Source organism: Hyaena hyaena, unplaced genomic scaffold (genome assembly GCF_003009895.1).
Source record: "Hyaena hyaena isolate Hyena2069 unplaced genomic scaffold, ASM300989v1 scaffold_134, whole genome shotgun sequence".
NCBI lineage: Eukaryota > Metazoa > Chordata > Mammalia > Carnivora > Hyaenidae > Hyaena > Hyaena hyaena.
This window is the reverse complement of record NW_024080766.1, coordinates 3,140,649-3,212,737: the sequence shown is the minus strand read 5'-3', so window position 1 is coordinate 3,212,737 and position 72,089 is coordinate 3,140,649.

Here is a 72,089-nt window from a genome sequence, read left to right as displayed (position 1 = left end):
CAGCTATATGGTAGTGTGATTTGTTCCCATTTTTAATGTATCGTTCAATGCCTTTTGAAAATTGGGTCCATTCATGTAAGGTCTATCACAAACTAGTAGTAGAATTCTACTCCTTGCCCACACCCCCGCCCAAGTTCTCTTTTGCCTCTTTGGAATCAATCCCAGCAGCCATTCCTGGGCCTCGTCCATCAGTGACGAGCTTTCTGTCATCGAAGATTCATTCTCCCTGTTTTACAATTTTATGCAAATGGACACAAACAGTGTGTATTGCTTCTTGAATCTTTTTCTCGAGAAAAACTTTTGAAAATTGTCCATGTTGTTTCATTCACCAGTAGTACTTTTTGTTTTTACTGCTGAGGGAGTTCCTTCCATATAAGTACACCAAATTTTATTTATTGATTTACCTCTGGTTGTTTACATCTGAAGGCTATTACACACATCTTATTGATTGTGCATATTTCACTGATGGTTAATAAGGCAGAGCATCTTTTCAAGGGAATGTTTACCATGTGGGTGTCTTCAATGGACAGGTGTCTATCTAAATATCTGGAAAACACCCAGGAAAATGGGGTCTAAGGGTCCCTGATGTTGGGTACGTGAAGCACAGGTTCTAGGGCTTGGCTTCTTTCTGCTCTTCTTTTTATACTGTCTTTCCTCATTCTTTTTTATTTAGCATAAAAAATAAAATAGAGCTTTGGTTCTAAGAAGATTGGTTACCTCAAGACCTATGTGAGCTGGGTTCGTGGCCTGGATATAGGCCTTCTTCTCTTCTTCCAGGTGATGTGCCATAGTGTGGCTGGGTTCAGAAAAGTCGTGGTCAGATACTCTCAGACCATTTGTGGTTTTCTATGGCTGTTCTGCAGAAGCAAGAAACAGCAGATGTTGTTACTGACCTCACTATCTAGGGCTTGAGAGAAACAAATTGAAATATTGGCATCGATAAACCAACACTACTTTAAATGAATATCCTCAATAAATTCTTCCGGCTTCTTTGATTTATAAAAATCAATAAGCCCAGCATTAAGTAAACCAATGTCTGTGACCATGTGCCTGGACAACCTTGCATTGTAATAGTTGGATACCGCACACCTCATTCACTGGATATTTGGGCGAATCAATATTGTTTGAATGGAACAGAAATAGCGCAAGGAAATAACATCACGGCAAACAAAATCATGGCCGATTTTATTTTTGGTTTCATTTTTTAGGTTACAGTGTGAAGTTGTTAGGAGAATTGTAAGGGACCGAATGAGAATTCAACTGAACAGTAGTCACCTGTTCCACCAATATAAATCTCCTTTATTGGAGCAGGGGATTCCTCAGTGAATGGTTGTTTGGAAAAAGAGTAGTATACCTGTCATTTCATGTATGGGAATATCTATCTATTTTTAGATATATGTGTATATTTAAAGGTTTCAATAGAAAACAATTACATTCATCGCATGTTATGTACCACTTGGAGTGTCTGACTTAAGGGGGTCATAACCTGGACCTGAGCCCTACGGGCAAACCCACCAGCCTGACGTACCCAGACCCTGTCATTGTGATGACGCTTTAGTCAACACATCCTTAGTCTCAGATACCCAATTTCTGCTGAACCTAGAGTGTGTTGTTGTCTTGTTATCTTACCTCTTCTTCAAATTTTAGTAGCTACACATTGTCCACTTGGCTCAAATTTGACCCCGGAGAAGCACTTAGTGATAGCCCTGCAGGCCCATAAACTAAGCTCAGCTCAACTAAGGGGGAGCCCAGAAGAACTTGCCTTCTTCCTGCAGCTCAGCCTTCACCTGGCCTTTCTTCTAGCAGCTGGTGGTGACAGTCCAGTGGCACCATCCTCTATCTGCTCCCACTAACCTGGACCCACACCCTCACCTTCCTTGTCAACCTCATGCCTTTGAAACAGGAGCTGCCTCTCTTACTTCACCAAGTCAAACAATTCCATGTTTCCTCTCCAGCCTTCTTTCCCCATCATGTCATGCATGCTCCTCACTATTCCCTCGGCCAGTGGAAATGGCCTCTTAACTGATGTCCTGTTTCCTAAGCCCCCCTACCTACCCCAACGGGAGCAAATGCATCTCATTCCTCACTCAACCACCAAAGCACTATAATTAAAATAAATCCGTGGTGAGGCCACACGTAGGTCTGCATTCTCCTGGCTTTTCCCACTGTCAGTGGGACTGAGACCAAATCCATCACATGTCCTATGTGCCACATGTCACCTGGACTCACGTGCATGGCTTGTCTCTTCCACCCTGGTCCTCACCTATAGCTTTGCTCAGTGACACAGGCTTAAGACACCTGCAGTGGCTCCTTTTACAAAGGACCCACTCCTCTCTCCCTCCGAATTCCCTGGATCTAGCCCAGAGCCTGGTGCAGGAAGGGCCTGACCAATGTTTTCAGAGAGCTGTGCCATTTTGCTAAAATTGAGTCAAGGAAAATGGAAGGCGCAGCACTAAACTTAGCGAGTGGTAAATAACTCAGTGGCGGCCAGCGGGACTTGGCCCTGACCACTAACTGGATCTCTTGTTATCTAAGGCTCTGAGAAGGACAGAAAGGCTGTTGGCATGAAAACAAGCAGCGGGTGGTGAGGCCCGACGGGAGGGTATTTAAGCACACTTTTATATCACTCAAGCTTCTTCTCTTTGTCTTTCATCGGAAAGGAACCAGAGCTAGAGTTAAAAGGTCAAAACATAAAGACAAACCCCTTTGACTTGACAACATATGAATTATTCACAGGATCTATGAGCCAAGCCGAGATGTCCAGAGATACAGTTTTCAAAGCAACGATAAGGAAAAGGGACTACAGTCTGTACAGTAAGTACAGAGCCCACAGCAGCCAACAGACGGGCGCCATTGCTCACGTAACATGCCCACTGAACTCAATCAATTTCACACAGAGTTGGTTTTATTTTCCTGAGCCCAGCCACCCACCCAGTGCCGTCTGCGCCGCTGGGACAAACACACAGGTCCCATAACCCTTTACCACTGATGTAAAGGGCGACTGTCCTCTGTGCCAGGATTCCACCCAGGATGCCATCCGACTGCTGGTTCCGTTCCCTTAGGACCTGCTTGGCTCTGACAGTTTCTTGGGCTTTCATTGTTTTTGATCACAATTCTGAGGACTACTGGTCATTTGTAAGGTATCCCTCAGTTGGGATTCGTCTGATGTTTTGCTCGTGACTAGGCTGGGGCCATGTGTTTGAGGGGAAAGGTCACAAAAGCCAAGAAACATTCCTACCACAGAGAACAGAAGTCATGTGCTGTCAATACGCTCGTCAATATTGATGTTGACCTTGATTTTCTTGCTTAAATAGATGATGTGTTCAGGTTTCTTCACTGCAAAGCTACTCTACTCCCTCTTCTGGGCATTGTGCTTCCGGAAAGGGAGCAAATGCAAAACCCAGACGTTAGTGTGTGGGGGTAGGCCCCACCTCCTGGAGGGCGAAGTGCCCACATGAAGTCTTCCGCACGGGACATTCAGGTTTCTCCCATGTGTGTTTACTTATTTCATCATTGATTTACATCAGCATCAACCTGTCATTGACTGACCATTTGTGTCTCCCAAATTCATGTATTGAAACCTTACCCTCCAGTGTGATGGTGGCAAGAGGGGTCTTTGGGAGGGGCTTAGGGTCAGATTAGTTCACAAGGATGGGCCCCTGGGAATGAGATCTGTACCCTCTGAGTCCGGAGAAGTCTGCCTCACCGTCCCACTGTCTCCTACTTAAGGATGAAGCAGAGGTGGGCCTTCTGCCAGCTGGCTGAGGGCTCTCAGCAGAACCCCACCTCCATCCCCCAGCCGGCACCTTGACCTTGGACTGCTAACCCCCAGAAGAAAGGAAATAATGGCTATTGTTTGGGCCACCCAGTCTATAGGTTCTTCTATAGTGGCTCAAACTGCGACACAACCCATGAGGATTTATTTTCCATGTGGGGTTAAAGTCCAACTGTATTACAGATTTTTAGCTGAAACTGTTACAGCTTTGGCCACTGGGCACCCTTCACGTGGCTCCTGCATCCTTTTGACTCATCCCTTATCATCATGGGGGTTGTTTCTGTTTGTTAGTTCTCAGCACTTCTTTATTTTCTGGCACTAGTACACGTACTGTGTGTGTGTGTGTGTGTGTGTGTGTGTGTGTGTGTGTGAATGTGTCTCCTTTCAGCCCTGGTCCCCAAATAAGCCATTTCCCTATGGAGCAAAGGCTCTTCTCACTGGGGAACCTGTTAGACTCTGAGACCTGCGTGTCAGGACCCAGTCCCTCCCAGCTGACCCATGAGGACGTGTATGTGTGTGTGTGTGCTCACGCGGGTAAGGTTTCTGCACAGAACCATCCAGACCTATGTTGGTCCAAGTGAAAGCTCATGCCAATGCCCAGCTCCAACCAGTACTTGCATAGGTTCCTCACAGGGCCTTCTTCTCTTCCCTCCACTGTCAATACCTGCTACCACCCGCCACCACCCGCCATCTACTGCTTGTCTCTTCAGTCTCACTGTGTGGCACTGTCAGAACTGCTAACCCACTCCGGTGACCACACGGCTGGAGGAAAGTGCTGGCGTGGCTCACTGCTCATACTTGCACACACTGTCCTCATTGCCAGTCTCTAGGGCCTCAGTCTCTGTGCGGCCCTTCTGGTGAGTGTGTTCCATACCTTGTATGGCATGTGGCCTGCTTGTCACATCTGTGGTGGGCTCGTGACACCTTAAATGATTGGTTTTTTTGCTTTTTTAAAAAAATTATCATGCACAGCGATTCACGTTTTGCTCTCAAGTTCTATGGGGTTTGACAGAAAGCACTGGATCTTCTCCATGTGACTCTGGCAACATTCCTTCTATAAACCCACAAAAAGGTGGGAGTCCTCCTTAGACCCAGGCCACCAGGAATTTCTCACCCACCGACTTCCTAGGTCCTAGCAATTGATCAGAATTCTCATTTAAGTGCCTTACAGTTGACCAGGCAGCTGTCACCCCAGGTGAAGCGGATCACAGCTGGGAGGATCATAGCTTGCCCACCTCCTGATCCCACTGTGTGGACTCGACCAGCACCCTCCGTGCCTTTCCATATTCATTCTGCTCAATTCTATATTCTTTTTTTTAATGTTTATTTATTTTAGAGAGAGAAAGAAAGAAAGAGTGCAAGTGGGTGAGGGGCAGAGAGATGGGAGACAGAAGATCTGAAGCGGGCTCCAGGATGAGGAATAGTTCTCAATGTGATGCTCAAGCTCATGAACTTGTGAGAACATGACCTTAAGATGCTTAACCGACTGACCCACCCAGGGGCCCCTCAATCCTTCATTTTTATAAACTCTTTGCATGTCTGAGTTCAACCTGAAAGTCTCACCTTTATTTCTGGAGGAAAATTTTGTGGACATAGAATTTAATATATGATAAGATTTTTCTCCCCTGTTAGCACTTGGCTATGCCATCCTGCTGCCCTCTGGTCTCTTGTTTCTGAGAAGTTAGCTGTTACTTGTCTCATTGTTCTGCTCTGGATGTGTTTTTCCCAAGCCAAGTTCAAGACTTTCTCTTTGTCTTCAGTTTTTAGCAGTTTGCCTGGATGTGTCTGGGTGTGAACCCTGCTTGCAGCGTGTTGAGATCTTTATTCTGCCTTTTCCCCTACAGAGGCACTCTCGCAACAACCTCTCTCTCTCTCTCTCTCTCTCTCTCTCTCTCTCTCTCTCATTCCCTTCTGAGGGTCCCGCCTTCTATCCCATGCCCCCATTTTCCTGTGTCCCATAGATTCCTGAGACCCTTCATTCTCTTCCGTGCTTTTTCTTTCTGTTCTTCCAGTTAGATAATTTCTATTGATAGATTTTGAACTTCATTGAGTTTTTCTTCAGACAGCTTAAATTCATTGCACTCTTTAATGCCACAATATGCATATCATTATTTTATTTTATAATATGTGCTTTTTTATTGACATTTTCTATTTGATGAGTCAGTGTCATAAATTTTCTTTCATTCCTTAAAAATGTTTTTTTTTCCAATTTTTAAAAACATGTTTACAATGTGGTTTAAAGTTTTTTTCTAAGTCCAACATCTGGATCTCCTCAGAGAAGCTTTCTATTGACTGTAATGCTTTTCTTGTTACTTTGCTCATCACATAATATTTTTAATTGCATAATTTCGGGAATAGGGTCATAATTCTGGATCCCTGCCTCACCCTGGGATCCACTTTTATCCTCCCTGGAAATCATTTCTGTTGCTGTTTTTTTTTTCCTTCTTTATTTAATAAGTGGCTTGGATACATACTGTGAAGCCTGTCTCTCCAGCAGTGTAAAACCACTGATATCTCTGCTGAGATTTTACTCTTTCTTTCTTGTCTTTCTTTTTAATTTTGGTTTTAATTTAATCTGGGGTCACATTGTGTCAGCAGAGTGAAATGTTTCACCTGTTGTTGTCAGGGTATCTGTTCAAACACCTTGAATCAGTAAGACTTACAGGATTTGCTGACAAGTCTGTGTGTGCCTTGGAGAGCACATACAAACCCAGCTGTTTGCAAGTCTTCCTTGGCTTTTACTTGACCCTGGACTTGTGCAGGCCACAGAGTTATGTGGGAACTTCTAAAGCTTATAGGCTCATAAAGCCCCGCCCCCCAACATGGCTGCCTCATTCTCTGTTTCGGGCTGGTCGGCTTCTCCCACTCAGGATCAAGAGCTAAGACCACCTGTAACTTTGGTTCCCTGTTCCCCCACCACTCACGAGGCTACTCCTTCCAGGAACTACTGTGCACTTGGGGTTCTCTGTGTTCCATCCCAGATCACGTCGGCTCCCTCCAGAAGCAAAGCTGTTGCATTCCCAGCTTGCATTGCTCTTGAAAAGCAATTGATGCCTTGAGGGTGCCTTGGGAGAGTCCTTAGACAAAAACACTGGACGCCCACTGTTCTTTCTCCCAGTTGGGTATTCTCCCTTGAATCAATGCTTATTGATTTTTGAATATCTTTGGTCAATGTCTAGAGTTCTAAAATGATGGATTTTGACAATTTTGTCCAATATAATTATAGACTGGGGCAGACGATTCACTGAGCCTCTCACTGTACCGTTCTGGATGACCTGATGCCATTAACAATGGAAGTTTATTAAAATTAGTCCCCCTTCCCAACTCACTGCATTAAGTACACTCTGGCAAATACGCTTTCTGGTGTGCCTCGATCATTTTCAAAGGTTAAGGGAAACTTCCTTGCTGGCTTTTTCTAATTGTTTCTGTGTGGCTAAAACAAAAACTTATATCTTGACTATAAACTTTGGAAATTTATACATTTGAAAGCTTTCCTAAGTGTCACTTTAAGTTTCCCTGTCACCTCCCTCACTGCCATTTTTTAAAAAGACCAATTGAAATATAATAGAGGTGCTGAGAAGATTTGTTATAATCTTCTCTTGCCCAGTTTTGCTGTCCAAGTAAAGCTACTTTAAAGTCCTTTTACATTCCTGAATGGAGATGAACTGATTAAGACAACCCGTAGAGAGAGCCACACTGCTGGCTTATGTGAATGTTGGAAGCAGCACATGTAGAATCTTACAGAGAAGCTCACACTTCCAGTTTCATCTGGGACCCCCATCTGTGCCTGGAAGAATGATCGTTATTGAAAGGTCCGCCATAAGCTACAGACAGACCATGGATCAGGGCATATTTTAAAAATTTTGAAAGCTAATCCTCTCTGTTTCTATTCAAGATAATAAATACAGATTTTAAGTTATTTAGATATACTCTTGAAATCAAATTCTGAAAGAGTTACTTATTATGTTAAAAGGCATACTTTTGTTAACTCAATTGAAACATTTGAAAAAGCATATATTCACTATATAGAAGGAAGTCATATTATACAATATGTTAGTGAGAAAAATAATGATTTCCTTATGAATGTTATTTGGAATGTCAAAGCTTCAGACATCATCGCTTTATATATAACTTCATGGCTGAGTTCATCTGAGGAATAGGGAAGCATCAAAATTCCTAGAATAAAACAGAGAATATTTTTCTAAAATATACTCCCAAATATTCAGTTGAATCAGTTGAAACAAATGTTTGTAACACTGTATTTTTTGTGTCTCTATCATCACTTCAAGCTTTTTTTTTTTTTTTAAGAAAAGGTACTTCAGAATCCCAACTAAAAATAATTCCATGTCTGTCCACAATTACATCCTCCAAAAGAACAAAATGTTCAAATTCATTGTTCAATAATCACTAGATAGATCATAAATTATGATTTCTGTCTCTCAAAATTTCTGTAAGAGCTGTCCTTTAAAAGATGTTTCATCTGAAAATCTTGCCAGCAATGATTTTATCAATCTCAGTTCATGAATGGTGGAAACCCCAAGGACATTTTACTGGAATGACTTGTGGGATGTAGTCTAAAACTCTTGGGGTGTCTGTGTGGCTCAGTTGGTTAAGTGTCTGGCTTAGGCTCAGGTCATGGTCTCGCAGTTCGTGGGTTCAGGCCCCGTGTCAAGCTCTGTGGTGACAGTTCAGAGCCTGGAGCCTGCTTCAGATTCTGTATCTCCCTCTCTCTCTGACCCTCACCTGTTCACACTGTCTCTCTCCTTCTCTCTCAGAAAGAAATAAAACATTTAAAAAAAGTTTTAAAAATTAAAAAAATAAAAAATAAATAAAAATCTCAACACTGGTGGTTAACTGATATTTTGGTTGTTTCCTATTTTTGGTTATTTTCTGCCTCTTGAAAAAGAGAGGGACACATTTTATTTTGCTTTTTGAAATAAACGAATGTAAACCACATGATTGTCTAAGAGGAAAAGCATACAAATAATTAGCAGGGCGTTTGCATTCATACTTGATTCTTCTAAGTTTTGTCCATATTTCTGACTATTATTTTACTCAGACTCATGTCAATTTCAGTAAACAGAATTCATCTGACAAACTTGTCAGAAGAATTCTCCCTATCAGGTAAGGGGAAGCCACAGCATTTTAGAGAGTGAGGGGTGACTAAGGCATGTGTGAGTGCATTAATTCACTTATCCCACTTAATGCTTCTGGCTTAGTACTGTTAAATGTAAAGGGCACAGTGCTCAATGTTTAGGGTGGAGAAATAAGTGAAATGTGAAACTACATCAAGGTGTGGCTAGCAAACAAAACAAAACATAACAAAACAAAACAAAACAAACAAACCAAAAACCAAAAACCAAACCAAAACAAAAAACCCAGAGAGAAAAAAAAAAAAAAACAAAGCAATGTAGTTTTGTGACATGTGGTGCTGATCTGTAAGTGCCCAGAGAAAAATGAGCCCAGGATACCCAGGGAAGGAGTCCTCATCAGTATCCTGGGGGACCAGTGACCTTGGAGGTGCATAAAGGGAACTGGAAGGGACACGTGATGCAGGCAGTAAAATAAATGCGTGTGCAAATATACAAAATTGCTTTGACCTTCTGGGAAAGTGCAAGTGGTTTCTCTTAGCTGGAGATGGGGGCTGAGTGGAGATGAATCCTGAAAGGCAAATAGACCATGGACAGGGACACGTTATTAACACATTGAAAGTGTTTGGTCATCACCCTCGAGATCACGTGGGGTGCTGCTGAGGGGCTCCTCGGCGGGAGAGTAGCATGACAGGAACATTGGGGGTGGAAGAGTAACCCAGGCAAGGGAACTGGACACGTGGTGGGGCAGTATTTGCAGAGGCGTCTCAAACACCATGTTTGACCAGCCAAAGGAGCACCATGGGGTGTCCAGATGGGAGGTGAAACATGGAGGTGCTTTTGAATGAGACCCCCACGTGGCTAATCACGTTAGGAGCCTGAGAAAGACAGAGTGGGCAAGGATGATGCTCAGGCTTCTTTCCCTGAGACTGGCTAGAAAGTCACCGAGGTGGCGGACACAGTGGCAGGAGCGAGGTCTGGAGTGCGGTAGCAGAGTGACGTTAGCTGATGGCATATCCAGCCATCGAAATACTGAGTTTGGGGAAGTTCTGACAAGGGCCTGGACTCATGATGGTACTTAAGTCAAGGATAAAATTATGACTCAACAGAAAATATAGGTCATACCTAAATACATCTGAAAACAGTAAAGTATTTAACCAAGAACAGCAGAAAGAAGTAATATTTTTCATAGCTGTTCTCTAATAATGGTCGCCAATACCTCTACCTCTTGATATTCACAGCCTTGTATAATGCCTTCCTCTTGCGACTTGCTTCTAGCCAATGCAAGATGGCGACGTTGAGGAGATGCCCTATCCTGATTAAGTAACAAAATACTGTTCCTATCTTCTTGCTAGGAGACTAACCTTATTGTCTGCTCGGCTTGCATACTTTGATGAAGCAGGCCACCATGTTGAGAGTCCAAGGTGACAAAAACTAAGAGCATCCCTCAGTCTGACAGGCATCAAGGAACTGAATCCTACCGACAGTCGACAGTCTTTCCAGCTTGGAAACAGATCCTTCCCCAGTTAAGTGTTTGGATGAGACCTCAGTTTTAGCCAACACCTGACTGCAGCCTTGTGTGAAATTCTGAGAGACAACACCTGGCAAGGTCATGCCCATATTCCTGACCCACAATCTGTAAGATAATACGTGGTGCTATTTTAGGTTGCCAAATTCTGGAGCAATTTGTTCTGCATCATTAGATAACTAAGCAGTGTTTAAGACCACATTAGACAAACAATAAAGGATATGTGCAGTGCAGTTTTACAGAATGAGCCCAGAAGTAGGAAGACAATGAAGAGAACACACTCTTTGTGGCATGATGCAAGAAGATAGTTCAAGGAGAAAAGAACAGACTTGATAGTAGACAAAAGCCAAGTGAGTGAGAACTGAAAACTCACCAAGAAGGATCTTTAATTTAGTAAGGAGGCTATTTTTACCTGCTTTTAAGTTTCAAGAGAATGATGATCTTAGTTAAAGGAAGAACACGATTATGGTGAAAGAAGAAGGAATAGAAAACCAGGGCGGGAAAGCAGAAAGGTAGGAAAATGACTGAGAGTTGCTATAGGGGATAATTAGGATTGAGAGAGGGAATCACCTGGCAGAGGTCAAGTTGGAAATGACTTGAGCCATTTAGTCAAGAGCGTTGCTACAGAGTGCTAGTAGTGTAAGAGCATTGCTATTGTATTTGAAAACATTGATTCAAAAAGAAAAATCACAATTGTTGGAGCAGACCTGGGGAGTTGGAATGGAAGGAAAGTCACGCAGGGTTCTCTGGCCAACGAATCATGGGAAGTCCTAAAGAAACAGCTCCCGATATCGTGGGAGGCACCCTGCGCCTCAGTAGCGTCTCTGGTCCTTCAGCCTGAATCCTGCAGCCCAACCCTGTGGGGCTGGGATGGACCTGAACCACACCCTCCATTATGTTGTGTTTTTTAACCCCTTGGTTCTCTCTGGTTGCTGTTAGAAATGATTTTTTAGCATGTTAATATTTATTTACTTATTTTGTGGGGGGGAGGGTGGCTGCCCTCATGTCTTTAGTGTGGACTGTCCAACTATGATTGCTAGGGAAAAGAATTGTGTTCCACGACATGTACGCAATTTAAAAATCGCTACCATTGCCTATTAGATTTTTTAAAATGCATGCATTTTTAATCTGTGTTTGTGATAAAGCCAGCTTTTAGTTTCCAGTATTTTTCCAATAGTGCTTTTAAGATAACTACAACAATAAAAACTCTGAGAAAATTCTAATACACTGGATTGGTTCTCCTTTGTCTGCAACACTTCTTGGATAGAGGTATAGATTTATTTGCATCGCGAACCACCTACCTGTCTTAAAATTTGAGATAAATATCAGGAGAGGGTCATGGATCCACATGACCCACAGGGCCTGCAGTCCTCTGGCATCAAGTTGATTTTTTAAACCCACAGCATGATATTCCAGCACTTAATTTCAGAATGCAGCTTAAATCACAGAAGCCATAATATGTCAAATGATCCCACACTCGCACGGGGAAAACAGTAAGTAATGAAAAAGCTATGATTGCTTTTCTGTCCCTCCAAATGACAGTTATCACCTCAGTGGCCTGCTCCGGGCGGACCGGTCTAAACCTGACACACTAAAGGGATAACGTCATCTAACAGGGTAGTTACAAAAATCAATACAAAACCCATTTCAGAGATACTCTGTGTAAGAATCCTGGTGTAATGTTCATTTATTGAATAGGCCTGGGGAAAAAAACACAACAACTTTTTCTGATATATATGCCTTACCTCTCAAGCAAAGGAATTCTGTAGGTAAGCAATAATTGTATTTTTCAATCTATTACTTAGACTTGCCATGGCTCAGGCTGAAATCTAATATATGGGTGATGGCTATGACTCAATTATGGGGCCTCCACAGAGTCCTAGGGTATTCGGAGAGGAAAGGAACGGAACACGACAGCTCTCTGTGCCTCTCTGGATGAATGAGTGAGCGGGAGCAGATGCGTTTGAGCCCCTTTCTTTGGAAGCTCGTCTCGTTTCCTTTTTGACTACTAAGGGATTCAAATATTTAAATAGTTATAGTTAACCAGATCTTGTAATTTCCTTCGATCCCTTGCCCTGGCTTGCTCATCCCATGCTAAGTCCACAATGAGAAAAGAATGTGTCTCTTTTTAACGAGCAGATGTTCAATTACTCCAAGAGGCACTGACTTGTTGAGAGTGTCCTCTTAAATGGTGGCGGCTGACGGCCAGCTGGCACCACGGTGTTCTCCCCCATGTTTGCTGATGCCAACAACCGTGACAGAGCACTGGGACTGGCAAATCTTGGGCTCAGCCAGAGGGGTGGTTATTATTAAAAATAATAATAATAATAATAAAGCTAAAGAAGGCACATAGTGAGGTCGCCCCACACAACACTTTGCAAGGAAATATTCCGACAGCTGGTAAAAAGATTTTAGCGCAAATTAGTGCTACTCCTGGGAAATGCTTAATGAAACCCGTTAAATCAACCTACACACCAGAAGTCCAATCATCTTAACCTTCACACTTGATGACCATCACACTGTTTCATTACCTGGACATTCTGATTCTAAATGAAGGGCCATCATGACATTCTTCAAATCACAGAATATTAATGCCAGCATTGTATGGTCGGAGCAATTCATTTTCAGATTCTTAATGCTAATTTCATAGAGCTAATATTCATTTGACAATACTGCTTATTAAACCTAGTAATCTCTTGGATTTTAATTATTCTCTACCCCTCCATAATTTTCCAAACAAGTATTTATGAAATGACCTAGAAAGTCTTATTAGTAACAGCTCATACTTGCCTGTTGAACAAGTTCTAAAATTTGGAGGATATTTTGGCTGCCGTCCAAACAGTCACAAGCTTACTTAGACCAGAGGTCACATTCAAACGTCTCGTGTTACCCTAATCAATCATAATCAGGTATGTGTGTGAAGTCTGCACAGTAACAATACATAGCTTCAAATATTTATGTTTGCATCGGATGTCATAATGTGAAAGCCTATTCTTATCCCTGTGTAAAAGCCAATTTTGTATTATTACCTAATTTGAAATATTAAGAAAATTAACTTTTAGGCGTCAAAGGGCTTTCCTCATTTTCTGAGGGTTGAGTTTTGATGCCATTTTTCTTTTAGTGTCTATATTTGAGGGTGCAAGGGCACGGATTTTGTCCCCTGATTACTCATGACTTCGACGGGCACTGGGGATCTTGACAAATCACCTCTCCCTCCGAGCTTCAGTTTTCCTTTTTGTAAAATGGGAGTCGAAACAGCATTGAATTCACAGAATAGGCCTGAGCCTCCAATGAGTCAGCATATGTAAAGCATTAAGATCAGTATCTCTTGTAGTTTCCTGTTTCAGGTATTTCACTTAGGTCTTTAACATATTTTCAGTTGATTTTTGTATATGGTGTCAGGGAATGTTCCGACTGCATTCTTATGCATGTGCACTTCCAGTTCCCAACACCAGTTATTAAGCAGACTATCCTTCCCCCGTCATTTGTTCTTGGCACCCTTGTTGAAGATCAGTTGACTTTAAATTTATGGATTTGTTTCTGGGCTGTATTCTGTTCCATTGTCCTGTATGCCTGCTTTTATGTTACCACCATGCAAAACTACCTTATGAAATCAGGAAATGGGATGCCTTCTGCTTTGTTCTTTTTTAAAATTTTTAAAAATTTTAAAAATGTTTTTTATTATTGAGACAGAGAGAAACAGAGCATGAGTTGGGGTGGGGGGCAGAAAGAGACGGAGACACAGAATCTGAAGCAGGCTCCAGGCCCTAAGCTGTCAGCACAGAGCTGGATGCGGATGCAGGGCTTGAACCCACAAACCGTGAGATCACGACCCTAGCTGAAGTTGGATGCTTAACCGACAGAGCCATTCAGGTGCCCCTTCAGCTTTGTTCTTTACACTCCAGATTGCTTAGCTTTTCATGGACTTTTGTGGCTCCATAGGAATTTTAGGATTTTTTTTTTTTTTCTGTAGAAAAATGCTACTGGAATTTGAGAGGGATTGCAGTTAAAGTGTAGACTATTTGGGGTAGTTTGGACATTTAAGCAATATTATATCTTCTATTTCAGGAGCACAGGATGCATTTCCATTTACCTGTGTGTCTTTTAAATTTTCTTAATGTTCTATAATTTTCCATGTACAAGATTTGACCTCTTTGGTTAAGTTTGTTCATAATTATTTTATTCTTGTTGTTGCTATTTGAACAAAATTGAGAAAAAATGTTATTGACATTGGTTTAGGCTGTGGTGTTTTGCATATGATACCACTACCACAGGCTATAAAAGCAAAAATAGTCAAGTGGGATTGCAGAAAACTATAAAGCTTCTACATAGCTCTCTGTCTCTCTGTCTCTGTCTCTGTCTCTGTCTCTCTCTCTCTCTCTCTCTCTCTGTGTATGCCAAAATACATAAGGAACTCAACAATTCAATAGCAAATACATCAAAACAAATAACCTGATTAAAAACTGTGCCAAGTTTTCTAATAGACATTCTCAAACAAAGATATACAAATGGCCAACAGATGGGACACCTGAATGGCTTAGTTGGTTAAGCATCTGACTCTTGATTTCAGCTCAGGTATGATCTCATGGTTTGTGAGTTAGAGCCCTCCATCAGGCTCTGTGCTCATGTGCAGAGCCTGCCTGATACTCTCTCTCCCCCCTTTCTTTCTGCTCTCTCTCTCTCCCAAAGTAAATAAATAAACTTTGAAAATGGCCAACAGATAGATGTGAAGATGTCCAACATCACTTATCTTTAGAGAAATACAAGTCAAAACCATGAAGTGAGATCACCTCACACCTGTTACAACGATCATTACCAAAAGGACAAAAGATAACAAGCGTTGGTACGAATGTGGAGAAAAGGATGCCCTTGTGTGCCATTGGTGGAAATGTCAACTGGTGCAGCCACAATGGAAGAGTTTGGGGATTCCTCAAAAATTAAAAAGAAAAAAATAGAACCACCACATGATACAGCAATGCCACCTCTGGGTTTGTATCCAAAGGAAATGAAATCAGTATCTTAAAGGCATTTCTACACTTCCAAGTTCATTACTTTATTGTTTACAATAGCCAAGATGTGGAAATAAGCTCAATGTCCATGCATGGATAAACAAATAATGAAAATGTGGTAAATAGTGGAATAATATTCAATCTTAGAAAAGAAGGAAATTATGCTATTTGCAACAAAACAAATAAATCTATAGGGCATTATGCTGAGTGAAGTAATCCAGACACTGAGAGTCAACTACTGCATGGCCCCACCAGTATGTGGAAACTCAAATAGTTGAGCTCATGGAACCAGTGAGTAGAAAGGTGTCTGCCTGGGTGGGGAGTTGGGGGAAAGCTGGGGAAATTGATGAGATATTAGTCACAGGGTACAAAGTTTTAGTTGTAAGATGAATAAATTCTGAGAATTCAATGTATAGTGTGGTGACTGTAGTTAGTAATAATGTATATTTGAAACTGGCTAAGAAAGTAGATCATGAATGCTCTTACCACATACACGCACACAGAAGGTATCTATGTGAGATAATGTATGTTTTCCTTACCTGGATCATGGGGGTCATTTCATAGTATATATCAAAACATCATGTTGTACACCTTCAGTGTACATTTACACATACATATTATTTTATTTGAGTTGTATCTCAATGAAGCAATAACTAAATACAATTAAAAAAATCATTATCTCCAACAGCATAAGGCATTGATTGCTATCTCAGAGAAAGCATTCTCTATTTTTACCTTAAAATTTGAGTTACCTGAACTTCTTCCTATAGATCCCTCTCTTGGTATCTGCGAGGGACTGAGGGGCTGGACCCCTAAGCTCCAGGGCTCCATCAAAGGGACAGGATGAGTGAGTCTTCGCGTGGGCAACATGAGGAGGAGGGGGTGTCTTGCTCAGGAACCACACTGCTTCTTCCCACAGTCTGCCTCAGCCACTGCTGTGGCCCGTGGCCCAATTACATATGTTCTCCATTTTGCTTCCTTTGGCCTCCAGAAGCCGGGTAATAAAATCTCTACTAACTGAATATTGAGCAAATGTACTGCATACTCAGAGTTTTGCTCTGCTCATACCATCTTAATGGCAACTGCTCCTCCCCTAAATGAGTAAAGAACTTTTTCTAAATGCAATGAAGCAAATCAGAGGAGAATGGTTGGGTCAAGATCTCTGAAAAGAAGAATGTGACATAGTCGTCTTATAATTTAGAATCTTCTAATTGCTTGCTTATGTATTTTACCTTTAAAGCTACACAAAATATGTTCTGGGGTCATTTAGTTTTACAATATGGAATTACCTTTGGGAATGAAGGTCTACGAAAACAATCCAGGGTGCATTTCAAAGTTCACCACATCATATGTGTTGAACAATCAAACCAAATGAACATTTTATGACACGTTGCAAACCCTTCTGTATTAGAAGCCTGAGGATAATGTATGACAATGCTGTCAATTTGTTTGAAAACCCAAATGGCATGGTCTCTGGAGTATAGTCATAACTGTAAAAAAAAAATAAGACATGTACTACTTCACTACAATTAATTAACATGGTTATTGTTACTGCCTTCTAATAGGAAAAAGGGGAAAATCTAAACCTCCTGGGAGACAATAAAGAAAAGGAAATCCTGGGGCACCTGGGTGGCTCAGTCGGTTAAGTGTACAACTCTTCATTTTGGTTCAGGTTATGATCTCACAGTTCATGAGTTCAAGCCCCGAGTCAGGCTTTTTGCTGATAGCTCAGAGCCTGCTTGGAATTCTCTCTCTCTCTCTCTCCCTCTCTCTGCCCCTCCCTGGCTTTCTCTTTCTCTCACTCTCTGCCTCTCAAAAAATAAATAAACAAACATAAAAAAGAAAACCAAATCCTTTCTAAGGAAGTATATTCACAAATCAACAAATTTAAGTAAGTAATCAACTCAGTTTTTATGTTAGCAGTTAAAACAGCCACAGTTCACCTGTTAGCATCTTTGATGATAAGAACAGCTTGTTAGATGCCAGGCATACCTGCCCACATGTTTGGTTCTGCAAGAACACGGTGGACAAAACCAAAGATCATCTCCTGACTAATGGTTTGTACTATTACTTACCTAACAATTCAAGCATGACACACTTTGGCTTGAGACTATTTAAAGAGATAAACACTCACACCATAAATACAGTAAAGAAGGCTTACAGGACATGTGCAGTATAGCGTAATATTTAAAATAGAGCTATCCTAGCAGTAGCATTAGGGGTTAGGTCCCCACATCTGGGTAAACTCATAATATTCAGGTACTGGGGGTGCTGGTGCTTCTGTGAGGCTGAGAGCCCCCTGCCCACTGGCTTCATACCTGGAATGAGTTCTGTTTTCCTTAGGTAAAGCATGATTGTTTTACACACCATGTAGTTTCTTGCTTTGAGGAAATAGAGATTAAGTGTATTTCAAAGGCTCTCACTCTCTCAGCTAAGTTACTCCTCACAGGCACTCAGACAATTGTTGTGTCTGCGGAGCATAAGAATCACTTGGCCAACACTTGAGCTTCGGAGAATTCTTAGCAGGACACTGCCAAGAGCCCACCTGTGTGACTCCATAACTAACTTGGGTTGCATTTTTAACAACCCTGTCCCACCTCTGACCCCTGGAGATGGCACGAAAATAAGTAAAATGCACGTTTATTGCACCTTGCTGCTAACTGAGAGAATTTGGGGGAAAATACTTGAACAGGAATGCCTTCTGACATAGGGCACACCCGCACAAGGCTGTCGCTTTAAAGACTTGGCCTGTCTTACCTTTAAAGGTAAGAATCATCAAAAAGAGAAAGGCTTTCCTTCCATATTATGAAACTGCAATGCCCTCTTTGTAATGATTAACTTTGGTCCTTGGGAAATGTGAAGATGTGCACGGGCTCCCTAGTCAAAGGTCTTTATTCTGGAGTTTAAATGATCAAGGAAGAGGTAAAACCTTTGCTGAGCATTCTGTTCCTTGCTTTAACTAAGGTGTCATACTTAGAAGTTCAAACCCCAACTGGAACCCTCTCCTTACAGCTCTCTCTGGTTTTATTCCACCCTTGAATGACGCAGACTTTGGGGAAAACAGTGCCTTGCGCTTCCTCACCTCAGTAACAGTATCACCCCCACAGTACCACTGCCCAAGATGGCGGTCTGGGGATCATCTTTCATTCCACCCTTGACATCTTCCTCTGCTCCATCATTGCGTCCCTTTAGCCCACAGACACACTATGTTATTGAATATATATTTATCCAATGAAACAGTTTCAGGAACCTTCGATAGTAAAGCTAAGAACAAAAGCTAAAGTTTAATACTGAGCCCCTCCCCTAAAGGAAGATGAAAACTAATGCCCACAGATTTGAAGAAAGAGGTCAAAGTCAAGAAAAGTCAAGACTGGAAACTGGGTGACTTGTCACACTTAGGGCATAGAAACAGTCAGGTCTGTCGACAGTTTTACCGTCCAGAAACCTACTAAACATGCTGTAGTAATTCCCGCCAGTTACACTCAGGACTCTCACAAATTCTCATCACTCATAATCCCTTGTAGGTGGTGCTGTGAGGAATTAAGGGAGACGCTTAGAGAAAGGGTGTCCTTCCAAAGCCCCTCCTCCTTGTCATGAGGAGACAGAAACAACACACTGAGGTTGCCAGGCGTTCCTGGTATGCAAGGGTCAGGGAGTGCACATTTTGTGCAGAATGACCAAGCCCATGTTTCAGGAGCAGAGCTGAGGTAGCCTCTGTGCACGCGCTCGTGCACACACACGTACACACAGAGTCAGGGAATGCACGCTCTGGGCAGCGTGGCCAGGAGGATTTGATATTATCAATGTTTTAGGAGGAATCAATCAGTACTTGTATTTGAAGCCGACCGTAAAAACTAGCACATGTTAAGTGGCTGAAGGGTATACTTTTCTACTGTTGGTGAAAATATGGTCACTTCTTCCTGGTGCCCTTGAATTTACAATTATCGTGTCCCTTCCTTCTAGTCAACAAGAGAAAGGACCTGGAAAGGGAGACACTTCTGGCACAAGAGCAAGTTCACCCCAAGCCCCTGGAGCAGTGTTGGTGATGACTGATTGTTCTTGTAACTTTCCCTAGTTTTAATCTTGATCATTTGGGTTTTTATACTTCTCATGCTCGTTCATAAATATTCAAGATGGGCGGTGGACTTAGGGTCTTATCATCTGAGTGTGGGGTCTGAGTCCCCTGAACGACAGGTGGTTGGCCCCAGAGAGGGCCATACCCCGTGGAGTCACCAGGAATGTGTGGGGTGATCAGAGCCCACGTGGGGCACCCTGGCACCCTCCACAGTGAGGGCTGTGTGCATCCCAGTCAAACCTGGCCACGTGTGCCCACCACGCTCTTCCATCGCCAAATTAGGGCGCACTCCAGTAATCATGTTGAAAGCATTCTGATTTTCTATGTTATTTATTTCCCTGAGAGTAAGTCTCAGATTGTCACTTAGTATTATTTCATTGTGACTTATAGTGAGTCAAAGTAACAAAATGAAAAGCCTCTGGAATACTATTTGTTAGGGGTTTTATTTACTTGTGAAGTTTTAATCAATGATTCTATTTGTTACTCTGAAGAGAAAAAAAAAAAAAAAGAACCTTCTGTGGTTTCTCAAACCAAAGATTACAGGAGGAAGAATATACTTCATTTCTGCAGGTGTACGGTTTTCTTTTCAGAAAAGATTGTAAAGTGTAGGGAATTGATTTCCATTCACAAGGAGCCACCTGTATTGGAAAGCACATACATGTATTTCAAAATTCATTTTTGCTTTAGAATTGATAGTGTGTGTGTGTGTGTGTGTGCGTGCGTGCGTGTGTGCAATAAAATAACTTCAGAAGTATGAAGTTAGAGATCAGGTCTATTATCCATGTCAGAATTGCACAACGATAGACTTTTCTGTACATCATACATCATTGGGTTTGGAACTGCGTGATTCGATCTGTATCCCCATCCATGAAACAAGGATCATGCAGTAACATGCTAAAGGAGAGACCTATTGTGGGAACACAGTTCATTATGTTTTCTAGATAGGAAGTGATAGATGCAAAAATATGAATAAAACAGATGATGAAAATATGAGTCCCTTTGATTCATGAAATGTACTGTGGTAATATTCCAGAAAACACACATATGCACATACATACACACGTGCACACACACACACACACACACACACACACACAGAAAAAAGGAGACCAAGACAGGGCCAAAAATGTCATTTGTTAGTGTAAGAGTTTGTTAAGACAACGAGATCTCCATATTCTACCCAGATCCCGCTGGGAGTCTTCAGTCCACAGAAGGCTCCTAATTGAATTTTCCCTGCCTAAATGGAGTTGCCCTGATGTGAACTCACTTTGAACATGATGACAGGATAGGACGTCTCAGAGCATCCGCTCGCTGAGACCTGGGGCCCTCCTTCTATTACCTCCATTATCTAAACAAATAACCTTGGACAAATCAATTTACATTAATCCAACCTTGTGGTATACAACTCCCTACTCTCCTGCAAAATGTCTCAATCAAGATTCAAATGAATTTGCCTCAATATTTAACTATGAAAGAACTTAATCTCCTTACTTAAAACTCAAGTCCATTGAACATTATCTTCTTTTCAAATTAAAAAAAAAAGAGTTAGAAACCTAAATCGAAAAGAATAGAGATGATATGGAATTATAGCTTCTTTATATTATGAACAACACAATTCAGAACGTCCTCAAGGCTTGAAAAAAATGAACCAAAGGAGTAAGATTGGAGTCTAAATGTGTCACAGACATTCTGTCTCTTCTTTGGTTGACGGGAAGATTTCCTGCACTTTCTGGCTTCAAAAATAGAACTGAGCATTTGCATGGTTCAGAGAATATTTGGACATGAGGTAGATTGGATTGTTGTTCAGAAATACTCTTTCTCCCCCTTCCATCCCTCACGTTCTGTGTATGTAGGGCTTTCCCATGTGCGTTGTGTTGGTTAGCCATTTTTATCATATATTGATTCCCATGATCCAAATGCTGGAGGAGAGAGACAAAGCCCACGTCTGGGTTCTGTACCAGGAAGGGAAGAAGAGCCCACTTTCCTACTGACATTGTCCCAGTATTTATAACCACTTCATGCCCCTATCTTTATAATGAATTTCCAAAACTATTTAAGACAGGAAGCTAGCTGCTGGCTGGAATAATACTGAGGCCAAGGAGTGTGGCCCAGGAGAGATTGGGTGCACTGCCCTCCCCATGCTGCCCGGGGCAGGGGGCTGGGCCTGGCAGCTCAGTGTCACCTGAGCAATGACAGGTGCTGTGTTGGGCTCAAGCTGGATCTCACAGAGCAGTCATGGGAACGAGGCACATTAGACGCCCTGGAGAAAGACTTTCCTGCCATGCCCCAAGGCCCGGCTGGATCTTGGCCGTGCATGCAAGGAGGGACAGGTGCAAACACTTCTCCAGCTGGTTGAATGGAAAGAGAAAGAGAACGGACTGGCAGAACTGTGGCCATCAGGCTGGGAATGATCTAGAAGCAGCCAAGGACTCAGGCAGGTTGGGAGGGGACCCAGAAGCTCACATGGGGGCTGCCTAGATCCTGGACAGACAAGCGCTTGGGAGTGGACACGTGGCCAGCGGAGGGCCCAAGGCAGATGCCCGTGCCACCCAGACGGGGCAGCGCAGGACCCGCTAGCTGGCAAAGGTTTTAACAGTGTTCCCAGAAAATGAGCATCTGTTTTCCACTCTAGTTTTAGTCGGATATGGTGAACAGATTCTGATAACAGTGCTATCAAAGCCACCGCTAAAGCCAGCACTGCCACCTCCAGTTCAAATGGAAATTTAATGATATCTGTAGCCAGAGGATTAACTCATTTGGTGCAATCACACAAGACCCACCACTTATCTGAGAGGGGAAGAACTCTTCTCAGGCCTTCAACATAAAGATAAATAAAGTCGCTTGAATCGAACTCTCCGGCGTATCAACACATCCTATGAGAGTAGTGGGCACACCTATTTCTTCCTTTGGAGATGCTCAGGACACTTCACAGGGATTTGAGCTTCCTTTATTCTCTGGATAAACCTTCTAAGTAGGCAAATTAGATTAGTTCTGAGGAGCAGCAGGTGTTTCGCGTGTGTGATCGCTTTATCCTCAGGATCTCTGTCCTAGCAGAAGAGGGATGCAGATTCCACAGGGAAGCTCTGTTTTCCCTCGTTGCCAGAGAGGGATCTGAGGAAAGGAGATGCTGGTGAATTCCTGCACTTTGCACACGAATCACGGGGGACAACAGAATTAGAAGAGAGATTTCTGACTGGAAGTCCAGCCAAAGAGACTGCCATTAACAGCATTTCCATTTAATTTGCAAAAAGCGCTGTGACTACTCAGAGGCGAGCTCTGTATTGGATAATGTTTTTGAACAGGAGGAATATGAACAAAATCTGCTTTATTCCCCAACAGTATTTGTTACATGCTTGAGTTTTTGTGTTTCAGCCACGGGTTTTGGATTAATTGCGCTTCGCTCTAATAAAGCAGTAAAAACCATCATTTCTACAGAGTTTTACCTATCCATAATAGTAACAGAACGTGGAAGGGAGAAAATATCTATGCTTTTAATCCAAGGGTAATCTTAATCTCCTCCATTTTCTTCTTTGCTTGTTAGATGATAAACATTCCCATTTTATGGGGGTCATCTGATACATGCTTTTTAGATTCTTTTTTCAACTTAAAATGAAAGCTTTGTTTTCCTTTTGTAAGTTTCTCCTCCATTTTACTTCACAGGTAACGTTCTCCCATTTGAAGATGTTTACAGGTTGCAGTGTTTCTCTTTACTTTATTCCCTTGGAGCAAGTTGCCCCTTTCCTTCCCAGAATTCCATCTTCGCACTGTGGGCTGTCCCCTGCATCCTGGGGGTGCTCTGGGGACCCCGTGCCACCAGGGGGCTCCCTGCTGCTTCCAGGTGTGGCCCTGGGGGGCAGTGAGGCTGAGGGTTACAGACAACAGCACTTTACACCCCCTGGGCTGGACACCAGAAGTCTGAAATCAAGGTCTTACAGGGTGGCTCCCTTGCTTGTGCTCTGAGGCAGAAAGGGCCCCCTTCCTCTGCCAGCTTCCGGACTTGCCCAAAACCCTTGGACTCACGTGATTTGGACCGTACTCCCTCCAATTCTGCATTCATAACGCACAGAGGTCCTCCTCTGGGTCTGCTGTCTGCACACCAGTCCTTGTTAGAAGGACGGAATCTTCAGATGTCACGCCCCCCCCCCCCCCACTTGATTACCTCTGTGAAGACCGCATTTCCAAGTAAGATCCCCTTCGCAGGAACCAGAAGCTAGAATTCGAACCCAGCCTTTTCTGAGGAGCCCCTCAAAAAAAGAATGGAAGGACATCCAGCTGATAGCTCCATGGAATCAAGAGAGTCTAAGACCAAAGAAGACAAACGCCACCTATGACTGAGCCAAGTGCTTTTCCAGCGGCCCCAGGAGGCACAGCAGGCTCTCGGGCGAGCAGGAGAGAGGCTCAGAGGGAAGTCACAGTGAAGGTTACCGCAGAGGAGCTCTCAGTACCTTTGTTTCCAAAAGCTAAATCCATCCTCACTCATAGGCCCTTGAAGCTTTGGGAAGTAACCTAATCCTAATCCATCAGGAAATATTGCCCCAGGAAATGCAAATTAAAGGTGCGGTCCTCTGGGCTGTCACTCTTCCTTGAGTTTGGTTTTAACAAAATGCCAAGCATTCTGTTCAAAGAAGTATTCCAAAACAGAGAGGGTTATTCTTTATTTTTTAAATCAATCGTTGTCTTTGGACCCCAGCAAAATGTACGTTTTGAAACTGATGTTTAGCCTTCATTCTGCAAAGTTTATCTGCAACTTTTACCCTGTAATGAGGTTATGTCGGGTCTGCCCTGGACAGCGCTTCAGAATAATGGAGAACACAGGTTACTGCGCTTTCAGCAAAGGGTTGACAAACCTGTCTATTGTCCTGCAGCAGAAGCTCAGGGTCATGGTCACAGCCAAGATGCATTACGGTCTTTTCCTCACATTTTTGGATGCTTATCATTATCACTGGGTGACAATCTGACAACGGCGATCTCAGCGGCTCATGCCAATCAATGTCTTACTTTTCCTCTCTGCCCTAGTTTTAAGTGTGTTGTATTGTTTTTCATTGGTTTAACTGCAAAATTGAAAACACAGATATGTCTCCCACCCGGTATAATAATTTCGCATGCAAACAGATATTCTGCTCAGCAATTCTTGTATGACCTGCCAGCTTCTGGTGCAGTAATCTATTTCCCTATATCTGCTATTTCAACGGCAATAACAGTTTCATATCATAGCTGATTTCACAATTTTTCTCTGTGAAGTTTTTACTAAAGGTGTTGTAGTTCTACTTTCCCCTTTCTGCCCATCCAAACAGAACAGACGGTTTTCTTTCTTTTTTTTATTTTTTAAATTTTTCTCACAGCGTTTGAGTTCTGTTTGTTGGCAAGGAGCTCAACGATCAGAGCTCAGCAATCAGAAAATTAGACAGGGTGTAATTTTTAATGACAAATAATGTTAAGTGTGTTCCCGATTTTCCTTTCAGGTTTTTGCTGAATATATAACCTTTACGTGAACTCATCTCATTAGTCTTATGGGGAAAACGGAGCTACTTCATACGTGGGATTGAGGCACGCTAGGGCTCTCACCTCTCAAAGAACAGAAGAGTGAAGGAGACACAGGTCAAAGAGCCAAGTTATTTTGGAAGCAGGTTCTGAGAAGTCTGCCCAACTTCTCTGTGCCATGAAATGGGGTCCCAACGGGTAACCCAGCTCCCGCTGAGGCTGTAAGTGGTGTTTACTGTCACTTCTGCTCTAAGTGGTGCCCAAGAAGGGACAGAAGAAGCTGACTTTGCTGGTAGACAGCCATGTGACTGCTGGCTTAATATGGACTTTCATCTTTGGGTTATAAAGTAGAAAGACACCAGTTTTAAGAAGGTAGGTTAAAAAATTAAATGTCGATATCTGCAAACATTTATTTATTCCCTGGGAGCCTGGCGAGGGGTCCCATCAGTGTTCTCTTGCGTTAGCTAGCACCACACAGTGACAGCTGAGAATGGTTCAAAGTCAAGCTCAACCCGGTTCCCTGGGGGGGACGACCCTCTCCCCCCTCCAGCATGAACCCCTTGGTGCAAACATCCTCCTTAACTGCTGCAAAACCCAATAGAGAATTCCCAAGAGGAGGTTTTGTTCTCCTACCTCCGGAGATTGGCAAGCACATTTGGTACGTTTCTCAACGCATTGTAGTCATACCAGTAATGAGAGCAGCTAAGAATTTAAAACCCAAAGCTTTGAACCTCACCAGAAATGATACAAGAGGTGAGTGGGAAAGAAGCTTGTGTCATCTTCCCATTTGAAAGGAGCAGATTCTGCTCATGATCTTATCTGACAAGATTGTGCAGCTGTTAAGTAAATTTTAAGAACCTCTACTTAGGGCTTCTTGTATTAATCAAGGAAAATATGTTCACATTGGGTAAAAATACGATTGCCGCCAAAATTGACAAGAACATCTGGGGAAAGCTTTAGTTCTCTCCTGAAGGCACATGGCTTCAATATTAGCAGGCAGATGAAGCCTGGAAGAATCAAAGGGAAGAATTAAATGCAGTCTCACTGGATGCCTTTTCTTGAACATATTTAGATTGAACACAAAATCTGGGTGAGAGAGAAACCACAGCTTGTTTATTTTGCAATCCGCAGTGCCCATCCCCCCACCCGTCCCATGATGCTTCGGTGGGACACAGACGGGGTTGCAGGTGCCTGTATTTTCGGAAGGCTATGGGCGAGGGAGCCCCAGCCTCTTCCCCTCTTTTCTTCAACACGTACTCATTGCACCTCGGCTGGGTGTCTGGCCATTCGTCCAGCTGTTAGAGATCAAGCGATGAAGACAGATGTTGAAGCAACCGAACAAAACCCAGAGGCCCCTGCCCGCATGGAGCTCACCTTCCAGACCACACACACGCAGGGCAAGCACAATAAGTGAGCAAAATATACGGCCTATCTTATTTCTGAGTCATGAGAAAATTTCAGCAGAGGTGAGGCTGGGGAGATGTGAAAAGAGAATGTGATAGTAAATCAGCTGAAACAGCGAATTCCAGATGACAAGGTGTCATTTGAGCACGACTCCAAAGACCCAGCCTGGGGTGCACCTTGGGCCAAGCAGTGCCAGGAGGCGGGTATCTGCCCTCGGGTGTGCAGACCTGAACCCTCTGCCTTCCCCACCTGAAGCCTGCTGCACCCACAGTCCTTCCCGCATCCACCCATGGTGAGATCCCCCATCCGGCTGCCCATGTCAGAAGTCTGGGAGCATCTTCCTGTTTCTCGCACCTGCCACCTAAGAGCATCAGGAATCTGGGGCTCAGACTTCAGACGACATCCATGCCAGATCACCAGTGACCCGCTGTCCCTGCTCTGGCCTCAGCCAGCAGCAGCCTCCGAAGGGTCAGTTGCCCTCCCCTTTGCAGATTTGAGTGAGCAACAAAGGACACAACCTGAATTCTGTTTCCGATGTCAACCCTCCACCCTCATTCTATACCAGCTGCACTGGGTCCCTTCATTGTCTGGATACCTGTCTACAGGCCTCTTCCTTGCACTGGCCTTTTCCTGGGTCTTCTTTTTTTGTTTTGGTTTTGGTTTTCATTTATTTTTGGAAAGGAACAGAGTGCAAAGGGGGAGGGGAAGAGAGGGAAGGAGAGAGAGAAACCCAAGCAGGCTCCACACTGTCGGCACAGAGCCCGACACGGGGCTTGAACCCATCCACCGTGAGGTCAGGACCTGAGCCGAAATCAGATGCTCAACAGACTGAGTCCCCCAGGCGCCCCTCCTGGGTGTTAACATGTTTCCTCCTCTTCAGGGCCTCGCGGTTGTCCAGCCGGCAGATTCCCCGTGAGGACACCTCAGCCACTCCTGTTCAAGGTCCAAATCACCCTCCGCCCTCTTATTCCCAAGCATCTTCAACATGTTCTACGTTTGCTGTTTTCCAAAGCTCTCATCATCCCTTGAAATACCACCCTAAGATATGCTTATGTGGATTGCTTCTCATCGGCCTCCCCACGTCAGGACTTTTCTCCAGGGTTGGGGCCCAGTGCCTGGAGCAGAACCCATTAGGGGAGCAGTGGGGTCTCCATCCAGACCCGTTGAGTGAATAAATAATGGAGACAGGGGCTCAGACCCCTCCTTGGCGCCCACAGCACGCCCTCCACCAGCTGAGTGGAACTCAAGTCCTAGATGGAATCGGAAAACAGATGGCTTAGATTGTAGTCCAACTAGAAGATCTCATCCATCCAAACATTTGGGAAACTTCATGAATAGACACTCAACTTCAGTGGAATAAATATCCCAAGAGCTACACTCAGTTTTAATCTTAAAATTAAAGGAAAATAATTTAAGGGAATTTTAGAGGAAAGAGATAATGTAAATATGTTATGTTACTCGGCAAAGGGGACTTTTCAGATGAGATTAAGTCAAAGATGCTGAGACTGGGAGATTATCCTGCAAGGTCTTTGTCATTACAATATAGCAGCTTATTACTATATTGGTCAAATATGTATTTAATACACAATATCTATTATAGAATACAGTGCAATTGCCATGTAATCACAAGGGTCCTTGTTAGGAAGAAGTGGGAGCATCAGAGGAGGAGGGGGAGGAGGAGAGGAAGCAGGGGCGATGTGGGGCCGGGGCAAGGGATGTGGGTACTTCTAGTATCTGGAGAAAGTAAGGAAACAGACCCTTCCCCAGAGCTGAGCACAGACCTGCAAGCACTTGGTCTTACCCCCGGTGAGACCCGCTGTGGACCTCTGACCTTCACAAGTGTAAGGTAAGGCCCGTGCTCTTCACAGGCACGAAGCCCGTGGTGACATATTGCGGTAAGGAGGAGGTGGGCACAAATATTTCCATCCCGGAAGCACCTGTGATTTCAGAGCATTCACACCTGGGAGTCAGGTGCTCAGCCATCCAGTTCTGCCCAGTTTGGCCAAATCTAGCCAGTGTTTGGATGCATTAAAGACTTGACAGCAATCTTATTTAATCTGTGCAACTTTTATGGAGATTACAGTGGGCAAATTGTTTAAAAATTGGAATAGCTTTGTCTATACTTCTGACTCTGAAGGGAAATTAAAATACTTTTAAAATCTGACAATTTAAGGGTAATATGATTTCATACTCTTTCTGAAGAGAAAGGAGCCCATAGACAGAAATATAGGTATTGTAACCACCACCAGTTATTTTGTGCAATTAATCTCTGCATCTGCTTGGGGTGTGTGTGTGTGTGTGTGTGTGTGTGTGTGTGTGCATGTGTGTGTACCTTATATATACAACATCATCCTGAATGACTAATCTTTAGTAAATATTGCTATGAACATGTACCTATACTAACAGTTTTTAATTTTATAAGTAAAGCTAGATAAAAAATGCCTGTGAACTTCGTAAGGACTCAGGCACCCATTTGAAATAGTGCTTGTGTTACATTAAATTCCAAATAATCACTTTATGATTATAACATATTTTTTGACATACATTTCACTTTGACGCTGGGAGAGAACTACCTGCTACAGTTAATGTCTTGAGTGAAAATGTCCGTTCAGCACTCACTTGACTTATAAAATGATTTGACTACTTGTGTTTTGATTTCCGTTGAGCAGAGGAGGTGGCTCAACCTTCCTACCTCATCAAGTGAGAGCATCCCAAAACCCGTGTCACAACCAGATTCCAGTAGACTTTCCTGTTACTTATCTTCCCATCAGAAACGTATCCAAATGACTTATATTGAAATAGGTTCATGATTCCATTTCCTCTCTATGTCACTGATGGCATGGTTCATTTTCTTCAATGTGGCTCAGAAAGATCGGCCAGTTTCCAGTCAAGCATGCATACGTGTGAACCCACCAGTTACCAGCTGGGTTCTATACATGTAGTCACATGCTGGTTTGGCTTTCTGGAGATGCGTTCATTCAGAAAATGACCAGGAAGCTACCAAATACGCCATTGAATTCAATGTTAATATAAGTCATACGTTGAAAATGGACAATTTCTGATAGTGAATAAAAAGTATCCCAGTTAACTAATTTAGATGTTTAAAAAATAAGGTCGCTGCAAAGTACATTAGAGTGTAAAGAACATTCTTCAAGAAGAGAAAACATACCGAGTCTGCAGACTCCTCTCCTGGGGTTAACAGAGGGCTGTAGTAGAAATCTGGCTCGTGGACACCTATGCCAGTGAATACCTGTAGCCGCCTGCACACCTGGTGAAGACTGTACTTCCAATTACATGTCATTCCCATCTTCCATTCCTAAATGGGAACAGGGCTCTCTTAGTGCCCTGCTGTCCCTCTCCGTATCTCTCTCTCCTTCCCATCTCTCCCCTCACTGGTCACAGCTTGATCCCCCCCAAACACTCATGGCACGAGGACCTCATCCTGGCTCACAGCTCAGACACCATCTGTATTCTGACAGCTCCCAGATTCACCCCCCTGAACTCCAAACTCTTCTATGAAAACACTTCACATTTACACTCAAATGTCTGATTAGCATCTCAAATTTAACAATTAGGCCACTTGCTGTTAAGCTAATCCTCCAGAAGAAGATTCAGGGCTGCTCGGCCCCAGAGTCAGGTCAGGGCAGCAAGGTTCTCTGGGCGGGCCAGTCAGCGAGTTTGTTGCAGGATAAAGGAAGACGAATTCACACAAGCTTGGAGGATTCCAGTCTTTACCCCATAGTGGCCATCATCCCCCAAACACCAAGACAAACATAAAAGCAGGTGTGCTTCCCCTGAAAATGCATCTTGAAGAAAAAACCAACTGCCATCTAGACCTACTCTACCAATAAGACCTCTACTCCCCAGTCCTTATCGTGAGCAAACTCTGTCCTATTTGAGCGTCCCCCACTCAAGCGTGCATGGCAGGTGCCGGTCACAGTTGGGGGGAAGAGGTGAGTGCCCTCCAGATGCTAGTTGTGATTAGGCAAGGACTTCTACTTCAGAAAATATTAGGCCATCTACTGTTTAAATATATGTTAAAGTAGCATTTGAGTATGAAGATAAAGGGTATATAGAATTAAATTAAGAGATTTTTACCTCTGCACCCTACAGGGGAAAAAATGTATAGAGAAAAAATGTTTAATTGACATTTGCACTTTAAAATGTCAATCATAAACATCAATATCATAGACCGCAGTCTCCCGTGTGTGTGTTTAATTCTAATGGAAATAATGTGAACTAATTTTGCCAAAAGAGCTCTTTAATTATCTCTATTGGAAAAACTTCAGCAAAAGGCAAAGTTCAAATACGACGCTAATTTATAGTGGTTGAGGAAAGCTTAATGCCTAAAAACAGTGAAATAAATTTAGATTTATTATGGGTAATAATGGATAATCACAACCATTCCAATATTCCATGATGGCATAACATTACATAAGCTACATTATATTTATTATGAGCATCTGGCATACTGTACGCTATTCAGATAACTTTAATTAAACCAGCCTCCAAGCTCCCATATAATGCGATGGCGGTTGTGGAGAGAGCAGCCCTGGTGTCCGCGAATGACGCGGCCTTCGGGGCTGTCAGCTTCGAGGTCTGGGACTGCTCCCCCCCCCCACAGGAGGGGCTCGGGATCATAGTTTGCCGAGCACCCAAATACGCACTTGTTAGCTCCGCTCCCCTAAAATCGGCGCCCTACAAGCATTCCGCTCGCTGAGAGTGGCACCTTTCGGATCTGGGGCACAGAAGGCGCGGGCTCGCAGCTGCCTGGCGTGGCAGATCCCTTCGCTCTGGGCGCAGGTGCACCTGCAGCGGGTGGCGGCGCCTGCGCAGTGCGGTCCGCACGCGGGGGGCACGCGGGGCGGGGGGGACGGGGGGAGAGGGAGTCAGCCCTGGGAAGGCGCTCGGAGGGGCCGGGGAGCCGCTGCACAGGGGAGGCAGGCGGCGCACGAGGTGCCTGAGGGCGTCTATGGGCAGCGGGGCTCCGGATGGCGGGCGCAGGGGCGCAGGGGCGCAGGGGCGCAGGGGCGCAGGGGCGCGGGGAAGGCCACGTGCAGAGGACGCCCCCAGAGCTGCACCACAGCAAGACGAACACACACAGACCAAGCACAGGTGAGCTCCCCGAAGCGGGGCCGGGGCCGGAGCCTGGCACCTGGAGACCCCGAATCCTCTGCATCCTGTGTACAAAAGAACCCAATTTAGAGATTAACGCTTTTCTCTTCACCCCCCGCCCACTCCAGTTTTTTTAAAGAACAGACTTGTTGGGTGGCCCAGGGATTGCAATTGAGCCGACTGAGAACACAATTATTAAGAATTTCAAAGATTCAGGGCAAAATAAAAGTCTGATTTCATGGACAGAGACCGTCGACAACCTGGGAACGCGCAGCACTGTCGTTTCTCTCTGGAGCGATGGAGAAGCGAGGCTCAGCCCCGGGCAGTGTCAGAGGGCCAACGCTCAAATTCAAGTGGACAGAGTTAGCTGAGTCTTCATCTAAATACGAAGAACAGGAACAATAAGCCGGTAGACTCATTTCTTCAGTAATAAGATTTGCTGTTAATGTAAGTCAGAAAAACAAGATCTGATCTCCTATATTATTTTTTCTAGAAAGAAAAATAGAAAGAATTTAGGGAAAGAATAAAATCTGTATCCCGATCTGTAGTGACAAGATCCCAAGAGATCTCCTGGCTGCTTAAAATTAATGCAAAGGACTGACTTGACTCATACGGTGGACTTTCTCTTCAAACAAGAGGTGCCAAAAGAAATTAAGGCGGGCAAGTATATACACTTTCAAAAGTGTGTGAATCACTGGGATAATTGACTCATATTCTCTATTCACACCAAGTTTCTAGGACAAATTGTTAGGTAGGTCATTTGGGCGGCAATCAGAATACTGGGAGAAGTCACCAGAGACTGGTGTGGATTCCCCAGAAACGGGTCCTGTCCAATGTGTGATTCCATAAGGCCTCTAGGACACAGATCAGCGATTGTTATGGACACAACTATGCTGACTTCAAAAAATCATGTGACCCAGGCTCATGACATCATTTGGCAACGTATTAGGAATAAGAGTCCTAATTAGAATTGGCTTAGAAGAATTTGTTGCCAGTCTGAAAGAATATTAATGGATTAAAATTGATACAGGTAAATATCTAGCGAATTGCTACAATTTCTGTTTCTGGAACCGTTGTATTCCCAAGTTCAACCATGACTCAACGGAGTGTCTTAAACCCACGTTTATTAAATATGTGTATAACCAAATCCAGAAAGACTAGATAATGCAGCAGCTGGTTAGAGAAGGAATTATAACTTCCGGATGGGCTGGAACCCAGAATAAAGGGCAGGTAAGATAGTCTGTGAGTGTGAGGGAACTTTTCGTTCACAAGCTTGACTGGAGAATATGACTCTGTGAGAATGAAATAGTTGTGGGGCGGAAGGAATGGGGACAGGACATTCTAAGGGGCACCGTCAATGCTCCCGTCCTAGCTTTCGACAGAGAGGCGGTTCATGTTGACTAAGGGTTGAGGATGAGGCTGGCTGCAGACGCGGACTGGGCCAACCAGCAAAGAGGTGACTTGAACGTGCCAGGCAGCCCTCCATCCAGAGGAAAGTAGGGAACCCTACCATGCAGCGTAGTATCAAGGTCCAATCTGCATCTTCCTGCTTTACCTTAGGGAAAGCTCCAGAACGCTCTTACAGGAAACAAAACCAAACAAAAACCTGTCGGATGCTGTATGCTTTTGTGTTAGCGATCAAAGGGGAATTTAAAGCAGTCAGAAGGAAAGATGGGGGATCACGGAGCCTAGTGGCATCGGCAGCAGCAGGTGGTGTTACATTAGATGAGATGATCGTTTCCTGTGGGCCTTGGGCTGTCCTTTTCAGAGAAGGTCCGGGGAGGGAAGGTCAAGAGGTAATTAGAGCACTTCTGACCCTTTTTTTCATAGCTCCCTTCCTCACATTTGCCCACCCAGGGTCCTGGCAATCCAGGACAACAGAGGGCTCAGACTCCTTGGCCGCTCTCCGCCAGCAGGTAGCATCCTTTCCAGACAGAACGTAGGATCATCTTTCTGTCTCAAGCAATGCAGCCTAAACCTCTGGCAGCGAGTGGCTCTTGGAAATCAAGATGGCTGCCCTCCATGTGTCCTGTTGATGAAAATCCACTCTTTCTATAATTCCAGGGACTCATGTTACTCCTTCTAAAAATAGCTTCTAGCCCTCTGGAGGCTTTGACTATTATCTCCTTCTCAGAGCCCCTCAAGGCACAGGCTTGCCCTCTCCACGGGTCTCTGACTCAGCCCCCGCCGAACCACACTGTGCCCTTGAAGGGCAAGAACAAGGTAATAGAGACCCGATGAAATGCCGTGCCGCAACCCACTGGACAGAGTCCAGACCTCTGCAGAGCAAATGGAAAGACTCATGTGCGTGGGATGCTGAGTGACCTCTGAGACGGTCTCCACCGGAGCAGAGGGGCACCTCCAAGGCCCAGATTTCCCTCTCGATCCATTTCCTGGAAGGTGACAGAAGCCCAGATTGCTTGTCTGGCGACAGCTGCTCCTGATGTGTCCATGGATGTTCTAGAACCCATGAAGGTGACTCTCAGAGACATTTATCTCATCACAAGGGGGTCAAAATCCTGTCTGTTACAGAAGAGAGCTTCCTTCCCTGTCAGGGGTTTATAAACAATTATAAGGCCGGTGAAATCCCCGTGTAAATAAATAACATTTTTAATGGTGCCTTAGGTCAGAGATTTCTAATTCTTCCTGCTGGCAGCGTCTTGCTTCTGCAGGGAATTGGATTGCCCTGCGTTTCCATGTGGTATAAATTTTAGTTGAAATTAATGATTGCATTTGCATTCAGGGAGCAAAAATGTACTTACTCCTGGTTCAAAGAGTCAGGAAAGCCTATAATCATATTAATGGAATTTTTTTATATAAAAGCAAAATATGATCAAATTTATAATGTTGAGTCTATTGTTTGAAGAATAATTTAGATATTTTTGGAAGGCAATCGGAAAAGTTTTTTGCTGGTTTTTCAATAGTCTCTGAAAGGCTTTAGTTTGTTTACATTCAGTAATTGGTTTCCCAAAACCCGAGGCATGAACTCATGGCGCTACCAAGTGTATTTTTCCTTTATGTGCTTCTTAGAAACGTCTCAAAGACTCGTGTTCTCTGCAGAAATAAAGGACTCTACTTTGGCCCTCGCCTTCCCCTGTGGACAAAGGAGGTATTCAGCTTTCCTACAGCACTGGATAGGAGCGTATAGAATTACACTTTCGCAGAATCTTCCGGAGCGATCTTCCACGGGCACAAAGTGACACAGCTGAGGTCACCTGCACTACACGCGGAGCAAAGCATCAGGCAGGTGGCTGAGGCCGGAGGCGGCAGGACTCGAGCCCTGGACACCGCGGGGCCCTGCGCTCTCCTCCAGGCGCAGAAGGGCCTGCGACCGGGTGTGGGGGAGGAGCTGGCCCAGCCCCTCACGGCCTGTCTCCTGCAGGGCCCTCCCTGCTTGCCCTTCCCACCGGCTGCAGTGTCCCCGCGACGCCCCCACCCACAGCCCTGTCCCCTGAGCACCTACTTTCCCTTTCACCTGCACCTGCCCTGCACCATGTGGGCAGAGAGGCCTTTAATCCCCTGGGCCTCTGCCCATGGCCTGACATTACTTGTCTCCAGGCTCAGTGGCTCGGGGACGGGGACCCACCCAGAGCCCCCGGGACAGGATGCCTTCCCTCCTGGGCTCCTCGCAGGCCTCCATGTGGCCGGGCCCTCCGAGCAGCAGTGCAGAGGGAGCTCCTCGCAGGCACCCCTGCCGCAGTGCGCAGCTCAGACTACCGCCCGCAGGTGGCATTTGGGATCCTTCATATCCGTCTGGAAAACTACCGTTTTTGTCAGACTGGATCATAGTCGTTGTGTGCAAGCCCGGATGCACTGCGAGGCACACGCCCAGAAAGGTGTCCTTAGACTGTGTCTGTGAGAGGGCGGGGGCGGGGGCGGGGGCTGTCAGCCTACCTGAGCGTGAGCCTGCCGCGGCCACGCAGGTGGGCACGCCAGCTGGCAGGGCCCACGGGTGGGCCAGGCAGCCTGCGTGCCAGCGCCCTGCTGCAGCCCCTGCGACCCGGGCTGCGGGGCGGTCTTCCTCAGGCCTCTGCCAACTGAGAACCTCCCTCCACCTCTGGCAGCGTTTCCTACAGCTCCCGTCTTACAGCTCTCTGCCTACCCTCCCCGGACGCGGCTCCTTCCCTCTTTCTTCCTGTCCATGCTTTCTAGTTATTTTTTCCCCTTGATCCGCTTATTATTTTCGGCTGTGCAAGGACTTCACCTGGCCCGCAGGCGCCGGTTCCTGAGTCTCCGGACCCTGTTTGTGGAGCCTGACGGCACACAGGTGGCTCCGCTCTCTAATTTCTAAACGCTCTTGAGGAGCTTCCGCGGAATTCCAAGGAGCCATCTGACTGAGATGATGACCTTCTTGAGCTCACACAGGTGCTGTCTTTCCTTTGTTGCGCTGTGTTGACAAAGCCCCCCCCCCCCCCCCCATGCAGGCTGGAAGTGGGCTTTGTTTTCTTGCTGTTCACAGAAATTCAGATTTCACTAGTGTTTCCTTGTTAATGGTGATCTTACATCCTGAATTCTAGGGTGTCCACCTTTTCATGTAATAAAAGATTCTTTCTGCTTCTAGTCTTTTTCATTATCAGAAATAAGTTCTATGGTTTATTAAATATCTTCTTTCATCTCTTAGCACGGCCAAGCAACTTTAATCCACCGAAACCGTTAGGAGAGTGAAACAGTTTCCTGGAATATCCTTTCGTTGTTCATATTGTGTTTGTGTTTAACTTACTAATATGTTACTGGTATTTTCAGGTCTTTATTTATAAGAAAGCACAGTCTATGAGATTTATGTTAGACTGGCTTCAAAAAAGAGTATGTCAGAACCTATTCTTTTTACAACAGTTGAAAATGAAGCACTACCTGTCCCAGAGATATTTTATACAATGTCCCCTAATTCCTCTGATTCAGGTGCTACTCTGGGGGTGGGGGTGGGGAATACCAAAAGAAGCCACTGTCGTCTGGATTATTAGCCTGCTCTCCTGCAGAAAAAGCTATGTGACTACCTTCCTTGACTTGTTCCATGTAAACTCCTAGTCCTCATTTTACTATGTTTGGATTACACTGAAGATTAATTTGGGAATAATTGACATTTAGAAATCTTAGAGTTTTTTTGTTTCTGTGTCTGTTTTTCTTTTTTTTTTGTAATCAGGAAATGTAGCTTCTCCGTGTTTGGATTCATCTACTTTTCTGTAATTTATTTGAGTAGTCCAATCGTGTTTCCAAAGGTCCTTCACTTCTGTGGTTAAGTTGGTTTCTAAGTAGTATATACTTTTGCTGCTACTGTGAATGGATATTTTTATATATAATATTAAATAGTTATCTTGCAGCCATGGATCTTAATCTTACCTACTTGATCCTCTTGAATTTTTCAAATAGACGCTTAAATTACTTGTAAATAATAATTTAATTTTATGAGTACCATTTGTAACTTATTTTCTAAAGTTTTCTCAGAGTATAAAGTGAAACATTTAAGATTGTATTAATAATCTTAGGAGTAGGAATGCCTGAAGCATTTATCCTTAAGTATCTAACAGCTCTTGGTTTAAGAAAAATATTCCTTAACATATTTTAAATTATTATTTTCTGTGTATTGTATTGTATTGTATTGTATTAAGAGATTGACTTTGATTTTGAAGCCTTAGTGGAAGTTACATTTCTGGGTGTTAAATCTCATGACTTTGCGATCCTGGTAATCATTCTCATTTAATCTACTTGTGTGTTAACATGAATTGGTCGCTGTTTGAAGTAAACTGTGTTTTCATTTCTGAAGGAAATAGCTGTATGTATTTCTGTAATGGTTGTTTTTGAGACTGTTTACATAGAGTACATTGCAAGGTACTTGCGTGGCTCAGTAAATTAAGCATCTCACTCTTGATTTCGGCTCAGGTCATGATCTCATGATTTGTGAGATAGAGCCCAGCATTGGGCTCCAAGCTGACAGCACAGAGCCTGCTTGGGATTCTGTCTCTCGCTCCTTCTGCCCCTCCCTCACGTGCATTCTCTCTCTTTCTCTCTTGCTCTCAGAATAAACAACTAATCTGAAAAACAGAGTATGTTGCTATCTTTGACCTAATAGTATTGTATCTAGTTTCTGCTTCTCCATTCTTAACTGTGACTGGTTGTTTTTCCTTTTCTTTTTTTTTTTATATTTATATATTTATTTTGAGAGAGAGCATGAGAGACAGAATGTGTGCACAAACATGGGAGGGGCAGAGAGAAGGAGAGACAGAATCCCAAGCAGGCTCCACACCATCAGCACAGAGCCTGATGTGGGGCTTGAACTCACAAACTGGGAGATCATGATCTGAGTCGATATCAAGAGTCGGACATTTAACAAACCAAACCACCCAAGTGCACCTGACTGCTTTTCTTTACTGGCCTTGCCTTGTTTCACTGGCTTCCAAACATTGGGATCAGACAGCATGTAGTCTATTTATTGATGTTCTGAAGGTGGATAAGTAGATGGGGAACCTACTGCCTATTTCGTTTGAAAGTCTGAAATAATTCACTTTTCAGTGATCTGGTCTAGTGTCTTGTTCTGACCATAATTTCTTGACAGCGTTTCATTTCTCCGCCATTTAACATGTTAATGCTTTGTTTTGAAATTCTAACCATTTTACATGGTGGTTAGAAAATATAGGCTGTACAGGTTTTTCTTTAAAAAAAAAAAACATCTTTATCTAGGTTTAATTGACATGCAATAAAATACATATATTTAAAATACACAGTTTGAAATGTTTTTGACATATGGATACACCCATGAAATCATCACCAGAATCAAAATAGCGAACGTATCCAGGGGTCCTCAAGTTTCCCGGTGCCCACTTATTCCTTCTTTCTGTCCCCTCCACGTCCCTCCAGAGCAGCCTCTAATCACCTTTCTGTCAGCGGGAATCAGTTTCCATTCTCCAGGGTTTTCTCGATGGAATGATGCAGTGTTTGCCCTTTTTTCTGGGTCTGTTCACTCAGCAGAGTTATTTTGAAATAACTAACTACCCATATTCTTTATGTAATGATTTGTTCATTTCTATTGTGCTGAATAGTTTTCCACTATGTGGATATACCAGAGGTTATGTGTGCACTTTTTGATGGACATTCAACTTACTTCCGATTTTCTTTTTTGTTTTGTTTTGTTTTTTTGGCTCTCAAGAATAAAACAGGAACTCTCATGTGCACGTAGAATTGTGCGTAGGCTACATTGCCTTTTTCTGTGGGTACACAGCTGGGAGTGGAATGGCTGGCTACGTGAGAGGTGTTACTTCCTTATTAATGAACTACCAAACTGTTTTCTAACTTAGTGGTACTATTTGACATTCTTACATCTGGTGTGGCCAAGTCTTTCTCATTTTAGCCTTGCTGGGAGTGTGTAGTGGCACCTCAGTGTGGTTTTCCTTTGTGCTCCTGAGGCAGCCCAAGTCATGGTGCACCGTCTCCTCACCCCAGCTTTGCATGAAGGCCTCATCAGATTGGCCATATCTTAATTTGCCCGGCACTTCCCGTGACGAAGGACATGCAGGGTGAGTGTGGAACTGGAGACTTAACTTGGAGTTTGCGCACTGACACAGAAGGAAGAAGCAGGAGTGTATGTGAAGTATAATTTGGGACCATGCCTTCATCTCTGATGGAGAATAGATAGGAGTTGAAGATAACATAGAAGAATTGTTAATCGGGTTCTTAAAATCGGGAAGACCAAGAAACTTTTTGCAAGAAGATTAATCAAGAGACGTATGTTCTGAAGTTTCTCATGTCTCAAAATGTATTTCTTTTGCCTTCCCTCTTGATAGAATATAAACCTGTAATGTTTACTTTCACACTCTGAATATGGTTTTCCTTCATGTTTTCTTTCCATTTCCTACTACAGACAAGTCTGGAGACAGAGCATACCATGAGCAGTTTAATTTATTTCGTTAAACGGATTTTTTAAAACATTTATTCATTTTTGAAAGAGAGAGAGAAACAGAGTGTGATTAGGGTAGGGGAAGAGAGAGAGGAAGACATAGAATCCGAAGCAGGCTCCAGGCTCCCAGCTGTCAGTACAGAAACCGGACTCAGGTCTCAAACTCATGGACTGTGAGATCATGACCTGAGCCGAACTCAATGCTCAACTGACACAGCCAGTCAAGTGCCCCTAAATGGATGTTTCTAGTAATTTTCAATCTTTGAAATCCAAAGACAGCACAAGAAGGTCTGTATTTTTAATAGTTTTTTTTTTTTTTTTTTTTTTTTTAGATGTATTCAGCTCACTCCATCTGCACATACAGGTCTTCTTTGATTTACTATATGGTTACACTCTCTACATACTATACGTAGAATGAGTGTTCTGTATTCCAAGGTTTGGTAAGGGTTTCGATTCTAAATTTAAAAAATGTTTATTTATTTATTTTTGAGAAAGAGAGCAAGTGAGCAGGGGAGGGACGGAGAGAGAGGGAGACAGAATCAGGCTGTTAGCACAGAGCCTTATGTAAGGCTTGAACCCAGGAACTGTGAGATCATGACCTGAGCCAAAACCAAGAGTCAAACGCTTAATGAACTGAGCCCCCCAGGTGCCCTAGTAAGGGTTCCAATTCTAAAGACTAGGTGCATTTTTAGTTTTATAAATAATATGGATATAACATGTTATATGAAAATAAATTTAAATTGATATTTTCTTTATATGCTCACTGTATCATCTTGTAAACCCCAGCTGGGGATCTGCTGACTTGAAAATTAAAATTAAGTAATGTTTTTTTCTCAACAGACTGCCGAAAGGCATTAACATGGTTCATAAAAGCACAGTACTCTACAGTACAAAAGAATTTATATAAAATAGAAGGAAACTAAACTAGAAAATAGTACATTTAGGAGTTAAAAGGAAAGAGAATATAAAAATGCGTGCTGTAAATATCTATATACTTGCAAGGGAACAGGCACAGATGTATTCTGATGTTTTTAATAGTCAACAGGGTAAGAAAAGCTTAGTCGGTCTCTTCACAGTGCTTGCACAGTAGAAAACAAAGGGCAGTAAACACAAGTGCTAAGGAGGCCCAGGACTAATTTTGATTCTAAGTCAAGATTTCCTAAAGGTCGTTAGGATGAGAGCCCAGGATGATGTCATGTTCAACTGTCTTCACCACATCCTCCAAGTCAACACGGTGAGGAAATTTTGAGACCTCTGTCTACTCCCGTCTCATGAGAGGGGCCAGGATCTCCCTGCAAAGCAAAGTTCAGCAGAGGATATTGTTTCTTAAGGGCTGATATGATATAATCAAAGCAATCAGCTGTGCCAGATCAACTTAAACCAAGATTACGTTCTAGAATATTCCTAGGATAGTGGCATCTCACCTTCTCAGCCAGCCTCCTTCAATATCTTCTTTCTCTTGAGACTTTGATGGATTGTCCATGGCAGGTAGGCTCAGAAGCTGAGAGGCAGACACCTAGGATGCAGCCTTTCTCTTTGTTACATGCAGACACTAATGTCTCAGAAAATAGTGCTTCAGTGGAAGAAACATGGAATATGTCTTACCCAATTTCAGAGCCCAAGAGGAGAAATCCTGCTTTTACCCAGAGGGGGATCTCGGAGCACCTGCAGGCAGGCCTGGGATGCTGGTGAATTACTGATGATCAGTTTGTTTTCTCTATGAGAAGGTCTAGTCCTTTGCCACTTTTCCCAAATGCTCAGGTGCCTTTTCCCTAATCTCCCCACCCCCACCTTTTCAATTAGACCCTTTGTTTCTCGTCCTTTTCTTTATTGGGTGACAGGTATTTCTAACATGGCTGAATTACCTAGGATTGTACAACTGAAACTTCTTTTTTTAACCTTCATTTATTTTGAGAGAGAAAGAGTAAAGGAGTAGGGGAGAGGCAGAGAGAGAGAGGGTGAGAGAGCATCCCAAGCAGGCCCTAGGCTGTCAGTGCAGAGACAGATGTGGGGCTAGAACTCGTGAACCATGAGACCATGACCTGAGCTGAAATGAAGAGTCAGATGTTCAACAGGTGCTGAATCACCCAGGCACCCCTACAGCTGAAACTTCTGAAGGTTGCTTTCTCCTTTCTTCAAAGGCCTTCTTAGGATGTCTAATGAAACAAGGGTACTGTTGTACGCATTTGTAGTAGACTTCCTCCATAATAATTAATGAATATCAACCCCAAGAATCCTCAATAAATGTACCACTCTTCTTTATTAAATGTGTAAGTTTCATCTAAATACCCAGTTTATGTAGAACAAGAGCTACTCATAACTGTAACATATAATTTGGTAACTAATGAATCATACAACACATTTCTTACAAATCCACATGTTGCAGGCAGCTTCTGAAGTGTTCCTCCGTGATCCCTGTCTCCTGATAGTCACAGACTTCTGCGATCGCATCTCACTGAGAGAAGACGGCTCTTCCACACTGTTTCTAAACAGACTATGTCAGTATCAAGAGGATTTTTATTTTTGGAGACTAGGCTACACGTATTGTGACATGCACCTTTTCCCCAGACACCCTCTCGTGCTGGTTTGGGGAAGCTGGCACGCTGAGGGGACCTAAATGGCTTGGAAGTGAGATTGGCCTCTGGCCAAGGGCAAACTAGGAGCTTACACTTGTGTCCTCAAACAACTCAGAAGACAACCAATATGGCCAACCAGGGTGAAAATCAGCTTGGCAGCAGACCCTTCCCCCATTGATCCCAGAGGAGCCTTGAGCCCTGGCCAGCACCTTGCCTGCACACTGCAGAGGGTGACCCAGATGAAGCACGCCCAGGTTCTCGCCCTGCAGAACTCTACAACATGGACTTGGGTGGTTCTAAGCTGCTAAGTTTCATGATCATCTGTTCTGTAGCAATCGATATGCGAGGCAATACCATACTTTATCCTGGCTTCGTTTAAAATCAGTTATTGTTTCATAGAGATAACTCATAAAATGTAGTGCTCTCAAAAGACCAGTAGAGATTTAAGGCAATATTGGATCAAGTTACAACATATGGTAGTGTTTATTCTGACTCTGAATTTAAAAACCTTGTGGTTTCATATCATTTGTCAACATTAGATGCTTAACCTGTAGCTTCAAAGGTACCACTTTTTCCCAGAGAAAAGTTCTCAAGACTAAGGGGTTTGTTTGTAGAATCACTGTAATGGAGTCAACTAAACAATAGGCTGTTTCAGTTAACGAATGTGGAGCCTCATCCTACGCTAGGCTGTTCCCCACCACAATGGCATTTTCATGTTGCTCGTGTTTCTCCCAGAAATGATGTTTCTAGTCATCCATCTTGGTTTATATTGACAACATACACTGTAGGGAAAAAAATGAAGAAATCATAAGTCTATCTCTGGAAGATTTGTCATCGGCTGGCTTTCCTGTTTAGTTATCAGCGTGACAAGGAGGACATCTAGAAGGGGTTATAAGAGCTTAGTGCGTGCCGCAGTAGCTGGTGACAGATCATCAAAGCCTTTCCTACAAAAAATGGTGTTAATTCTTTTCAAAACAGTACACCACAAATGTTTCTTAGAGAAGAATTCCAAATACACCTTCTCTAGATGGTGGACTTGATCCCCCTCCCCTTGAGTGTGGACTAGACTCACTGAATTTCTTCCACATAGGAATCTGGAAAGAGAATAACGGTAACTTTCAGTGGAGAAACCTGGCAACGTCATCTGAACCAGGGGGTCAAGATGGACGCAACCTGTGATGCCTTGTGGCCACCACGAAACCCCAGATGGGAGGTACCTCAGCTTTATGGTCTTCTTCCCCCAAATCGACAGCTCTACTCTAATGATAAGAAAACTTCAGACAGGCCCAAACTGAGGGACATGCTACAGTGTGATCTTCAGTAGGCTTCAAACTCTCAAGGCCAGGACGTCAAGAGAAGACTGAAAAACTACCACACATCAGATGAGACATGCTGAATAAGGCAGCGTGTGATCCCAGATTGGATTCTGGAACGGGAAATAGAACGTTAGTAAAAAAAAAATCTGGTAAATTAAAATTCAATTGTTAATTAGCAGTATTGTGTAAATACTATTTGCTTAGTTTTGACAGATCTAACATTGTTATCTGATAAGTCAACGTTGAAAGAATCTGAGTGAATGGTACACAGAGATTCTTTGTACTATCTTTGCAATTTTTTTCTAAATTTATACTTATTCCACAATCAAAGCCTTAAAAAATATTATGTCACATTTGTTGCTTATACTCATGGAAATAATGAGTGAAAATCCAATTTTTTTGTTTAAGAAAAAGTATAAAACTCATCCTAAGTGTCTTGTCTGATTCAAACCGGTTTTAGCTATATATTTAATATCCTTAAAGAGTTTAACAAATAGCAGTTTAATGTTTAGTTTACAAATTAACACAAAGAAAAGCAAAAACATTATAATGCCTCTGGACACATTGTAGCCTTTTGGTTTGATAAAGTTGAGTGAGAAGGCAAAGAATTTTATTATATGCTTGGTAACATATTGGAGAGGTTGATGGCTTCATTCTCTCATGACGTTTCATGGTGATCTTTAGAATATTACAGAATTAAGCACCAACCCAACAACGTTAAGAACCTGAGGCTAACCACAGGTTCCATAAAGGAGACAATCAGTTCATTGGACACAAAATTCATTCACATATTTTTTCTGTACTTTTATTGACAGTTTGGGTCACATATGGTTCTCATTGAAAAGGCCTAATGTCCATGGCTTCCAATCATCCATTTAGGCAGCCTTCCAGATGGCATCTTTGACCGAAAAGGAAATTTAAGAAGCAGCCTTTATAAACCACTTATTTCAATCCCAAACTCCTAGCCACTGATTTGTCCAGAACCCAAGGCAAGTCTATGGCAGTGCCTGAGTGGGCTTTCCTGGCTGAAGTCTAGCTGTGCTTCACTTTTGATTACAATCTTACAACAGTTTAATCACCCTTGAATCTCGCTTTAGATTGACCATTGTAGTGTTCCCATGCTACGGAGCAGGTCAAAGCTGGAGGGTGCTACTTTGCTTTTCTTAAATACAAACAACTTAAATGTGTCATTGTTGATTGTAACTTCCGCATTGTGAGGAATCATCAACACAAAGCCATGCCTCATGTAAAGCGCCCTCACCAAGTGCTTATAACTACATCATGTGGTAAATATTGGGCAGAAGATCTATAATCACATTGATTTAGGCACATTTTTTTATTTTTATAATTTTAGCTTTACTGAGGTATAACTGACATATAAAATTGTATTTGAAATGTAAGTCACGGTAGTTTGATACACGTACACATTTTGAAAGGATCTGCATCATCTAATTAATTAACACATCAATCACCTTACGCATTTACCTTTTAGTTTCCCTTGGTGAGAACATTTAAGTTCTACCACCCTCTTAACAAATTTCAGTTATACACTATGATTTTATAAACTCCAGGCACCACATCCACCGTTAGCTCCTCGGAACATAGTCGTCTTATAGCTGAAAGCAGTTGTAACCTTTTACCAACCTCTCCCTATTTCTCCTGCTCCCCAATCTCTGGAAGCCACTTTTCTACTCTCTGTTGCTACAGGTTTAACTTTCTTTAAGTTTCCACATATATGTGAGATCATACAATATTTTTGTGTTGAAAATGTATTTATTTAAATTAAAGTTAATTAACATATAGTGTAGTTGTTTCAGGAGTAGAATTTAGTGATTCATCACTTACATACGACACTCAGTACACATTCCTACAAGTGCCGCCCTTAATACCCATCACCCATTTAGCCTGTTCCCCACCTGCTTCCCCTCCAGCAACCCTCAGTTTGTTCTCTGCATTTAAGAGTCTCATATGGTATTTTTCTTCATCAGAATGATGCCTTCCAGGTCCATCTATGTGGTTGCAAATGACAGGATTCCCCTCTTCCTCATGGTTGGGTTATATTCCATTGTATGTGTATACGTGTGTGTGCGAGTGTGATTGTGTGGATCACATCTTCGTCACCTTTTCATTCACTGAGAAACACTCAGGTTGTTCCCATTTTTTGGCTATTGTAAACAATGCTGTAATGAACACAGCCATGTTGATATCTCTTTCACATCCTGGTCTCATTTCTTCTAGATATATACCTGGGAGTGTGATTGCTGGATCGTACGGCAAATCTATTTTTAATTTTTGGAGGAACCTTCATACAGTTTTCCATTGTGGCTGCCCCAGTTTAATTTTACCAGTAGTTGGGAGCATTTAAATTTATCAATTAAAATAAAATAAAAAAGAAATAAAAATAGAGACAACGGGGTGACTCAGCCAGTTGAACATCTGACTCTTGATTTCGGCTCAGGCCATGATCTTGTGGTTGGTGAGATCAAGCCCTGCTTTGGGCTCTGCGCTGGCTGTGTGGAGCCTGCTTGGAATTCTTCCTCCCTCTCTGTACCCCTCCCCCACCTTTTCAAAAATATTAAAAGTTTTTTAAAAATAAAAAAATTACAGCATTTAGCAATTTTGAAATTTCAACTGAGGTATAACTAAAAAATTATAGCATTCAGTAGGTAGTATAATTGTAGGCATTAAACTTTTCTTTTGTGTGTTTTAATTCCTAATTAAGCGAATGGACTTAGAAATGTATTTTAAGGGTTTTACCAGAGATTATTGGATTTAGAATCAATGTGCAGAATAATAATAACTTTAAATGACCTATTTAACTCCCAGATAAAGGCCTTATTCTCTAGAATAGATGGTTTCAAAGCCCTTAGGCACATAATTAAATAGACCAAGGAAATAATAGATTCAAACATATACATAGACGTAACTGATGGATCTGACAGTCTTTCACATCAGTTTTTCTATATTTCTTTCAAAAGTCTTAGAGGTAAATTGTATACTTTCTGATTGTTGAGTAAGGCTTTAGAAGCTAAGATTGTGCCCTATATTCTTAGTTAAATTTTAATGGCTCATTCCATTAGAACCGTATATGCCTATCACTTTGAGCCCACTGTCTCCCCACTAAGTGAGGATCTGCATTGACTGAGTCAGGGCCAGTATGCGATGACTGTCCTCATCACAGGTGCCTAGACGTAACAACGTCACACTGAAGACTCTATCTCCGGGAATGATATAGACCTTAGTAAACACATACCTAAGTTTTTAAAATTATTTGTGTTAATGTTTATTTATTAAAGAGAGAGAGAGAGAGAGAGAGAGACGGGAAGGGGGAGAGGGAGAGGGAGGCACAGAATCCAAAGTAGGTTCTAGGCTCTGAGCTGTGAGCACAGAGCCGACACTGGGCTCAAACGCACCAAGCACAAGATCATGAAGATCATGACTTGAGATGCTCATGCATGACTCGGACGCTCAACCGACTGAGCCACCCAAGCGCCCCTAATTATTTGTGTTATAAAAGTCGGTAACTTGGGAATATGGAAATACTCCCCTTGTACAAAACTTTTAATAAGGTGGGTTTTCCTTAAGTACTCTCTATTTGTTCTATCATACGAAACCTCAGATTGTCTTAAACCAATAGTGATGTGCTTCATTGACTCCTCCTGGTGAGAAGCATTTCCAGCTAAGACGTGCTGCACCTTTGGCACCTTTGGTCTTTTCCACTGAGACAGAGCATAAAAGAAAACAAATCTAAGTCTATATTAGACTCAAGGCAGGAGTCTTATGGTCTCTTACAAATATATTGATTAGAATCATTTATGCTGTTTCTGGATGAGTTTTCTTTGTGCGCTGCTACAAAGTTAGAAAACCTGTTTGAGGCAGCATCCCTATTAATTGGCCCGTCACAATGGCCTTATTAGATTTCAGTGGAAGTACCCAGATTATTGGAGTAGGTACTCTAAGAACACCCAGATGGGCCCCTCCTGCCCCCCTCTGCATGGCTAATAATCAAAACAAGAAGCCAGGCAGAGTGGGAGGCACCCACGATTTGTCCAAAAAGTACCAGAGATCATCTCTCCCAATATTCTGAAGAGTGAAGCACAGCCTTCAGCACCTTCTTGCACAACATGGTCCTGGATAGGATACTGGAGTAACAAAGGGACATTAGTGGGAAATCAGTGACATCTGAACACATTCTGAAGTTTAATTTAGAGGACAGTATTGCTGGCAGCTCCTCAGTTATGACCAGTGTCCCACGATGAAGTACAGTGTCGACAATGGGGGAACTGGGCACATGTGCAGGGGGCTCTCTATATCGTCCCCACAACTTTCCTGTAACTCTAAAACTATTCCAAAATAAAGAGTTTACTCAAGGAAAGAAACAAGAAGAGGAAGTCACAATGGTATAGAAAATCCAACACTGGACATGTAACATAGGGAGATGGTGGGTTGAGCAACTCTTTGTCTAGAATCTTCTCCCAGACACCAAATAAGTAAAAACCTAATTATGGTTATAAATTATGCCCGAACATTTAGAGAGACATCTAGCCTATCAAAACCAAGAGCAACAAAACTCGACGTAGTTTACTCCACAAAACACAGTCTATGCAATACTTGGGGAACAAAAATGGTGATATCCATAAACTCAAAAATGTAAATAAGCATTGACTTCATTCAAGTTCATTCAAGTTCAGTCTTGACAGGTCCACCTCCTGTTTTAGCTTTTTGGGTCTATGCATTTGATTGCTTTCAAGAAGTAACTAACCAATTTAGAAACCCCAACAATAGAATCTTGCAAAGAAGGATCAATGGCCATGCGGAGATAATGCTTTATCTTGAAGAAGTCCTTGCTCCTCCCCAGGCTTTACCTGTTCCATGATGAAGCAACATTTTGCTAATAAGAAATGCCAGAAGAATAATGTATTCCTTCATTAGACAGGTGTTGATCACACGTCACTATGTATCAGGCAATATGAGCATTGGGAACGCAATGATTCATAAGAAGCCTCTCATTCTTGTGAAGTAGCCAGCCAGGTGTGCAAAAGAGACACAGGACACGACAAATGTCAGGATAGCAGGAGCCTGGTCATGTGGCGTCAGGACCCATTCACGGATGCATTAGCTCCGGGTCAAGAAAACACGCCAGTGTCCACGTTGTGGGCAACAATAAACCATCCTGATTTGAAATAAAACAATTCTGGATGTAGTCATGGCCTAATTCTCAATGTTTCTTCAGATTAGAGAAGGCTGTAGTTGTCTCTTCAGCATAGGGTCAAAAACAAAAACAAACCAAGGCAAGTGAACCTTCATGAAACATGTTGAGTCCTTTGAATGGATGAAATGATAAAACTTGAAGCCGACATTACTCTTGGCAAATAGTATTTATGCTGTGCATTTTGCACTAAGGACTATGTGTAAAAATGAAGATTTTGAACATAATAGGAAGTGGATCCGGCTATTTCTGCACGTCATACATGAAACATTCTCATGCTGTTTGACTACTCAAAGCCTGGGGTGATCATCATATCCTTTAAATGTTTGATGTGAGGCTTTAAGAGCTCCTGGTATAAGGCATCGATCCCACCAAGAAATTTTCATAATGAGGTTTCTCTCCAGCCTGGGACTTCTGACGCTGGCCAGTCAGGTTATGGGCAAGGCTGTCACCTGCGTCAGCCACAGCTTCTCTGCTTCTTTGCTTTCCATTCTGGCGGTATTTTTTTGCTGAACCTAAACCGATAATAATGATCTACTTACACAGCCTGTTCTGTATATCTGTCATATTAAAGTCTCAGCTGTTTGTTTATCGTACTGTGATCTATAGCTTTCTATTAATTTAATTATACTAAAAGATCTTAAAAGCCTTGGGCTAAGTAACATGTCAATTAGAAATGAGTTTAACTTGAAATAAATATACATTTAATACTTGTAATTTATTGCTTTAAATACAAACAAAGCCCTCACTATGACACAATCTATTATTAATTGCCCCGATGCCCGAAGTCCAATTAAGTCAATCCATTTATATTTTCTTCAGAGAAAGTCAATGTTCATTTCTCATAGGGAAGCATGGGATGCCTACATTTTCCTTTCTCATAAACCAGTAATACCACAGAGCACTTTTGTGCATAATGAACTAAGTCCCGTGTGAAGTAAAGAGAGAAAGGGAAAGAGGGAGCTAGATTTCGAAAGGAGGGCTCGTATCTCTCAAAATAAAAGTAATACCCAGACCAATGTAGGGCTCATAGGAGTGTTTTTAAATAAAATGTGATTAGACCCTATTACCAACTAATTAACTGCTCTTTTATGAATGCTCTCAACTTGCAGTAAATGTGATTCAGGTATACATCTCAACGCACACTACCAGAATGCTCTCTGTAATTACATGTGGCCTAGAATCAGCTCCACTGCTGGCTTCCCCTCAGCATGTGTATGAAAAGTCACACATAAAAATGTCAGTCTCTGTGTTGAGAAAAGATAGTTAATGCCTGGGGCCACGTTTTATGGCAAAAGTTATAAATCCCTGAGAAATAACATTTATAGTGGAAACCCTGACACAGTATTTTATGCTCATGCTATCCACAAAAGAGAGAATTTAAGACTTTAAAATTTTGCATGTGTGAAACTAGAAGCAAATATATTCAAAATTGCTTTCAGTGTTTTGTGTTCTTTCAAATCCCACCACATCCCCCCCCCCCCAAACCAGCAGAGAATTCCTTGTCTCTTATTTGTCAAGTTCAAGTGAAAATTGCCATCTAAGCATGATGTCACTCACATACTTCTCGTCAATGTTATTCTACTTTTCTATCAAATACTACAAACATTAGTTATGCTTTGCAATGGGATGGACACCATCCCATTAGGTTCCTCTAAAATCCCAGGTAGAGCTCTGCAGAAGCTCTGTCCTGTGGGACCGGAATTGCGGGCTCAGTTTGTACATGGGAGAGGAGAGCCGCCCTCTCCCCAGAACCCTGCAGTGTTTAGGAGCTCAGGCTCTGGGGTGCCCTCCTCCTTCATCAGGGATCCTACCTTTAATCTGGAAATGACACTAGCAAGTCCTCCCATCGTGCAGCCTGAGACACTGACGTGAGAGCCACCTTCAATGCCACACTGGAGATGAGAACTCAAGAAAGACGTCGCAGTTATTATTCGTCCAAACAAGCACTCACATGTCACTGGTGTTCCGAGACCCCAAAGGGGACACGGCCAAACCTTGTTTACCAGGTTCCAGACAGGCTCGTGCGTGCAGCGTTTGCAGGTGCTCATCTAAGTTTCCTGTTCGATTTACCTTCTCATATCTAATTCAAGGAAGAGGAAAGAGCCCATCAGTGTGTCAAGATGAAGGATGGATCCCAACCTCCCCAGGTTAATATTCCACTTGCTGATATATTAATGCACTGTCTCCATCTAAAACCTTGATGATAGGGGCCCCTGGGTGGCTCACTTGGTTAAGCATCTGACTCTTGACTTTAGCTCACTGTCTGGAGGATAGAGCCCTGTGTCGGGTTCTGTGCTGATAGGGCAGGGCCTGCTTGGGATTCTCTCTCTCTCTCTCTCTGCCACCGATCTGCTTGCATGCACATAAACATGCTCTCTCTCTGTTTCAAAATAAATAAATAAAAACTTAAAAAATAAAATGAATAAATTCTTGAAGATAAATTCTTTTTAAAAAAACATCTTCAAATTGGGAAAATATCTCAGTATGGACAAAACCTTAATGATTTAAACCAAGATCCAATAAAGAAAAAGAGAGAAGCAACATTTTGTTTCCTAGGATATCAGAACCTGAACGGAGATAACTTGGAGGTTCAAATTTGAAGAATGAGGGAAGACTCGGGTCTTTCTGTTGGCACAAAATGGTCCTTGGGTTATACCTCATCTAATGATGCCCAGATTCAATGACTTAAAGACATCTGCATTAACCCATTTCCCATAAGTGTTTAATATATATACTTAAAAATAGTCATGTCCACAATGTCTTCTTTTACACGCGTATTATAAGATGTGTGTGTTGATAGAGATATTTCGTGCACCTGAAATATCTAAATTTTAAATCTCAGTGGAAAGGCATTCCTTGTCTTTATCATTGTGTTGGATATTACTAGTTTTAGTGTTTAATGTGCATGGAGGCAGCCACACTTCTCAGGAGGACAAAGAGGCTATCCTTATGGATGGGGACTGTGGAATAAACAGATGGGCTCTCAGGGAGGTCAGGGCGAAGTACCCTCCTTCCAGAAATTCTGCAGGAAAGCCTATCTTTGTGTCTGATATAGAAAATCAGTTGTTTAACATAATAGATCTATAAAGAAGTAGATCAGTTGCTTCGGAATGTGTGCTCATGTACGCATATCATTACTGAGGAAGTTACCACTGAAAGAGAAAGAAAACCCTAAAATGGGGTTTGAATATTGCTAGGACTCAGAGACATGGTAGTTCATCTACTAATTATATACTTACTGAGAGTCTGTGTTCTCCGAGTGCAGGAATATGGCCATGCTTATAAAAATTCGATGATATAAAATTTATACACAAATAAAGTACAGGCAATGTGTATAAAATACAATAAAATTAATAAATTTCAAAATGTTATATTTAAATGTCTAATTAATTTTAAAGTGCTTCAATTTGGTTATTATTTTAATGAGGCTAGAATTTTATAATTCAATAAACTCCTTTACTATTAGAACACCATCTTGAGCAGAAACAAACATTACAAGTGGAATCGCATGGTTATAACAAGCCGTGTATTTGCACATCCATATAGATCCACCTTGAGAATTATATGTCCCCTACAATATGTCTGAGAACCAACCGCAAGAGCCAGTGTCGTGATGGCTTCACGTGTAGCCCTCCCAAGGACGTTGGGAAAGTATGTCGTCTTCCCAAGGTACCCAACCGGGGAGAGAGAGAATTACAAGTATGCTGGCCTCAGGATGGAGTCGAGATTTTAATCTTACCTCTCTGACCACAAGACATGAGTGTTAGCTACTGGGCATGTCTGCCTCTAAGTCTAAATGGACATGGTCTTGAACCATCACAGTTACAGGCCCAAGCACCTGGGTACACACACACACACACACACACACACACACAGCCATTCATATTTGCAGTGTTTTCTTTCCTTTTCCTTTTCCTTTTTTTGCTTCTAATGTTTAAATTCCAGTCTTATGTTAAAACACAATAAATGTTTATTGAACTAGTAAAATGCAACCTTATCTAAATTGTGATTTTCAAACTCTGCCTTGTGAAGATCACAGGTTTAGTGTCATTTGGATATAAACACACACTCAAATAAAATGACCTGCAGTGATTTACGACCCAGTGTATGTGCCCATTGGATAGTCTATTTGAATTTGTTTATAAATCTCTCCCTATGAAGGTCCACATAACTGTATCTGCATCTGTGGACGCATATATTCTTTTCCTCTGCGTGAGTTACATGCGGTTCGGGGTGTGTGAGATGAATGCAAACGCTGACTGGTCTACATCCGAGACAGGGAACTGAGTGGGGAGACAGGGAATCCAGGGAGCCTGGCTGCGAGGTAAAATATTCACAAAGGAGAGCCCCCCCCACCAACCACAAATAATTGAATTAAGCAGGAGCTATGCCGACAGGGACATTGCCTGGGGATTAATGGTCATCTGGGGGAAGTTGATTGTCCAGAGTGATCATCAATCCCCCAGAAAATGCCCTACATCAAGGTCATTGTAGCTGTAAGAACCTTTTTTTTTTGCCATGGAGGTTTAAAAAATCCTTCATTTTACTTGATTTCTTACATCATCACTGTTCCTTCAGGTGGCTGTGTGAGGGATAATTTTGAATGGTGAGATTTCTGAATCATTGATCTCCAAGGCAACCACCAACCAAACACACCTTTCCGGTGTGGAATGGTTTATCCAGGCTCAGTAATATTTCAGAGTGTTTTGAACCATGAAAATTTAGTAAAGGCTTAAACAAAATCTGTGCTTTGTCTTAGTCCGAAACACTCTTGGAAAAAGACCTTATAAATCATATATTCTTTGTTTTCATCAGCATTCATAATGGGATAAAGATACAAATCACAATGGTTAGGAAGGCTGTAGAGGAAATTGATCTGGAATGTAGGAATTCAACTCTCATTTGCAATAACACCAAAATTTATAGTACAGATAAAATGATGAGAAGTGGTCAATTAGGGACATAATTAAATCTGTCTATATTACCCCTCAAAAATAATTATGAATAAAAGTATGTAATGACTTTTTAAAATCAGAACACTATTGAATTTTTCTAAGTTATTACTTCCCAAGACAAATGTATTATCTGTTAGCAACACATGGGGTTATTTATGCCCTTGGCAAACAAATAACAGAATAAAAAGTCTGTTATGAAAATTTGAGAAAAAATAAACTGCTTTTGGTAAAATTAGGTCAAAGTTTAGACTTTTAATAAGTGGGGTTGTTGTTTTTTTTTTTTAATTTGGAATTTTCGTTTGAATTGTTGTATTCTAAAATTTTATATGTTGGACGCATTTTATATGCCTTCTCCAATTTTCTTGGTCTCAGAATCCCCTCTGCCCTCCATGCTTGCTCAACTACGCCCATCAGCATGGAGCTGATTACCCTGACATTGCACTGAGTCTCTATCTCGCCTTCTGAGGGATGCCAAAGACACCGGATGAGGCAGCCTAGGAGTGGGGAAGAGTTAGCTCCTGATGGAGCAAACATTGGACAAAGGGAATTCTGAGGAAGAGGCAGCCACCTAGATCAAGTCCTCTCCGTTCCTCCCTCCAAGGGACTGGTCACCAAACAGGCTGTGTTTTGCACAAGGAATTGACCCATACTTGGCATCTCCCAAGGTGTCCTCACCACCTTGCTCCTTGCCTCACTTACCCCTGACTTCAGTCACACATCCTTCTGACAGCAATTCTTAATCAAGCATTGGTGCCCATGCCTGTTTCCTAGAGATCCCAAGATGAGACAGCTTATATTCAATTGTGGAAACTTCAAGCAAAATGGTGCCCATGCCTGGTTTCAATGTATGGGCAATTGTATTTCCCATCAGTTGATATTTTATTTGTTCACACAGTTAGTAACTTTCCTTATTCATACTTTACTTAAATCCAGAGTGTGTTTATTTATATCCAGAAAATGCGTTTACTTGGCTGATTGAATTATAACTTGCACATTACCTGTTCAATTTATTGCTCTGAAACTTTTATCTCTATAGGTGATATGAGATTTATTGCTGATATGAAATTTATTGTGATTTAAAATTTATCGGTCTGTAACTTTTATCTCTATAGGTGCCTTAGGTGATACGGGGCTGAATTCTTCCTGTCTATATTGATCTCTGTTCCTGTCTTCTCCGAGTTCTATGACTTTCTGGAAAAAATTGTGTCATACAAACACTGCTAGTTGATTTTCTAATACCAACTTTCCCCTTCTCATGTAATTTAATAGAATCAGAATAATGGCACTGTGTCTGGTCGGCATACTCTCCGTCCTGGATTGGATGGAGACCCAGTGCAGTTGCAGGGACCAATGATTCACCAACAGAAGTTGCTGGGGTTTGGGCTTATGACCCTCCACTTGCCCCACTGACCTTGACCTTCACCCTCCAATTCCTCCACTATGTTCTGGGACCCAGGAGACGACCTTTGGGGGAGGTCACCATCTACTAGTTTTTGGTTTGGGTCAATGGGGAGCTCAAGAAGATGACTGAGACAGAGAAAGAGAGAGACAGAGAGACAAAGGCAGAGAGGGAGAGTAGAATGGAGCCCAGTGAGATGGGATCTTTACATCCCCGGCTGCACCCTTGAGCAGAAAGTCCCAGTTCATGTGCAATAAACAACCCTTGCATTTACTCCTCAGTCTCCCAGACTCCATAATTTCCAGTTTGCCATTTTACTCTCAGAGAAGATGTAGATTAAAGACTGACAGACATGCCCGTCCCTTACATTTGTGGATGAGTCACTATGAAGACCCATCCAGCTCCAACAGTATCATCTCTTCCTATTTGGAAAACATTATTCCTTCTATTTTTTGTTCCTTTTTAAAGATGTCATTAAAAATTAAGGCATTTCATTTGTTCATCACTGCAATGTTTTATCTCCTAAAATATTTTTAATGTTTATTATTTTTGAGAGAGAGACAGAGTGAGAGTGGGAGAGGGACAGAGAGAGAGGGAGACACAGAATCGGAAGCAGCTCCAGGCTCTGAGTTGTTGGCACAGAGCCCAATGCGAGGCTCGAACCCACAGACTGTGAGCTCATGATCTGAGCTGAAGTCAGATACTTAACAGACTGAGCCACCCAGGCGCCTCTTAACATTTTATCTTCTAAACTATGGTTACTCAGCATGTTTTCTGAAAGCACACCAGTTCTCAAACTTTCCCTGGGATCTAAAGACCATCTATTTCCTGGTGGAGTAATTCCCAGTGTGTGCCTCTCACTTCCTTGTGGCCCCAGTGTCCAAGCTTCAGAAGAAGCTTAACTGATCCTGTATGATTTAGATTGTTCCTCTGAAGTTAATTTAAGGCATGACACTGCTATCTGTTTGTTTGTTTGTTTGTTTGTTTAATGTCGCTTTCTTTTTCAGGGCCCTGCCTGTTTCCATGAAGTCTCTGCAAGTGTTCTGGACTATTAGGGTCACTTCAGGCATATTCAAAGGGAAATTCTAGGATATTCTGCTCTTCCCATGTCCACAATGGAAGTGATTTTCTTCTGATATTTTGAGAGGAAAATTCGAGCTGGATGGTAGCATCACATTTAAGAATCCAAATGTCGTTTCTCTCTCAGTGCATTCAAGTCATAAAATCTGTAACACAAGAACAAGTTTGTGGAACATGAATAATATCAGAAAATGAGTAACCAGTGAGCCCTGCCCCCCAAAATTCACTACTATTTTACCGTCTTAGTCCAGATTTTATCTATTGACATATGATTTCACATTGAAAACTGATGATCAAAATTGGATATGCCCAATTTCCAAATATCCCACATCCACAACCATTCCATTCTTTCCTTTGAACAATAACACAAATACATATTTTAAACTAACATCCAGAATGAGAACCCCGGGCTACAGGCCATCGGTCCTTCCTCTTACCTGATTTGGCAGGACTAACCACTGTCACTTTGTCCTGTATCTTCAAGAGATATAATATACACTTCGATGGCCTAGATCCTGTCATTTCTGGAAATAGTAATGTAAAATCCAGTGTTGCTCAGTTTCTTTGCAAGCATGCTCTACTTGGATCAGTGTCCAAAAAATACTATTCGGCAAAATATTGCCCACCTCTGAACAACATTCTTATTAGTACTATTATATATAATATACACAAATAATAGAACACCATGAGGGTGTTCTAATTTATCATATTAGTTTCATATGCTAACAATTGTCAACTTGTACTGAGAAATATTGTGGGAGTAGTATTGCATATTTTGCAAGAAGGATTTCAACAGCCATGCCATTCAGCACACTCATTTCTTTTTTTAACTTGTAAAATAATAAGGCTATTGTAAATCTCCTCTGTGTAACAATCAGTCTTGGCATAATCTTTAACTGCCAGAGATCCTTTAAAGGATGAACAGCCACATGTTGAAGGGTGTTGGAATCTCAGTTCTTTTTTTTGCTTTCTTAGGAGCAGTGGGCTAGTCACTTCCACTCACCCACGCTGAATCTTGTCAAAGAAAATGACAAGGAAAATAAAACAATGCACATAGCAAACAGACAATTGAAAAGTGAATGTTGCAATGCAGGAGGCATTGACACAGCTCCAATATAAGAGGTTGCTATGCATTTGATGGCAGAATTTAAGCACTACGAAAGTCTTTTGTAGAGCTCTCGGGGTGGGGGTGGGGGGTACTTAACAGGTATATGTATTATTCCTTTAAAAAAGAGAGATCTGGGAAGAAGCTCATGTTCTGGATCGATGTGTGCCGTATCATGTGTAAAACGATGTGAAACAATGTGGTGTGAGGCTGAGTTCACTTGGAAGCTGTCTCTGATGGGGAGTGCACCTTCAGCTCAGATGTACATTCAGGCTTTGGCCACCAGGGTCACAGGAAGGTCCTCCTCCATCACCAAAGTCAGGATCTGCAGGGTCCGCTTTCTCAGACTGTAGGGGGCTGTCCATACCTGGACCAAGACATCTAACTCTGTTCAGTCATCCCCATTGCACCCACACTTGTAGCCAACCATCTCCCACCCACTGGATTCCCTCTGGGTTCTCTCGCCCACCGCCACCCCTCTGCTGCCTCCTCCATTCACTTAATTATTTGCACACTTGCCCCTACTGAGTGCCCCATGCACACCAGGTGAAGGGGCTACCGAGAAAGTCTGAGCTCTCCTGAGCCTATATTCTAGGGGAAGAGGAAGTAAACAAGGCAAGGAGAACATATCAGTCTGAAGGAAAAGCAGCAAATATTACTGTATAGAGAGATGGTGGCAGGCGGCTTGCAGAGAGTGGCTTGGGTGGTTTCCACAGATCAGGGGCTACGGAAGGCCTAGAGCGGAGAGTAACACAGTAAGCTGAGATCTGGGTGCAGACGGTGGGGTGGGGGGGAAGGTGTGGATGGGGCAGGAGGAATTCTGAAGAAGAGCGGAGCTGGGCTCACAGGCTTCTTTGCCCCGGGGGAGAAGGTGGCCCAGCCCCTGGATACCTGGACCCAGATCACAGTGTGCCTTCATGGCTCCAGGCCAGGACCAGGTCACAACAGCTTCCTGTTCTGGAAAGATCATGCACGGAAGGAAAAGGGAAGCCATTCTGGGGGTTTCAAGCAGGAGAATGACAATGTGATTTGTACTTCATAGCTTTTGTTCAGCTTCTGTGGAGGAAGACGAAAGGGACCAATCATGGAGACACCACATAGGAGACTTTGCTGTCCCAGGAACTGAAATGTGGCCTGCACTTCCTACAAAGTGTTAGCAAGCCCTTTCCAACCCTCACTCATGAACTTGGGAAAAAACAATGAAATCTGGATGATGGGGCCTGGAGATTTTTATTTGCTCTTCTGTAAAGATGTGATGGAAAATGTATTTTCAAACTTTTCTCGTGTTTCCACAGCTGATAAAACAAAACAGAACAAAAACTCTCCAGGATTGCTTCCTATTTTATTTTAGAAGAGCGTTTCAATTTGGGGGCAAAAAAAAAAAAAAAATGTGTGCCTAAAAATCATAATCCTTCAAGAGAGGATTACAAGACGAAAAATAAAATACGAGAAATAGCCATGAATACTGCAGAGAGAGGGGGTGTTACCAGGGCCTCGGCACCCTACACACGGATAAAAATCTATCAGACATTCCATTGATTGTTCAATTCATATGATGTTCTATTTTGACTCTCCTCCCTTTTCATGCGCATGTGTCACATGTGACATGGAGACCCAGGGCCCTCTCGGGAGTTGGAGCTGGCTGCCATAATGTTTGCAGTGTGGTTATGACAGAGTTGGTTGGGGCCAGTGGTAACATCTCCTATGCTGATTTGAGAGCATATATGTATTTTCTAAAAGACTTTCCTATTCTTCCCTTGTGAAAAGTTTACCTCTACTGACAAGAAAATATAGATCTTAATGCAGATGAATCTAATACAATGCCATTTCTTTCTTGAGGACTGTACCATTCTTGTCTTGAGGTGACTTTCTTCCATGAATGAATTGGCCAACAGACTCAAGTGGCATTAACTCAATGCCAAATGTCCAACAGGTATATCCATGAGGATCTGTCCATGGGCTCATATTCTAGTTAGGATTCAGAAGAGGGATAAACCTGCATTCCACTTACAGTTGAGAAGACAGTGGCATAACCACTGTGTTTACATTTGCAAGTGATTGTTTTTTAACAAATTCATCCGCAGATTCCATATCTGTATGAGCGACAAAACCGTGCTCTTAAACTCATCTATTTTCCCTCGGCTTAAAAAAAAAAATCAGACCTTATCTGCAAAGGAGCTATCTGATAATTATGTAGGTAACATTTTTTAAAGCATTAAAAAAAAATGATAATTCAGGACAGAACGACTTCACTTTGTACTATAAAGTCTTGTAGCCTCTGCTATGTTTTCCGTTCACATTCATTCCTTTTGTTTATTTAATCCTTAATTATTTGCACTAGTTTCTTAACCATCCAACTATCATGAACTTGTCCTTATGTTGAAGCTTCCTGCCAACTGGTTCACACATGGAGAATATTATTAGGAACGATACTCTAAATTTAAGACACAGCTACAACTGTTTTGCTTTCATTATGTGTGGTAATATCCATAAATAGACGCCTCATTGTTGGCACTCACTGTTTTTCTCTCCCCACTGGCATTGCCTAATTATGGCTCTCACTTGAATAATTTGGCAAATGCTTGTATAGCATCTTCAATTAAAAATAAATAAGGTAGAAGAATGTTCTTTCTGTCCTCCTCAGCCTTAAAAAAAAAAAAAAAATGAATGTTATCCTTATGATCTATTAAAGGAACCGTTCCAAATCTTCTTCCAATGTAATTTTTCTTAGGGCAAATTAAAAATGTGTGGTATCTAGTCCAAATAAATATTACGCCTTTCAACCCCCACACTTCCCATTGCATAAGCTTCCCAAACGATCGTATCATACAGTCTTGCTAAGAGCGCAGACTCAGAACACACATCCGCTCTCCTGTGCCGTGGCTTGAAGAGCTGAGCAGGGGTCACCTTGGTGCCTTCAGCCCCCTCAGCTGTGACACGGATCCGTTGACTCAGGACCCTGCATGGTACAGTTGTCTGGAACTCAAGAACAGATGGAAACAAATCCAATGCTTTTGTAAGATGAAGTTTGAAACAATGAATCCGTATGCCCACCATGTCTCAGTCCATTTGGACATGGAGTGACACGCTCCAGCAAAGTGGATATGAAGGTCATCTCCAGTGCTAAGTGGAAATGTGTTTTGTGAACTTATATTACTTTTGACCGGCTCCAGGTTTCACTGACGGTTACCATAAATAGAAGGGCAATAAAAGGGATATGGTTATAAAATTTTAAAAATGTTACATCGTATGGAACCTTTGAACATTAATAAGCAAGAGACGAACGCTCCTAAAATCTGCAGTAAGAAAAATCAAATGAGTGATGGTGTTTCTTTCATTTCGCAGTGAAAACAAAACAAAACAAAACAAAATGTCTGAGAAAGCAGGAGAGGGTTGAATGTATGAAGAGTTCTGTCCTTTCCTTTCTGAAATGAGATATTCCGTGCACATATAACCTTTTGTTCATTTTTATAATCCTGTCTCTCATGTTGCAGTGGGAGTCCTGGTGTTAACGACAGAAAGATCAAAAGGTTCTCCGAATCTGACTCACAGGAGCCAGAGAGCCCGTCCACACGTACCGTTTCCGCAATTCCCTCAGCAGCTCGGAGCTGTGCTCCTCAGCAAAGCGGCTTTTACCACCTCGCTGCAGTCAAAAGTTCAAGGTGATTAATTCACTTACTAAGTGAAGAATTGATCTGCATTTTGGCATGTCATATTGTGAAGGAGCAGACGGCCTATGATCACAATGGGCCAGGACCTGCTAAGGCAAGGCTAGAATATTTATCTGCATTGTGGGCGAGTTCACTTGCCTCCGGCCTCAGAGGGCCACCAGGTCAAAGTCCTGGAAAGCCCACCTCTCAGTGCAGAGTCAGAGCCTCACCGAGTTTCCTGGGTTACGTGCAGGACGCTGAATTCAGGAAATCACAGTCCTATTGAATCATCACCTTAAAAAAAAAGTTTCACTTAATCACTATCAGTAAAATTGGGTCTCGGAAACTATGGTCCAAGGAATGTGGCAGAAAAGCAAGGATCGAAGGAGATGAAACAAACAGGTCAAATTTCATTATGTTATCTTTAAAATCATTTTTCTTTGCTACTGCTTTGTGATATTGTAGTCTGTCTCAACTCTTTAACTCAAGGTCAAAGATTCCCTCGGTCACTGATGCTGAGGGAATGTGGGAGTGGCCACTCCTTGGTGGCCATATTGTCTGTTGGGTAAAAGATGGACTCCCTTGTGTAACATGATTGTGAGGAAGACCTTGGAAGAGTACTTCTCAACAGAGTTACTGGCTTCAAAATCTAAATTTGAGGCAGCTCAAATTTTAAGCTAGATGTTTCTAAGGAGAACTTCAAAGTATTTTTTTTTAGATGGAGAGGTTTTGGAAGCATGTAAAAAGAACGGCATTTAGGTCAGAGCAGAGAAGCCCTTGATGCTGGTGCCAGCTGCTCTCGGGTTTGCTCTTGGGTTGAAAGATTTGGAAATAAAACATGTGGCTTGTGTAGGGCTAGCTGCATACAGCAGACACTTGAACATGTAATAGGTGCTGCTAATAGTGACACCAGTGTGCCTAAATGCTATGTTCTGCTTCTCTCTTGTACCTGTACCGTGGATCCAAAATGCCCATTGGTGAAAATTGGAGCTGATATGCATTAAACACCTGTGCCCCAATGCTTCAGATATATTATTTCAAATTAATTCTCACACCAAAGATATGAAGTAATTACTATCTTTATTATCAGTTTGGAAGTGAGGAAGCTGAGGCCTGGAGAGACTGGTTTTCTTGCACAGAAAATATGCGACAGAGATGGGATTTACATTCCTTGTGGGAATTTACATTACACTTCATTACCTTCAGAAAATTATCTAAAACTGAATTGTATTGTAAAGTTAAATTTTAAATAGATAATGTATTGGCTTCATTCCTAAAAATTTGTTAGTATGATATTCATTAGTATGGTACTATCAGTTTTTAAATATCATTTGTTAGCATGACATTTGATGAAAAACATTAATGTTTAGCCCTTACCAGCTTTCAAAAATGAAGACCCCCAATAACCTTCCTATAATTACTTACAAGACATTTTCAAGCAAGTAAATAGTGAAAATGTGTTGTTCTGATAATAGTAGCATATATCCTAGCCTTCATCCTCACAAGCACAGAAATTAAATTTTCTATTGGCCAAGAAAGGTAACTATGAAACAATAATTTTATTTTTCTTTATGGATAGGAAAATAAATGAGTGGCTGAAATATAGAGAAGACATCTCTCCAGTTCCTGAAAGATCAGGGAACAAGCCTTGACGCTACTTGCTGGTGTCCTGTGCCCGCCTCACATGGGCTACACCCCCTTGCCCCCTGGTGCTTGGAAGGGGGGCTGGGGTGGAGTCTAGTTGACTCCTCCCGGCTCATACCATCATGTGAAAGAAGGGGTTTGAACACTTGGTTAAGATAAATGAAGAACAGGTTTTAAATTTAAAAAATTAGTTATAATACTCATTTGTGACTACGGAGAAAAGAGAATTGGAAATAAAGAGGAGAGGTGATGGAAGGGAAGAAAAATGGAGGCATAAGGGGAGAAGAAGAAGGAGAGAGTGAAGCAAGAGGAGGGGAAGAAGGAGAAACATAAGAAGGAGAAGGAGAGGAGAAGAAAGAGAAGAGGAAGAAAAAAAAGAGAAAAAAGAAGAACAAGAAGGAGAAGAAGGAGGAAGAAGAGGAGGGGAAGGAGAAGAACACTAACAACACTAACAACAAGGGAAGGATGAAGAAAGAAGCCGAAGGAGGAGGGAGGAGGAGGGAGGAAGAGGGGAGGGAACCCACGCTCTTCTATGCTCTGTTGGCCGAACACCTTGCTTTTGACACTGGCTTGTCAGGTGCTTGGACTCTGGTGACAAGAGCCTACTGTTACTCTCCCGCAGTTCACTGAGTCCAGTACTGATGATTTAAGGCACCTGAGGGGATATTCTTTCAATCCCAAAAACAACATTCAGAGTTTTCTTTCTGTGAATGTTTTCTTGAATGTCTTTGAAAAGCTTTTGTTTTAAAGAAGAGAATGAACCATATTGTGTGGACAGTGAACAATTGCTCATTATTTTCCCCCTGAACCTTGAATTCTTCCTTGCCTATGACTGACCACATTTCCCTTTTACTCAGAAGTTCCATTTCTTAGTCCTGCCTTTCAAAAGAAACGTTCTTTCGCTCTTTTCCCGTGTTTCTACTGAGTGATTCCCTTTATGTCCCTCCACATTGGCTTCTGCAGGTCTTTAGATCTGCTTGACCTCTTTGTGAAAGAGAACGTCATTGACAATTTTGTTGTGGGTGTGATTTCTAAAGTAACATTCATGCGATGCCCTCGTCAAGTTTGTTAAAACAACATAATAACCAAAATAATAAGCAACAGGGAAGAAAAGAGAGTAGAAGCCATTTTACTCATCTGGGCAGTCATCTCTAGCAATGAGCAGGCATGACACAGGTCTCTGACTCAGGTGTTCACAAGACCCAAAAATGAAGTTGAAAAAAAATAAATCTGTGTTGGGACTTTTATCGAAAAATCTTATTTCCTGTGGATTTTTAGACTGCTTCTCTTTTTCTGATATAAATCATTATTTAGGAATGATTTGAGGAATGATGCTGCACCGGTGTGTGCTCTAACCAGGACCCCAGATACGACACATATATTAGCCATTGTAACTCTAAGAAATTAATAAAATGGACATCATGATTGGGATTTTTTAAATTTGTATTTATCTTTCAGAGAGAAAAAGACAAAGCACAAGTGGATGAGGGGCAGAGAAAGAGGGAGACACAGGATCTGAAGCAGGTCCCAGGCTCTGAGCTGTCAGCACAGAGCCCAACGCAGGACTCAAATCCAGGAACCGTGAGATCATGACTTGCATCAAAGTCGGATGCTGAACCGACTGAGCCACCTAGGTGCTCCATGCTTGGGATTTTTATAGAGCTAAAGTACAATATGTTTCATTTCAAGCATTTCTTGAAGTTCCTGAAAAATTCCTCAACTTGTCCTTTTAGAAATGTGATTGTTTAGCTGTGATGTCAGAAACAGAATTTCGTTAAACATCAATTGTCTACATCAATGGGCCATGACACAGACAACTTTGACCCCCACCCCCAGCCCAGAAACATTTGACAATGTTTGGAGACATTTTTGTGTGTCTCAATTGAAGGAGCACTCCTGGCATCTTTTGGGTAGGGGCCAGGCATGCTGCTTAACATCCCTTACTAAACAAGACAGTGTCCACAACAAAGAATTACTTGGCCCCAAATGTTAAGAGCACAAAAGTTGAAGAACCCTTGATTAGGGTCTTTGGTTGGCCTGGACACTGCTCTCTGATGCTTTAACTGTTAGTGCTCTGGGGTTTACCTGGAATGCTTCATGGATGTGTACAATTTGAAGGAAAATAATTGGCAGGGCCATTAAGATGATCTGGATTCTTCCTTCAATTTGTAGAAATGAAATGAGTGACAGAGGATTAGCTCTAAAAAGGCCTTTGATTGCTCTGTTGGGTCAGAATTAGGCAGGAAGTCTGGGTTTGTGCCCCCGACATGTTCCTCTGGAAGAGCTGAAGGTCCAGCTGTGCCTCCCATTACCTTGACCTGGTGCCTGCTGCCTGTGGCGCACACCTGGGAGACCATGCTGGCAGGGTATTCACTTGACCCTGGACTCCTCATTCCATAGCCCACAGATTGGTGGAAATTACGCAGTGAAATTCCACAGTCTCTGATCCCATTCTTACATTTATGAGAAGTATTTGGGCCTTCAGATTCTTCCACAGTTTCTAAGAATAAAGCAGCCTCTAGAGTTTGACCAAAATGAATTTCTCAGGAGTGCTCTACACTTAGGTTCTTGGAGTATCTTTTTGACCACACAGAAGCAGTTTAAAATGAATCATGTCATCTGATGGATGTGGGGGGGAGGGGGGGATGGGCATAGAGGAGGACACTTATGGGGATGAGCACTGAGTGTTATGTGGAAACTAATTTGACAATAAACTATTTGTAAAAAAAAATAAAATAAAATAAAATGAATCATGTCTCAACTCTGACTATTCTACGTTGGGTTATATTTAGGAAAAATGTTCTCCTGATACTCATCTTGAAAAAGTATCTTCTTTGAAATTTTATCCCTCCTCAGAGAGATTTATATGTTCTTGGCCTTCATGACTGAGATTCCCTGGTGAGCCCTTTTGAGCTTTATATTCAGAGATTATTGTATTTGCCACATTTACTTTAAATGATGAATTTTTATGTGTCTATTTCCAAAAGGCTTAAAGCAATGGATAGGCCTACAGAAATCAGATAAAGAAAAATAAAGAAGGAAAGCAAGGTACGGATGTACTCAATAATCGATAGTGTTTATTTTAGGATCTGATCAAAATCACAAGAGTTGGAAACTCTTTTGGTAAATACGAACTAAGTGTCAGATGGATCATTCCTCAGAATAGTGGTTTCTGTGCTCTATAAAGAAATGATACAGGGGCTGCTACAAGAACTCACTTGTTTGTTGAAGGGCAGAATCAGAGAAGACGAAAAGGACTCTAGTCCCCGGCACTGGCTCAAGCATGAGCCGTCCCCTAACTCACAGATGGTCTCTTCATGTTGAGTCGTTCTGCTCAAAGGAGCAGAAACTATGTGGCCATTTCTTCTTGGGCAGTTCCCTCCAGTATTAATATGATCATTTCACATTGTGAATCACATGTAGGGTAAAAGCTTTTTGTTTGGGTTCACAACATTGTAGAAAAGGGTCATGTACTCTATGAAATTGGCCCAGTTTGTAAGATCTCAATGCACAGAGTCAGGCAGTGTCTCATACTTCGCTCTTGCTAGTGTAGATGGGCTCAGATAGTTTAGATGCAAATAGTGTAGATAATGTAAGTGGACCTATTTTGGAGATGGACTTGACAGTATATTTTAAAAATAAAAACACACGTGTTCTCGGATGCAGTACTCCATGTTCTGATGCCTTCCTTGGGGCCACCCTGTCACATGAGGAGAATGGACTCTGAGAAGGACTCCATGCATCAGCCCATGAGAGGGGGCCCCGGTACTGTCTCTGGTTCATCCGTTTATCTCAACTCTTGAGGCCAATCCACTGGCAAGTCTTTTTAAAAATGTAGCTAAAAAGAAAAAAAAACTAGCAAAAAGAAACCTGAAAAATACTATTTAGCAGCTAAAAAAAATTTTTTTAAAGAGATTCAACTCTGTGTGTCCGGATGAAACTGTTCCCAAGATAACTTCTCAAATCGGGAAAAATAACGGCCAACAGTTTTATAAAGTGATATTACTGAGTTAAAGAGAAGTCTATATCTTTTCATCCGTACACCAGTTTGTGCATAAATGTGTATTAAAAGTCTGGAAACCAGCCCTCAAACTCAATTACAGTGGCTTCTCTGGAAAGCAATACCAACGTGAGATTGGGGTGCTTGTCTGAGCAGAAACTTGGATGATGAGGAGCAAGACGCTGCAAAACTTGAGGGAACAGCGTTCCAGGTGGAGAAAACAGCAGGCATAAATGCCATGGGGAAGAGTATGAAAAAACAGCCAGTCACGGAGTTGCAGATGTCACTGGGTCAACGGAGGGATGGGGTAGACCAGCAAGCCCAGGTGAGCAGTACAAGACCACATGCTGTCTTATGAGTTCTGAGTCCAGTGAATACGATGGGAATCTGTTAGAGAGTTTGAAGCCTATGATACAGATACAGGATTTTTATTTTGAGCATATCATTCTAAAGGTAGGAGCAGGGACGTTAGGCTCTTGGCCATCTCTGGCGAGAGGTGGTGTTGACTCCTATGAAGGCTCAGTGGGAAAGACAGCAGTGACAACACAGAGGACATCCTGAGAGGCTTTCACATGAAAGGTGATGGACACAGATGAACACACAAATCCAGAGTTTTCCCCTGAGTATTTATGTAAAGGACGGAGCCATTTATGGCAGTGGAGGTTACCGGAGAAGACCAGCATGTACGCAGGGGTCTTTTGGGACTGTGAGTTTTAGCTTCTGGATACAGAGCTAGCTGCATACCCCTGGAGCTGGTGAGAGCAGCCTATCCCAGCAGAATGTACTGCAGCATTAACAATTAGGAATAGGGGTGCCTGGGGGGCTCAGTAGGTTAAGTGTCTGACTTCGGCTCAGATCATGATCTCACAGCTCATGAGTTCGAGCCCCGTGTCGGGCTCTGTGCTAACAGTGAGCTCAGAGCCTGGAGCCTGCTTCAGATTCTGTGTCTCTCTCCCTCTCTGACCCTCCCCTGCTCACGCTGTCTTTCTCTCTCAGAAATAAATAAAACATTAAACATTTTTTAAATAAAAAAAGGAATAAAGTTTTAAAATTTGGAAATAAAATAAGATCCAACACTAAAGTTAAAACTTGAATGATAAGATCTACCTGGGTATTTTATATATTTGTTTGTGTATTTGTTTCCCTGGTGTAATTACTTGGACCTCAAACCACACTAAACATCTCGTGGTTATCCATGAAAAATGACTGGATCCTCTTTGGGGAGATCATTAGTCATTCATCTATATTTTAACACCTTGATCCATGGTGTTTTCAGAAGGAATGAATGGAGCGCAGTGGTGGAGCTTTATAAAAAAAAAGATCCCCCTATTGGAAGCTCAATGGATCTCCGACAACATTATTCATGAATCACTGGGTCCTTCTGGGAGAAGAAAAGTTCTCATAGACAAATTGGATACAGAAAGCAAGGTAAATAATGTTTTAATTATTTGCAGGGGTTCCTGTGGATCTGTGCCAGAACCAAACTTGTGATAATACTTTGTGTAAAATAAGCCCAATATTTCATTTGGATTTAATCATAATTGCATATAGATGGTGATTAGCCAAAGAGCAATAAAGTTAAATTAAGCACAATGATTATCAATATTATTAAAGGTAGAAAAGAATTTTAAAAATGCCTACAAAAGAAAAAAAACTCTTATGGTGTAGAGACGTATTTCTGATACCTTTGCTATAAGAGCCTTTATCTTGGAAAATTTCTCATTTTATCTGGAACTCATCTCCACACTCTTTGCCAGCGTAAGAGGCCAACATTTTGCTAAAATAAGGATTTAAAATTATGAAAGCATGGAGCTTCGTACTTTTATGTTGGCTCATGTTCTTTTTTTTTTTTTTAATTTGACATCCTATTTGTGGCTTTAAAAAGGGACCATGCATGAGGCCAGTAGAACTTAATCAATTCAGGAGTTTACCCATTCAAAGCATCCAAACAGTATGATTCTGAAATAATAATTATCCATCTAGGAAAATTAATTCCATGGTGAAGACTGAATAAATACATGCCCTCGTGTGAATTATTCATGACCGTGAGGTCTGTGGGGCCCTGAGGGCAAGCTGGAGGCCACTCACACCACTGAACATAGACCAAGCATTGGGGATGGTGATCGGTGGTCTAAAATATGTCTGTCAGAGCCATTTCTTATAAAATTCATGTAATTTAATAAAACAAGAGTCATTTGTTTCAGAGCAGAAGAAACTTGGAACGAAAGGGAAATCAGAAGACAAAGTCCTGCCGAGAGTGACCTGGACTCTAATGCATCTTCCCAAAGGCACATTTGCCTGCACTGACCTCTCCTTTCCCTTCTGAGGATGCCTGGTGAATCAATCTTGAGAATGCATAATTTAGATGCACCCATATTCCGACAGCAAGGCTTTCTTTTATAAGAAAATGAGCATGAGTAGGTGTTGGAATTCTAATTCTCTGTGTGAAGATTGCTATATGAGTTTAGAGAATATACGCATTTTCTTCTATTTCCAGCTGCCCTGGATTTCTATGATTGACGAAAAGTGAAAACAGGCCCTTCATATACTTATAACAACTAAAAGGCATTAGAAAACATGGATTTTTGAAACTCATTTATTTCTTCCAATCTACATTATGTCTTCCATTAGCACCAAACCTTATAAGCCAAAAATTTTCTTAATAATTTTGCTCCATTGTATTCAACATATGTGAATTCTGCAAAACTCACTAACTCACTAATTCTCGTCAGATCAGATCTTAAACATCGCTAGCTAACAATTTGATTTTCTAATATGCTAACCAAGTCAGGATATGAGTTTTCTGCAACGTGAGTGCTCTGAAATACATCTACAGCTCCTTAAAAGCAATAAAGGAACAGGATTCTTTACTTTTAACACACACACACACACACACACACACACACACACACATCTGTTTGGGCAGAGAAGTGCAAAGAGTCATAATAGACTCTTTGCTAATTCCTGCTACATGCAGGTGTTATATGTTGATCGATAGTAGGAGCTCATACGTTGATTATAACCCACCAAAAACTAGTGGAGGAAAGGGAAAACAGGAAAGATAAAACACAGAGATTTACACATCCCAGGACATTTCCAGACATTTTCGTCTTTGAGTTGCCAGTGAAATTATAGAGTATCCGATAAGTGCTCTACCTGGTGCTTTCTTTGACTGATGAGGACCAACAAAGAGAAAGACAGAAAGATTAAGAAGACCTTAAAATCCATATGACTAAATAAAACTGTCCTTATTTACTAACATCATAGACTGTTACCAGAATAGCCAACAGCGAGAGCAAAGCCCGATACGTCTTTGCCGTTACGATGTAGAAAATGAGATGTCTGGCAGTGAAAATGAAGATGTTCAAATTAAATTAATTAATGGATAAAACATCAAAAAAGTGAAAACCTTCTTGTTCTTGAAAGCTATTACTTCAGTAAATAAATCAGAGAGGGAGTTGCTAGGAACTTGCTTCTCCTCCTCTGATGAAGTGATTAACTGCCATTCATACTTTGACCCCTGTCTCTGCCTCTGTCACTCTCTCTTTCTTTTGTTATTGGAACTTCAGACCTAGTATCATTTCAACTTTTACCCTATATCACGGGACATTCTGAGGACTTAAAACTATGATGGTCACATAGTCTTCCAGAAAGAGAAGAAAAACCTTTGCTCTATGAAAATACACTACCTGTAACAATATCTGTGTCTTTTCCAAATACGGTGTTTACTTTTGCCACCTTCTTGGCCTGAAAACTCTTACCCAATATAATAAAACAAAATAGTGCTTCTTTCACTGGAAATGTTTTAGATTCTAAGACGGCTTAATTAAGTGGAGTTGCTATGGAGCCCTTATTTTGCTGTCAACATTTATTTGCTGTAATATCACCGGCTTCTCCAACCACAGAGGGAGAGGTTCCTTTCAGATGAATGACTCCTTCCTGAAGGAGAGAGAGAGGGAGAGAGAGGTAGAGAGGGAGGGAGGGAGGGAGGAAGAGGAGAGCTTAGGGACAACCCAGCCCCTATTATTATAAAATAATGATCAGCCTTCAAGAAATGTTTCAGTCTGAAGGGATAATGGACTGATTCTCTTGATGTTCTTTGGGAATTAGAAGGCTTCTGTGAGCCACTGAGAAATGAAGGAGTGTCACCCTTGAGGAAAATCTGATATTACAACTGAAATCAGAATTTACCAAACATGATAAAAGATATGGCAAGCTGTTATTTTTTTCTAAAAATAGGCTACTAGTGAGTCCATGCACCCCCCCCACCTTTTGGTCCAGTGTGGATTTAATTATTCTTTCATTCATGATATGCATAATGTCCATGAAAGAAAAATATTGACTTACATGACATGTGAGTGCTTTCTTGAAGGCCAAACTGCCACAGGCATAATGAAAGGCCACCAGGGTCCTGTGCAGCTTGTTCCGAAGATGACTGTGTCCTTTCTGAGATGGGCAGAGCTGAAATGCGAAGGACATGGCAGCAAGAGAAAGTTCTAATACTTGACTGATTCCCAAGTGGCTCTTTGGAATAGTCACACCTATTTTTCCCTTTTTTTTTTTTTAGGAGGTCTTAGGACCTTATTCCCTGACCATTACTTGAACTGAACCACGGACCAGCTCAGGGTGACAGTGAGGAAAGCTTACTTATCTGCACACAAAGAAGCTATGGGGACTCAGAGGCCCAAGGCTAATGACTAAGGTGAGTGGGGAACCCTCTTGTTGGTCAGGTGGGTCATGCAGCAATTCTATTATCCAGCTCATAGTCCAAAAGGCATGCAGAATAAGAGTCACATTAAAAACTTAATAAAGGAACAAGTTGTAATTTATACATACAATGCACTAGCAAAAAAACAATAATCATCTTCTTCTATTGGACACCTAAGAAATGTTCTCAAAGGAAGAAATGTATCAAGAAAAAAAATACCTAAGCAATGCATAAAAAAAAAAAAAAAAAAAGACTCCAACGCTATGTACTCCAGTGCTTAGGATATTTGATGATCCCTGTTCCAAAATGGGTGACGTGTAAAATGGGTAACAGGGAAAGCCTTGGGGCTCCATTCTCTTTGTTTTTCCCGTGGTTGCATGTAATTCTGATGTGGGATGAGAGCTGTTGCTGCATCTACATCTGTGAAACCAGCTTGGTGGAGAAGCCCACAGAGCTGTTTGTGGTTTGGTAGAGCTTAGAAATCAACAGAAAATTAAGACCAAGTGCTGAATGCATGCCTGAAAATCTTTTTATAGATGGGCTCTAGGAATGCACATTCAATGAAGCATACTCTTTGAAAGCCCTAGTCACTTATATGTTTTCCAGAACTATTGATGTGTAGCCCTCTTATAATGAGGCTAACTCTTGGGTGCATACCATTAACATATGGCCAATGTAGATGACACAACTGCACAAGCACGTCCGCGTACCTCGGAGCGGGCTTCCCTTCATGTGGGCAGGCTCAGCTATTTGAACAGGAAAGCCCCCGAAGATGAAGGGGGAAATGCCTCCAGCTTCCAAGAGCAGGAAACTTTGATCCACCCCGAGGCACTGTTTGAAGGGGGTTGTCACTGTGTTCTGTCTCCTCCGTCCAGGTTTTGCACACACCCCGCTCCTCTCCCACGTGCAGGGCAAAGTTGATCCTTCTGGCCTTCCCTTGCGAGAGTCACGCACACAAGCAGCCCAAGAATCCCACCACCTCCTTTAGTGGATCTGGAACCTTCACAATGTGTAGGCACTTTGAATGCCTGGTTCCATCACGTTCCTACAGCAAACACCCCAGGCACTGCCACTGCCAT